The sequence below is a fragment of the Gossypium hirsutum genome, chromosome D12 (assembly GCF_007990345.1).
Source record: "Gossypium hirsutum isolate 1008001.06 chromosome D12, Gossypium_hirsutum_v2.1, whole genome shotgun sequence".
NCBI classification, from domain to species: domain Eukaryota; kingdom Viridiplantae; phylum Streptophyta; class Magnoliopsida; order Malvales; family Malvaceae; genus Gossypium; species Gossypium hirsutum.
The window spans coordinates 16,730,250-16,802,338 of NC_053448.1; the positions used below are offsets into that span (position 1 = coordinate 16,730,250).

At 33.1% G+C, this 72,089-nt stretch overlaps 1 long non-coding RNA gene and 1 pseudogene across 2 annotated transcripts; both read right to left on the reverse strand.

Annotated features, from left to right (window-relative positions):
- Positions 1 to 12,782: 12,782 nt before the first annotated feature.
- LOC107947501 (probable xyloglucan endotransglucosylase/hydrolase protein B) lies at positions 12,783 to 28,177 on the reverse strand (annotated as a pseudogene).
- A 17,199-nt stretch (positions 28,178 to 45,376) lies between these two features.
- LOC107945690 (uncharacterized) lies at positions 45,377 to 50,031 on the reverse strand. Of its 2 annotated transcripts, none has more exons than XR_001696661.2 (6): positions 49,734 to 50,031; positions 49,445 to 49,603; positions 47,916 to 47,962; positions 46,351 to 46,500; positions 45,748 to 45,816; positions 45,377 to 45,650 (listed from the first exon to the last, which is right to left on the reverse strand). It is a non-coding gene; the product is annotated as an uncharacterized lncRNA (long non-coding RNA). The 2 variants fall into 2 exon arrangements; XR_001696660.2 differs by having other exon boundaries at positions 45,748 to 45,832.
- Positions 50,032 to 72,089: the final 22,058 nt, after the last annotated feature.

The window sequence follows — 72,089 nt, forward strand, 5'->3', positions numbered from 1 at the left end:
TAGACTCAATAAGCTTTAATCTCATATCTCATTAAACCACTAAATACATTTCTACAATTTTTGGTTATTTTTAAAACTAACGTCACCGTCACTGTCCAAATCTATTCTATTCCAACATCTCTCATTCACATAGCACTATAACCATTTATTTAATAACACAATGCAAGACTTCATCACTTCAGTCACTCTTTCGTAACTTATCACATTTCAATCACATACTCATATCTCGTTAAACATGTCAGTATAACAACAAATATTTGGGGGTTTTCACATAGTACCACCCATGTTACTATTATCATTCGATACACGTAGGAGCCTTCACATAGTATTACACACGTGATCAATTTTTACGGTTCACATAATAGCCTTCACATAGTACTACACACGTGATCAAGTTTTACAGTTCACGTAGTAGCCTTCACACAGTACTACACACGTGACCAAAGCTTCTCGGTACATATTGTAGCCTTCACTTAGTACTACACATGTGACCATTATTTATCGATTCACGTAGTAGCCTTCACACAGTACTACACACGTGACCAAAGCTTCTCGGTACATATTGTAGCCTTCACTTAGTACTACACATGTGACCATTATTTATCGATTCAGGTAGTAGCCTTCACACAGTACTACACACGTGACCAACACTTTCACTTTCATATAGTGGCCTACACACAGTTCGTGCCACATGTGAAAGCATTTCTGTCACTTCATTCATATCCCTTTTTTTATTCCGAATTTTCAATCAGAATATTTCTCACTTTATCACATTCTTTTTTTTTCACTAATCAAAGTCAATTCCATGTCTTTCTTGACTTATAATAACACATTTAAGTTATTTAACATTCACATTATTCAATCCAGTCCAAAAATCAAATTTTTGAAAAATTACATTTTTGCCCCTAAAGTTTTACAAAATTACAATTTTACCCCTAGGCTCGAAAATTAAACTTTATTCCTTTTTCTTATGTTTTATGACATGCTAAACATTTTTCCCTCCAATGAATACATCAAATTCTTGCTCTATAGTGCACTTATGAACATTTAGTATTATTATCGATTATGTCAATTTACTCGGTTTCACTGAAAATCGCTTAGCCAAAATCGTAGAACACAATTCTAAGCTTCATATTCCATCATAAAACATCAAAATTCACACTTTCATCTATGGGTAATTTTCTAAACATAAATTCTAGCTCGAATTAATGGTAAAAGTAGCTTAAGCTAGTTACCGGGATTCTAAAAATATAAAGAACAAGAAAAACGGGGCTAGAACGGGCTTACCATAAAGCTTGGAAGCTTGAACAAACCCTAGCTATGGCTCCATGACACATTCGGCAGCCCCCCCATGGAGAAGATGATGAAATTTGGCTTATTTTGTCTTTTTAATATGTTTTAATTACCAAATTACCAAAATACCCTTAACTTAAAAATATCTTATTTCACCTATTTCATGTCCATTTTTGTCCATAATGTAACCAATGGTCTAATTACCATTTAAGGACCTCCAATTTAAAATTTCATAACAATTAGACACTCCTAACGTATAGAACTCAACTTTTGTACTTTTTACAATTTAGTCTTTTTGACTAAATTGAGTGCCCAAACGTCGAAATTTTTTAATGAAATTTTCACAAAATTATTCCGTGAAATTGTAGACCATAAAAATATAATAAAAATAAAAATTTTTCTCGTCGAATTTGTGGTCCCGAAACCACTATTTAGACTAGGCCCAAAATTGGGCTGTTACACAATTACTTACCAAAACATACCACATATTGACCATTCTCAAAATAGTAAAAATATACCATAAAGGACCTTATAAACATGCACAACAAGATAACTAAAGTGACACAATTTGTCAAGACATCAAATGGTATCAAACCAACATAACTTCCAAGAGTTTATACATGCCAAAATACCCACAACACATTCATCAGAATATCATTACAAATCCTCCTATACATGTCATTATAAACCTTGGCCAAAATGTTCAAAAACTACCGAAAAGGCTTCTGGATAGTGTGATAGATCTCCAACGAGCTTCCAACCAAATTGAACTTTTGATAATCTATAAAACATAAGAAAAGAAACTACGTAAGCAATGAATGCTTAGTAAGCTCATATAAACTTAAAACGTAACTTACCATTTCTATAATACAATTCATAGAATAAGTACAAACCAATACCAATGCCATAGGCTTAGTGTAAGCCTATACAACATCACCAACTCACGAGTTAGTATGTTCATCCATATCGTAAATGAAATCATTCATAAGATATGAAATTTTCCATATGTATTCAACATCATTTAGTTCATCAATCCTTTCATTAAATCATGATACATTCCATTTACATACTTACCATTACGTTTCCTTTTCTTGCCTGTTGAATCATTTAAAATTACCTCGCATACTTGGGAAAGCTCACACAAAGTATGCCTTTACATATAACCGTAATCTTTCCTTTATATCATTGCTCACACAAGCTGCGAAATGGGCCTACTCACACTAGCTATGGGTCAAAAGGTAAGCTATACGATAATACTTACACGAGCTATGAAGAATCCACAACAAATGCAAAACCTCAATCATCGATAGGACATTCAAGACTAGCACCCAAAACATGAAATCCCTAATGACATGTCATTCGTATCCTAAGAATTCCTAAGGTTCAACGGGGACTCAATATACGTCAATTCATCACAGCATTAATACATTATGATATATCGATCCATTTACATTATAAATAACATAATAAACATTCAATTTGAATAACATAAACACGATAACTGCTCATACGAACTAGAGGTTCTCATGGGCCGGGCGGCCTGGCCTGGCCTGGCCCGATAGCTAGCCCGAAATATGGGAAGGTTCGGGTAAAAATATAGGCCCAAAAATATGGGTTTGGGCAAAAAAAGAGGCCCGTTTAGAAAATGGGCCGGGCCTCAGGCGCCACTTTTTGGCCTAGGCCCAGCCCGGCCCGAATATAATAAATATATATTTTTATTTCTTTAATTTTAAAATATTTTTAAAATAATTTTTTTATTTTTTATTTTTAAAATAAATTTTTGGTATTTATTAAAAAAATAGGCCGGGCCGGGCCAGGCTTGGGCTTAGAAATTTTTTCCCAGGCCAGTCCTGGACAAAATTTCAGGCCCAAATTTCGGGCCAGGCCGGGCTCGGCCTTGCCAAAATTTTTTCTAGGCCCAGCCCGAACTCAGCCCGGCCTGACCCATGAGCACCTCTAATACAAACTTACCTCAATAACTAGGGGCATAGTGGTAGAATGAAAGACTAATCCAATGCTTTCGCCTTTCTTCGATTTAGGTCCGGTTGAGGTTTATCTTGATCTAAATAGATAATTATATTCAATTAAGTACTTCAATTAACCTCAAACATTCAATTTAATCCATAATTCACATTTATGTAAAATTATGAAATTACCCCTAATATTTTAACTTTTCACAATTTAGTCCTTAAGCTTATAACTTGAAATTTATCCCTTTTAATCCTCCATTCAAGCTATTCAAATTTCATAGGGACCTATACCAACTCGTTTAAACCAAAATTTCATAATTTTAACATGAAATTTACTAATTTCACAAATAAATCCCTAAATGCAATTTCATCATAATTCAGATAACAAAACTTGTTTATTTTTCAATTACTCATAATCTACCATTTAACATCACAACCTAGTCAAAAACCTACATGGCATAACCCTTAACCTTTAACAATTTTACAAATTAACCCCTAGGCTAGCTAGATTAAGCTAAAATGAACTCGAAAACATAAAAATCATTAAAACAAGGTTGAAATCACATTCCATGCAAGTGTTTAAGCTAGCTGAAACTTCAAGCCCTAAAATGGCTACTTCTTCTCTTAATTTCGATGGAGAAAACCATTGTAGAAGATGATACAAATTTTTACCTATTTTTAGTTTAAGTTAATTTATCAAATTACCATTTTAACCTTAGTCTTTAACTTTAAAAATCATTTAAATTATGTCCATACTTGTCCACTAACCTTAAGAATGGTACAATTCCCATTTAAGTCCATTTACTTTAAAATTTCATAGCTATTTGACCCTTTAAAGTAATAGAACTCAACTTTTACAACTTTTATAATTTAGTATTTTTTACCTAATTAATCAAGAAAACATCAAAATTTCTTAACGAAATTTTAATACGATCATACTATAATCCCATAGACATTAAAATAATAATTTACTCATCAAAATTGTGGTCTCAAGACCACTATTTTGATATCACTGAAAATAGGTTGTTACAAGAATGATATGCGTTTTATTGATACCTTCTAAGTCAATGTCTCCCCGAAGCACTGCAAGGCAAAATGACGTGATGTCCTTTCCCAAAATATTCCAATATTGTTGAAAAAAAATGCGGGAAAGCCATCCACCCATAGAGCTTTAAGAGGGATCATGTTTTTAATCGCCATCCATATCTCCTTCTCTCGACACGGGTTTAATAAAGTAGCATTCATCTCATTTGAATTTTTCTTTTCCACTTTAGCAAAAATCCATGAGGTATTGCTAGCATAAAAAGCTATAAATAATTTCCGAAAATAATTGGATGCTAGCTTTTTATCCCATATTCATAAGATACTCAATGCCACTGATCATCTTCCAAACCTCGAATAGTATTCCTCTGCTTTCTTCCATTAGCCATGTGATAGCCCAAAATAGGGCCTAATCAGAACAGTGGTTTTGTAACCACAAATCCGAAGTGAAATAGTTTAATTTTATAAATTTTTATTAATTACTGATTGATTGAAATATTGTGTGAAAATATGGATAGGAGATTTTAATGATTTAGTGCCTAATTGAATTTTTAGGACTAAATTGAGAAAAAAAAATGCAAAGTGTGTCTAATTAGTGATTAAATGACTTAATTGAATTATTGCATGAAATTGTAAGTGTTTATGTGGCAAATAGACCATAAATTAGTGTTATGGACACATAAGGGTAATTCTAGGAAAATATCTAAGTAAATGGGTCAAGGGCATTTTTGTCAAAATTGAATAAAAGACAAAATAAGATGAAAATAAGTGTCCATCTTCTTCAAAATTGGAGCTTGCTGCCAAAAATTCCATGTTACCATAGCTAGGGTTCTTGATTTTTCTAAGCTCATTTGTAAGTGATTTATTGCCCTGTTTTTAATTATTTTTGTATTTTTATGCTTATTGAAGCTTGAATTTCATGTTTCTACCATTTATTTTAAATGGAATTAAAGTTTAAAAATTGACTCATTCATGATATAGTTGTAATTTGATGAGTGATGGTAGATAATGAATGTTTGAAGTGCTAATTACGAGTTTTACTAGATGAATTTCGATAAAAATGTTGAAAAAGGACTAAATTGTGAAAGATAGTAAAGTGTGCATAAAGTTGTGATTTTGTGAAATTGAGGGCTGTTATGAGAATGAAATATGATTTAGTGAGGTTTGAAATTTAAGAAATTTAGTGAATTTTATTTTTACGAGCTTTGGGACGAAAGTGTAATTTTTGAAAAGTTATGGGAAAAATGTAAATTTGTCATAATATTGTGTATGAATTGTATTTGAATGGAACGTTGATAAAATAATTAAATTATGTTAATATAGATCAAGAAAGAAAAAATATCGGGGGAAAGAGAAGGTTATCGACTAATTTACGAAAATAGTCATTTTGCATCCGAGGTAAGTTACGTGTAAATAATAGCAATATATTTTTATAAATTGTGAATTATATTTGATATGTGAATTAATATTGAATGTGGAAGGAAAATTGTTCATGAATTATTCAAGTGATAAAGTGTTTAAAATAATGTGTTAAGTGTAAATTCTCGGTTGAACTGAGGAATAGAAGTGGATACAAGTGACATGTCACGAGAGACCAGTGTTACAGTGAGTCCCGGGTGCTGGGTGATCTAGCATGTGTTGCAGACACCTGACAGCTTGTATGAGCGGGCCTGTGGACATTTCCAATGTTATTGATCAGTGGTAGCTTCGGCTACAATTCAGTGGTAGCTATGGCTACATATCAGTGGTAGCTTCGGCTACATTTCAGTGGTAGCTACGGCTACATATCAGTGGTAGCTCCGGCTACATATCAGTGTGGCACTTATGTGTTAATTCTCTACGTATCCGTGTATATTCCAAGTGTTCAACGGGATTAATAATGAGTTAAAGTGAACATGAAATGAAGTGTGTATGCAGGTACATTTGAAATAATGAGCATATGTGATAAAGGTTAAGTGTATAAATGTATGTGCAAGTGAATTGGTAAGATTGTGCATGTGTAAATGATTGAAATTGCTAAGAAAAGTATTGATTAGTTATATGTTAAAAATGTTAATTATTAAATGAGTACTTATTGTTTACATGTAACTTACTAAGCTATTAGTAGCTTACACCTTTCTTCCTTTCCTTTGTTTTATAGTGTTTTGAGCTTGCTCGAATTAGGGATCGTCGGAGCCTCGTATCACACTATCAATAGACATTTCGGTATTATGTGATTTCAAAATGTTTAAAGTTATGGCATGTATAGAGACTTATTCATTTTGAGTATGTTCATATGATATGACTAAAGATTAGCTATTGAAATGGTTAGTAAATAATATGTTTTGGTGTTATGTATGCTTAAATGGTAATGAAAACAAAGAAACTATAAAAAGTAAAAATTTTGCAAAGAAGCAGTTTTTGGAATACAGCAGTGACGTGAATTTGAAAAATCACCAAAAACAGTAGAAATAGAATTAGAGAGTGAATGATATATAGGATTAAATATTATCAAGTATATTTTTACATGAAAGAAACGGTGTAGGAAAAGAAATTTTATATTTTGAGATATTTGAATTTTAGTGAAACAGGGTCAAAATGGTTTTTAAAGTCCCCTGTTCTGACTTTAGAAAATCATTAAAAATTTTACAGAAAGAATTATGAGTTATAATTTATATGTATAGATTCCTTAGTGAGTCTATTTTCTATAGAAACAAGCAGAAACACCATATAAAGTCTGTACAGTGAGATAATTTATTTTTCGTGAGTGGTGGTCAGAACCATCGGTTAGTGAAACAGGGGAGTCTTCAATGAATAAACTGTACTAATTTGATAAACCAAAAATTCTAAAAATTTTATGGTAAGAAGATATATGAGTCTAGTTTTAGGTAAAATTTACGAATTTAAATTTTGAGTTTCATAACTCGAGTTATAATTAAATTAGTGACAGTCGCGTAGGTGGACAGTTTTGTTATGACTAGTGAAATTAATTCTAAAAGCAAATTTTTATGGTCCGAACTAGTAAGTTAAGTTAGATAAGGCCTCATGCTTGAATCCGGCAACAGTCTCGAGTAAGGGGTCTTACAAGCCATCTTCTGAAAAAAGGTAGTGTTGCGATCACCGTTAGAGAGCCAATTAATTCGAGCCCGTTGTTCCCAATAAATCTTCTCTTTATCAGCTTCAATATTCAACCCTAATTCGATTTCCATCCATTCAGCGAGTGTGTCATCATCCAGATCTTTTGAAATTAGTTCATTTGGTCGATCCTCATATTGTTTTTTTTAGCCTATCGATCCTTGTGAATAAAATGACTCCACTTGAGAAGCTTTTTTCCTAAATTCTCAAGCTTCATAGGTACAGGTTCTTCAACGATTCCCAAAATATCTTGTACTAATTTTTAACACGAGACACCATTCAACATTGAATTTAAAAGTTTCCGTCGGTTCCTTTGATTCAGTGTACGCCTCCCCATCGTATCCACCAAAATTGGGCAATAGTCAGAGATCGAATGACTCAGATAAGTGATTGAAAAATATGAGAAACAATTCCACCAAGCTGAGTTCGCAACCCATCGGTCAAGTTTCTCTCGAATATTGGTTGAAGCAAATCGGCCTCGTTCCGAAGTGAACCAATGGATTGTATATCCCAAATCACTAAGCTCACAGTGAACGTTGATTGGAAAGCAACCATACTTTTTTCTGCTCGGCAACGACCACCTTGTTTCTCAAAAGAATAAACAATCTCATTAAAATCATCCACTACAAGCCATGCTAAGCTTTGGTCCTGGCCCAATTGTCGAGAAAGATCCCATGTTCTTTCTCTAAGTTGTTCTCTAGAATGCCCATAAAACCTAGTAAAAAGCCAAGGAAAACTATCATTCATATCCTGTATCACAACATCAATGTGATGTTGTGAATAGCTACGTAAAGTCACTATAGTATGTTGCCTCCACCCTAATGATAAACCACCCTTAAACCCATCCGCACCGATATCAATACCATGTTGAAACCTGCACATCCTTCCATATGTCTAACACTAACTTTTGTTTCCATCAGAAATAATAGTTGGGGACTAAACTCTCTCAGTTTATTCTTGAAACGATGAACTGTCTGCGGCTTCCCTAACCCACAGACGTTCTACCTAAAGATTTTCATTGCAATCGGCTCCCTTGCCTGACAGAGCTAGCCGATGAGTCTTCATTTTTATGCAAAGAAATTGTACCTCCCAAACCCAAAACAAAATATGTGTTACAAATAGTTCTTTGACGTTTTTTCACTCATCCATTTGAATTGGGCTATCCTCCCCATCCGACCCTATCTTCATAAGCCTAATTGTATTATCCACTTTACCTCGTAATCCAACTCCACTCAAAATGTTACAATGAAAATATGAGCAAATCTCCTTATTAGTGGCGTCAATTATGGGATTGGGAACAAAATTCCTAGCAAGATTCCTTAAATTATGTTGCAACGGTACTCTTTCCTTATTCGCAGAATGACCCATCGTTCCATCAGATTCACGCAGCCACCTACTGACACCCACTGATCTTCTTCCTAACGGAGCCCTTAAAGTGATATCGTAGCCAAAAATAATCGTAGTTGGATCAACCTACACCCGCACCGGACAAAAGCTTTCTCTATGTCCCAATTTGTCACAGATGAAACAAAAAAGACTTAAGTTTTTCATATTGAAAATGAGCATAATACAATCACTCTCCCAATAGAACCTTCTTCTTCCATTTAAGAGGCAACCGAACATCAATACGAACTCTAACTCGCATGAAACATTGTAGCCCTATAGAAGGAATCCGAGTATCATAATCTAAAAATTCTCCCAAAAAAGCCCCAAATCTCCTTGCCATTGTTTCCGACATAAGTCCTAGTGGTAGATCATGTATTTGAACCCAGAACAACGTATGATGGAGAGACAATTGAAGGGGATCCTCCCTAATTTCTAAATTTTTTAGTAAAAGGAGATGATTGTTAAAGAACCACGACATTCCGTCAACCACCCTGTTCATATCAACAACATAAAAGAACTTAAACAGATAATGTTTCTCTCCCAAATCCTTAATGGCTATTCCCCCAATTGGATGCCCGAGATCAGCCAGAGTATTTCGCAGTGATGAGAAATGAACTACACTATCTGTCTAACAAGAACCCATCAGACAGAACTGTAAATCATCAGTAGAATCTTTTGGATCCTCCCGGAAAGCCTTCTCTTTTGCATCTTCAAGATGCAAATCTGCCAGTTCATCCTCCATTGGAGCACTAAAGCAAAAGAGATGGTCAGAAGAACCACTAGTAACTGAAAAACAACCAAAACGTGTCAAAAAGATTGACGAAAAACCATGCCAGAGAAAACGGCAGACGAAATTGAAATACTATTTTATTTAAACAATTAAATTAATTTACATATAAATTTTCGAATTGATATTTAGTAGGTGATTTTTAATATTCTTGTAATGATTGGTTGATGGCAAAGTCATTTCTTATCATTTGTAAAATGCTCAAAACCAAGCTGAAGGGATATATATGGAAACCACGCTATCAAATTCAAAGCTAAAACACCTCTGTACGTAATATTCACCAATTTAATAATAATAATAATAATAATAATAATAATAATAATAAACAAAAGGGCAATAAGATAAGGATGAAATAAGTTGAGTGGGGTTTGAACAGAGGAAGAACAAAGTTAAGGTGAGATGGAGGTTGAAGCCAAAACATATGGCATGCATGCATTAATGTGTTGACGTGGAGTTGGGATTCGAGTGGATGCAGGCCAGCCAATTATGTAGTTAGCCGCGTTAGAACACATGAGGCCTTGCACTTGCATGCAGATTCATTCGTATTGGCTGAGCATTAATACGTCTAAACGGATTTAATTTGATTAATTCAGCTAGATTTAAATAATTTTAAAAATTAATTTAATCGATTAATTTGATGTGTTTTCGATTTTAAGATTAATTACGCAGACAAAATTTTAAAAATATATTTTATGTAAAACAAATAAAAACATATTATGTAATTATTTGAAATTATATATTATTTATATTATAATATTAGGTAATAGTTTGGCTCACATCATAATCATAAGAGTTGTAAGATTTTGAAATATGTGAGTTTGAACATATTTTTTAAGTAAATACTATTCTCTACTTTAAGTAATCACGAATTACAACTTGTTTAACAATTACATAAAAGATATTGTATATTAATTATAATTCAATTTATTAATTATTAAGTCGGTTAATAATGAAACCAATTGACTTAAAGTGATTTCAAAATTTTTCTATTAATCAAATTATTATAATTAGTTTAATCGATTTTATAAGCTAAATTAATATAATTAAATTTGTAATGTTACAATTTTACATGTCATGTAAAAATAGTAGAAATATTATAAAAATTAAAAATTAAAAAATAAAAATTATAATTCCAAAAATATAAAAAATTATTCTACTTTTTTTGACACAATGCCTAGAATTACTCTTAACTCCCCCAACTCATAAATAGGAGGATAATCTGCTTCAACATACTTGAACCCACGTCCTCTTACATTGACAACAATGCCCATATTAATCGAGTTAAAACTCAATCGACAAAAAAATCTATTTTTAAAAAACAATACAAGTTAAATTCAATTTTTTTTAATTCAACATTAAAAAGATATGGTTGGTTGGAATCATCACTCTATAAAAACAAATATATATATAAAAATGAAATGTAATGAATTATAAATTATTAAAAGAAAAGAAAAATATTTGGTACATTATTAGTAGAGTTTTTAGACTCCACGATAGATTTGTTCATGGGTCGGGTTATCTGTCCAGGCCCGAAGGTTTGCTCAATTTTTGGGAGGGTTTGGGCAAAAATATTAGGCCCGAAAAATGAGTTTGCACAAAAAATTAGGCATGTTTAAAATATGGGCTGAGCTTGGGCTAGAACATTCAAGGCCCGAGCTCGACTTAACCCATTTTTAAGTTTATAATACTTTATATTATATTATTTAGAACACATTAAAAAAATAAATCTATACTAAATATATAATAATACTCTAAAATAAAAATTAAAACAATGTTAAGATGACTATATAAAAACTTTCAATAAATAAAAAAATATAAAAATATAAAACTATTAAATATTAAAATAAAATAAATATTTTTTAAAAAAATTAAAAAATAATATAGGCGGGCCTAAAATAGGCTTGGGTTAATCTTTTGCAAGTAGGGACGGGTTTTAGCAAAATTTTAGACCCATATTTCGGGTCAACCTGGAATTGCGCAAGGACAAAATATATTAATATCATGCTTAAACCCGACCCGGCCCATGAGCACCTCTACTCTACAAGTAGGGTTAGGGGTTAACTAGTGTCTTACAAGGGCATAATAAAATATTTAAAATATATGTATTTTTAAGAAAAAAATATACATTCCAATTTTTTAAAACTACCTCTAGAATGAAAAAAACACTCTCAGTGTACCGAGAACTAACAAAAATTTTTTTTTCAAGATATTTTATTTTGACATGATTTTTGGGAAATTTTAAAATTTTAAAATTTTAATTTTTTTTAAAAAAAGTTTTGTTTTCTATATCTATTCTATTAAAATTATATAAAAAATTTGAAAATATCTTCTAATTTGTTGAATTTTTATCTTTTTTCTCAATTTTTAAGATCCTTTTTCATATTTTTTAGAAGATTTTTTCTGAACATTTGAAATTTTTAACTATTTATAAATTATTTAATAATGTGATATATAAAATAAAATGATATCACACTAACCATAGAATGTTAAAAGTCAATTGACTTGAAATAATAGAGTAGGGCCCAATTAAAATAAATATTTAAATTTATTTTTATGTCTTATAGAAAAGACAAAATAAACATTTAACTTGAAGGACTATTTTTGCTCATTCTTCTAACACTTCTGGTCTATGAGCTGTAACACATGATGGAAAGCGAATGAAAAGTTCGGTCAAAGAGCTTACATTTAAAAGCTTCCACGACTAGCTGTTGAGAAGAGACGCATCAAACAAAATATGGACAGATTTATTACTTTGTATAACAGTAAATTAATTATATAGATTTAAATAATATACTTTATCCCAACAATTTTTTAACGTAGTGGTAAGATTCTTATATTCCACAATGAGATTTTGAGTTCAATATCTAATACATATATCCTAATTATAAATAAAAAAATTTTCTCATCAAAATAAATAAAAACATTATATTAATTATTGAATATTTATAAATTAATTCATCATACACACAAAAATAGTATAAGCTTAATATTATCGTTGCCATGATAACAAATAATTGAAATAAATTACATGAAAATGGAATTGAAGGCCTCCAAATGATGAAGCTCGGAAGAAATGAAAAAAAAAACGACCCTAACAGGGTCGACCTTATACATATTTATATGTTTATAGTATTGGCGATAAAGGATATAAAATGTTGATTGTAGACATGAGTTTTAACTGAAATTAAATATTAGATGTCCCTATCTTTCTTGCACTCGGGATGCATGGTAGGGAATCTGATCCTATCATTACAATAGTTTTAGATGGTGAACTTGTTGCGAACCCAGACGAGCCTCCTCCATTAATAAGAATCAAGGTCCTGGAGCTCCTTTTGGTCCCACCACCACTTCCCCTAGATGGCACAGAACTTGACTTCCAATAATGACTTGCACTTGTCAATGTGGAAGCCTTTGTAGGAGGCTATAAAAAAGGCTTTGGACCAATTGGTCTTCTCCAGTCCACCCCTAGTGGCCCAGTCATCCACATTCCATAGGCTTGAGTATATCTTCATTGGCTGGTTGAATGGGAATCTCACTCCCAAATCTTTGCAGTTCTTGAACACTCTTATTGGTACGTCGTTGATAAAGAATCTGTGTTGGAACCATAAAATCAAAATCTAATATAAAAATTAAAACAAACCATAAATTAGGATCTATCATGTTAAACATCAAGAATAAATCAATAGCAAAACTAGATGCGGAAGTGTAAATGAATTAATTGATTTCTTGAAATCGACGGATCATGGGGTTTTGATATTCCAAATTAGCACATAAGAAATTTAGAGAATATTTGCTCTCTCTTTCCTAAGGATGGAATATTAGAAAAGTAATCTTATTGTGTGTAATTTGGAACCATAACCCTAATATATAACTTTGGCACATTAGCCCTAATTTCTAATCAACCCATCATTAATTAGAAATTAGTTATTAAAGTATCTACACATATTTGATCCATACTTTATTTAATAATTAAAGCCCAATAAACTTTAACCAAATTAGATCACTTTTAATTTGGACTAACCTATTATGGTAGTAAATAATAACATGCAATTAATTATATTATATATGTGATGTCCATATTTTCCAACAATCTCCTACTAGGACCACATATATATATCGATTACCTTATAATTACATGTCATTATATAACTTTATGAGCTCAAAACGTTACTATCATATCCAAAAAAGATATTCCGAACAATCTCGTCTATTAATTATGTTAACATAGAATCAAGACGACTTTCGTTACATGTATCGTAACTAAATCCATCCCTGATCACGTAAATTAACACAACCAAATGACATATATCAAGTATGGATGTGTAGCATGGAAATTACATACAATATGATCTAAATATATCTATTTCCAACTGGTCCTTCTTAAACCTTAGTGGGATTAAACCTTACCCAAATCAAGATGAGAATAAACCAAAGAAACTTTATTTCTACATAACTTAATAATAGTAAACTAAAATAACTGAAAATGTGTCTATAACATAAAAGCATTAAAAAGTACAAACTCCCACTAAAACCAAATATTCTTAAATGACATTACACCCATATAAGCAGTGTGCTCATGAAAAACCTTGGGTGGTAATCCCTTAGTAAGCAGATCTGCAATTATAGAGTTTGTCTAATATGCTTTATAGGCACCTAACTACTCTAAACTTTTACTTTAACAACTAGGAACTTAAAGTCTATGTGTTTTGACTTTGATGTGCTCCTATTGCTATTGGAATAAAAGATTGCAATTTGTTTTCACAATTTGCACCTTAGTGACAAAATCTTGTATCCATATTCCATCAAAATCGAAGTCCATATACCTGATGATCTCTAACTGATCAAACCTCCGATATGTGAGTATATAATTTTTTGTTCTCTAAAAATACCTTATAACCCTCTTGGATGCTATCCAATGGTCCAAACCGGGGTTGCTTAAATATCTACCTAACATCCCAACAGTGTACACAATATTCCAATGTATACAAACACGAACATACGTTAGACTTGCCACTGTTAAAATGTAAAAACTCTTATGCATTTCTGTAATCTCAAAATCATTCTTAGGTCATTGATTGAGACTATACTTATTTTTGACAAGCAATATGTCATTAACATATAAAACTAAATATAGAACCTTACTCCCACTAAACTTATGGTATATACAATTATCGACCAAATTCATCTCTAAACTGAATGAGATAATCATTTGGTAAAATTTGTAGTACTATTGACAAGAAGTCTGCTTAAGCCCATAGATGAAGTTCTTTAATTTGCAAATCATTAACATGGCATCATCAGTCACAAAGTTTTCTAGTTGCACCATATAAATGTATGATCAATGTTACCATTGAGAAACCATTAGCTTAATATTCATCTAATGTAGCATAAGGTCAAAATATTCTACTAAAGTTATTATAATCCTTTCTCTAATGGACATTTTTAATACCATTCATTCTTGAGGTTGATGATTTTTTTTAACAATTACCTAATTTTGAATATGGAGTTGTTCAACATTGTCTTGTTGAGGTTTTAGATTCACTTCATGATCAATGATAGGTATGAGAACCTGAACATTGTCAAAAGTGATAGCAGGAACTGAGTTACAAACTAATTCCTCCTCAAAAGAAATATCTCTAACCTTATTTCTCCCTCCAAACTCAACATCCCCAAAAACTGTTGTAGTTCTCATCTAAAAAATATTCTTAATTGTGGAATCATAAAACTCATATCCCCTAGATCGCTCAGAATTTCCTTGACCCTTATACTCCATAGACATCAAAGAAGTCAGAAGTGATGTCATCTCAACCTTATTATTTTTGGAAAAGCGTTTCTTAATTTCGTCAAGAAAACCCTTGGTCTGAGTATTCTTTTCAGATTCTGTGCCCCTAAAGGCTTCTTGAATGTTGTGCTCATAATCAATAGACTCATGCAATTTGAATGTTCCTACCTCTCAAAATCCCTATTAGCATAAAGGGTGTTTTTCATAGTGAGAGGTGTAAGTTGTTCTTTCCTTAGTGCAATGTCTATGTCCGTACAACCAAGCACTATAAGTAAGTGTCTTTTCCATTCCTTAAAATTAGTCCCATTAAGCATGTGTATAGAATTTATATTATCATATATTGTGGCAGCAGAAGATGAACTAGCTGAATATAGAACAAAAATAAATAAAAGCAAACTCACATAAATATTCATAAGTAAACAATAAATTCAAGATAATGGCTAATCCCATCTCAAGATACCAAACACTACATCAATATCAAGTCCTTGGACAGTAATATTAACAGTAATCGATACTCTTGTAGTAGCAATCAAACATTGACAATAAATTATGTCAAATAATGAATTAATCTTTGGACTAACTTATTGCTCACATAAATTACCTTATAATTGTCACACATTTATCACCACATATGTCGTTGAAATTCTGCCAAATATTAACATACATTTTGGTCAATTAATAAATGCATGAATCACAAAAACATATAATCATCTTGATATTTTAAATAAACTAATCTACACAAAAGAGGTCACTTTGGTGGCATTTTGTTTCAACTAATCTATTTAAAATATTAGATATCCTTAATTCAAACCCAAAGTCAAAATCTAAATTTATTTGTTTCAAAATATCTCTTAATTTTATCTTTCAATCAAATTAAAAGATAATAGTATATATATATTTATCCCAAAACAACATATAATGATGCTGGAAAATATAATAATAGTTGAATAAATCATAAACAACCTCACATGAGACTTCAAATTTAAGTCAAAATAATTTTAATAAAGGTAAACCTCATCTTAGGATATCAGACACTGCATTAATATTTCATCTTTGGACAAAATATTAACTTGTAAGTGATATCTTGGTATAATAATTAAACATTGACAATAAGAACATGTTGAACCATAAATCTTCCTTTGAGCCAATTTATTGCTCAAATGTAAAACTGAATAATCGTCACATGTTTATTACCATAGTTGTACATGTAATATTATTAACCTTCAATTGGATCGATCAATATTAACATAACTTAACTTACATGCACATAGCCTTTTATATTTTAAAATAAAATAAAATAATTTATACAAAGAAAGAGATCACTTTGGCGACTTATTACTTCAATTAAGTTATTTTAAAATATATAATTATACCAATATTTAAATTTAAAATTTATCCAATAGTCAAAGGGCAGAACTAATTTTTTATTGTTTATAGATTCCGAAATAGCCCAAAATAAGTTTTCCTTAATAATGCAATAAAAAACTAAAAACCTTAAACTTTGACTTTCTTTTCTAAACCTTAAATATCAAAACCAAACAGAAATAATGTAGTGATTCAAAGCCAAATAATTAACAAGCACATGTATTCATAATTTTGGCATAGACAAAAACACCAAAGCAATTCACGCATATACATGTATTCATACTCAAATAGAAAAACTTAACCTGAATATACCATGTAAACCGAAAATCGTATTTATGATTAAACAGAGATTCACATGAATACTTGAAAAATATTTTTAAGCCAATAAATCTCAAAAACAAAATCATAATAATTGACGTCTCTCACAATTAATACAATAAACCATATCATCATAATTCAACCAAATATTTGGAACCATAAGATGCCAAAACCTATATTATAGAACAAAATTTAGAACCAAATTCTTTAAACATGTATTATAGTTGACATGTTATTCAACCAATCTTAAAACTAAATTCCTTAAAACATGCATTAATCAAAACATATATATGAATAAAGCAAGCAACAAGTTTGATACCAGCAATTTTGGTTTATAACTAAACTATGTACTCTAAAACTAACAACAAAATACATACTATACATTGAAAAGTTTGTATAGTCCTTTTCCTCATTAAACTCTGACAAACAGTTTTTATTGGTTTTGGAAAATACCAGATAATTGAATTAAAGCAAATTGCAATTATCACAAAAATCATAAAAATATCACTGACTAATCCAATAATAGATAAACATGCATTCAGATTTAAAATTCGAAACTAGAATTCAATAAAATTAGACAGAGACCAAAATTCATAGCCATCCCCATATAACAATATAACAAAACACAAATCTAATATTCCTAATACTCAAAACATAGATTTTAAAGATATTACCATGGATTGTCAAAATTAAAAAAAAAATGATTCTAATAGTTGAACACATATTACTACAATTGAAGAATAATTGTCCAACCAACTTTCATAAAATAAGAACGCACAGATTCTTAGTTTTGAAAATTCTAGAATAATAAGCTCACTTAATTCCTCATTATTGATTACCAATGAAAGAAGATTGAAGCATAATTGAATCTAGAGAATCAAAAAATAATAACTCAAGCTGTATGAATACTCAAAATATACATGCCTGCTATTCCTTTAAAATATATAATAATTGACTAAAGAAGAAAAAACAGCCTACATTCAATGCACTTCAAAACCAAATTTGATTCTCGTTTGTTTTATTACAAAGAATATATAACATAAGCAAAACCTTTATATATATATACACAAGTGTATTGCATTAAAGAAAAACAACAAAGTAATACTGCTGAAATATTAAAAATATATTCATATTTTCAATTGTCAGGTTTCAATTCCATTAAAACATACCTTGATTTCTTCGAGAATTAAAACCTATTTTTTAACAGATTTTCCTTTAAAACCAACACCTATATAGTTTAGGTTTTCTGACAGAAGTGAAAAGCCATAAGAAATTCATATTAATCCAATTCAATATTGAATGAAAATAAAATTAAAAAATAACCCTAAAAAGATTGAGTCATAATTAATCAAAACCTAAAAAAAATTATCTAGAATTTGAAAGATTCAACATTATATATAATTGAAATATCATATCTATATAATCTAAAAAATGAATCAATCCAAAATAATAGAAAATCAATTCATTCTCAATGATTCAGTATAGCAAGGCTCTGATACCATTTGTTAGAATCAAAAAATCAAAATCTAATATAAAACTTAAAACAAACCATAAATTAGGATTTATCATGTCAAATCTTTAAAAATAAATCAAGAACAAAACTAGATGCGGAAGCGTACCTGAATTAATTGATTTCTTGAAATCTACGGATCATGGGGTTTTGATATTCCAAATTAGCACACAAGAAATTCAGAGAATATTTGTTCTTTCTTTTCTAAGGATGGGATATTAGAAAAGAAATCTTGTTGTGTGTAATTTGGGGACCATAACCCTAATATATAACTTTGGCACATTGGCCCTAATTTTTAATCAACCCATTATCAATTAGAAATTATTTACTAGAGTATCTGCACATATTTGACCCATACTTTATTTAAAAATTAAAGCCTAATAAACCTTAACCAAGTTAGATCACTTTTAATTTAGACTAACCTATTATGATAGTAAATAATAATAACATGCAATTAATTATATTATCTATGTGATGTCTATATTTTCCAACAACCTGTCCTGAAATATTAGTTTAGAAATGATTTTAAAAAATTACTTTCAAGTTGAAAGCTTTTTCGAGTCCCATTAAAGGTCATAGAAGTATACCAACCACTCTAAAGTATTTAATGATAACCAAAGATAAAAAAACACCCTGAAAGATCACCAAAAGTTGAAATTCAATGAGTAGGAAATGAGAGACTAACACAATTTGATAGGAGTTCTAGAGCACAGAGTAGGAATGGTAGGTTTTTGTTGGGTCAAACCAAAGATAAATCCTTTGTTCTCTATCACCCTTTCCTCCAGTGAACACATTTGTCTGTAAAATGTATGGCTGGCCCGTTTTGTTCCCTAAGAACTCAAAATCTATCTCGTCTGACGTGATTCAGCTCGGTAGGTTGAGTCGGGTCTACGTAAGTTGCCCGATCGTCGATGAGAAGTTCCGTTTGGTGTTGTGAGAAAGGTGTATTTTGGCTAAATATAGAGGTATATGATGAAATAGGTTCAAAAGGCTAAAAGATAGATAAGATAAGTCGGCTAACAAGAAATAAAAGATGAAAGATAATTGGATGGGCTCAGTTTAACAAATAAAGAAAGATAGATAAGATAGAAAAAAGATAGATGATGGAAATGGTTAACGAACTTAAATGTCAATAGCGATTCAACACTATAAAGAGTGTCACCCCAGTTCTTATATTGTTTAAGGTGGAAATATGGTTTGGTAGAAGGATAGGTGAACGCCATACCAAAGGGTTGGTGATAAGTTCAAAAAGGAGTTCGGATTGACGCCACTAGCACGCTAGATAAGTCACTCGAGACTCACACGAAATAGAGAGGAAGAAACCTCACAAGAACAAATGTTCATTCAATAAAATGGCAAAAGTTCCTCCTCTAGTTTACAAAGCAACTATTTATAAGCCTAATATGCCTATTAATATTCGTCATCTATGATGTTCACATTAACTTAAATTCTGTTCAATTTGTAATTAACAAGTTCACACAAAAGCATTAAAATTCGGTTGATGCTTGAAGATGGTGCCTGAATTGGCCGAACCATCATGTTGCTTCACTTAATGCATTCATGCATACTTAGCCTTGAAGAATAACCATAATGCCATGAATGTGCAGCCCTTTAATATTCCTATATCTCTCTTGGCCGAATGACGCTTTAATGTGCCTTGAATACTTGAATTGAATGTATAGAAATTCATCTCCCTTGTGGCCAACGTCCATGCACTTTAATAAATGGCAGAATAATCATGCATGAGAGAAGAAATGGTTTGTTCTAGATGCTGGTTGGTACTTGCACGAATTTCCCAAGCATTTATCTTCCAATTGTCCATAAATATGGTTCATGAATCTCCAAATACATGAACAATCAGCATCTTTCTCTTACATGAACGTCCCAAATGCATGTGTCCCATTGGATGTTGTCCATTGAACCTCAAATATGCATGCACCTTGCATTAACTCCTCTTCATACATTCGGCTAAACCTAAATACATATTAAACACACTAAATCAAACATGAATTCGGCTGAACCTTAATAAAACATCATCTAGACATAGTGATTAACATATTAAATAAATTAAAACACATTTAACTATGGACTAGCTAGTATATTAAACTCGGCTAGCTCAAAACAAGTGAAAACAATTAATGAACTAAATTGAGCTAGGATATTTGGTCAAGAGCTGTGACAAATTAAATAAAATAAAACTAATACTTAGTTTATTATAATGATAAAAGAAATAAGCTGAAACTAAGCTAGGTTGAGCTCATACAAGCTTAAATGAGCTCAAGTGAGCTGATTCGAGCTAGATGGAGCTCGAGGAGCTGAAGTTGAGCTAAAATCAGCTTGCACTAAGGTGCAAAGAGTCTTTAAGGTGCTGGCCCGAGCTTCTCTATCAACATCGAGCTGGTTTTTGCTGGAACGCTTGTACCCCTATGGCGCAGCAAAAATTAATAATAAAAAATAATTTCGGCAATTCAACCCATGGATCCATGTGCGAGGAATGAATCGGGGTGAAATAATGGTTTCGAAATTACCGTAATTTCAATCTGAGTAGACAGCGACGCCTTAGCAATGAGAAATCTGATCTACGATTGAACCAAGCCGCAACCTTTTATGATTTTGACCTCTACGTAATCCACCCAGTTTGACAATGAACGGAAGTGAATCTCCAAAACTGTTTTGGAGAAAACTTTGCTTGATGGCTACTAGACGTCACAAGCAAAAAAACATAATCTTTTTAGGGTTTTTTTAATTGGTATATATATTTATCCGAATATAATAATCATAATTAAAAATAAATAAATATAATAATGTTTTTTAACCGAAAATTATAACTACATTAATTATAACAAAGATTTCGGTGAACTATATTTATTTAAATGTATAGACGAACCAAATTCATATATATTAATAGAACTGTGTTCTCATTATGTGAACAACATTCTTGTACATATAATATGTTCGATATTTGATTGCCCAATTAAATTAATTCTATAATTAATTTAATTCATGTGACAACCAAACACAATACCAACTATGTTTTATTCCGTTCATTTCAACCATAGGGTGTGACCCTGTAGGTTCTTGTAACGTTAGTAGTAATGTTAGAACGATTCTAATGTTACAAACAATGAGTGGCATCTGGCAATGCATCATTACTACCTAAGTTACAAAAAGTCATGATTCGGCATAACCTTTTGTGATTAACCTTTCATGCATTAATCCTTAAGTTCTTTTATCTCTGGAATGGACACAAGTCATGGAATAGTCACACTTGCATAGTCCATCCCATGTTCCTTGATATCTTGAGTAGGCTATGATATACAAATAAGTATGACATCTCTTATCAACTTATTTGAGCATGGCCATGCATTTCTAGTCTCACTCAATCAAGTGGCCTAAGATATTACTCCCATTATGCAGGAGGGACTTATCATATATTGATCAATCATATCCATCTACATAGATTGTGGTATATCAAACATAAACCTTTATAGAACAACCAGTTACGATGTACGTTTGACTGTACAAAATATGCAACTCACGATGTTGGAATAATGATGATCTCAAGTCCGAGGATCATATACATATTAATCACTAGAAGTAATGTTGTGACAATTACATAATAATCCAAGAAATATACTCATAGTGGGTCAGTCCAATATGTTGTTCTCTAACACACATATTCATGCATTGATTTTAACACTCCATATCAATGAAAACTCTTTATCATCAATCACTACATGTTAGCCTTAATGCATTATTGTTGTCCTAGCCAACAATAATACTTGACTACGGACCTTTTAAGAATAATCATATTATTCTCAGGACATTATTATAAAAACAGTTTATTTATACACACAAAAGAAACTGAAATAATAATGGTAACGCCTTATATTAATAAACATGATAAATCGAGTATGTTATTACAACCATCTCATGATTGATCTTTGGGCATACTCTTACAGTTTTCACTCCAAAGTTGAATGAATAAAGCTGAAATAGCTTCTTGAAGGCGCCTAGTTTGATCTTGAGTCATGGGTCCTTTAGGGAGCTCGATGGGATCAGAATTAGAACTTGTTGAGTTCCGGGGCATGGTCACGTCATTCCCCCTTCTTCAAAACGACTTGTCCTCAAGTCGGGCTATTTGCTCGGGTAAAAGCATTCGTCATCACAAGACCTTAGGTTGTCATATTTTTCATATTTGCTCCAAGTGACTTGAATATCACACACAACTCGAAAGGAAGACATATTAGACATATATCCTCCTTTTTTAGGGATGAGCCATTTCGCGGTGTCACCTACATGATTAAGGAAAGAATCAAGGACACAAAGACTTAAAAACTTACAAACTCTTTCCGAATTCTCATTCCAAACTTGGGAAAATAAACCAATGCCGGGATTTAAAGTTGGTCTCACCTTATCATAATGAAACAAGAAATTCATTGATGGTAACCAACCAGAATCACAAGTCCATCGAAAATTATTACCTCAAAAAACAACATTGTAGGACTCAAATCCTTTGTACAAATGGTATGGCATAATATTCACCGGGATCAAAGACAAAGTTTTCTCTTACCATTTCTCGCTGACGTACATACTTCTCGACGGACAACATGGTAGAAAAGAAAAACAAACTAAAGTTATAAGCATACATATCATGTTCAAATCCCTTAAGGCTTAGCATTGAACAACCTACAGATTCAAAATTTTGATGTTGACCTTTACTTGGCAATAACTCAAGAAAACATGCTCCGGGTTTGAATATATGATTTTGGTCGTTCACGGTTAAGAGCAGCGAAGGCCTTTCTTTCTTCAACAACTCACATATGCGAAACAAAGAAGAAATGAGCAAACAACCATTCAAATAGTCAAACTAGTCACATTTCACCTGAGAAGACATGCTTAGGCAAGAGGATTTTGCACAAGAATTTGAGGGCTCCACAAAACCATCATAATCAAACAAATCAAGCTTTGCATGTGAATAACCCATAGCACACACGTCCAAAGTTTGCATATGCTGAATCAATCCAACATCATCAACAAATTTTTCAATGCAGAGCACATCTAGTAAACAATTCTTCATGCCTCTATTTATAACAAAATTTTCAACCACAAGCAGAGAATAACAGTTAACTAAAGAAAAGTAAGGAGGTCTTTTGAAAGCTATGTCACTAGCCACTATCTCAACAGCATGCAACTTTAATTGCCGTATTTCAATATCATCGATGTATCTTACCATTTCATGATGAATCAAGAATTTAGTAACTAGCAACATAGATTGAACAAGGATCGATTTTAAGTTATAAATACAATCTTTAAATTTCGTTTCCTTAGCCAAAGGCCAAGCATCAAACAAACATAAATTGGTCGCACAAAATTTAGGATGCTTGAGTTCCTCATATATCGACTTAAAACAACAAATTCCAGGTTTGAACACATGATCTTGGTCACTTGATTCAACATGCAACAAGAGTTTCTTGATTTCCATGTCCCAGTCATGTTAATCAAAGAAGATGTGATCAAGCAATCATTCAAACGATTATAAAACTCAAGTCTCATTCAATCAGACTTGGACAAGCATGCAGAATTTACACAACAAAGCATAAACGTTACACCACCATCACAATCAAATGAACTAAGTATTTTACTCGTCAGCGTTTTATCACACAAGTGAATCAGAGGGAATTTAGGTGTGCATATATTCAAGCATTCATACACCACAAGTCTCATTCGAACAGCCTTGTACACGCATGTGGGTTTCACACAACAGATCAGGGAATGTACATTAGCACCACAATAAGAAAATTTGGAATGTTTATATGAACATTCACTATCACCCATAACCAAGTTTCGTAGTTGCCAATCAAGTGTTACATCACCAACATACTCGTCAACACCACAATTTTCATTAATGATGCTCTCCTTGCTATCATTTAAAACAAACACATCACCATTAATCAAAGAATGGAAATTGACCATATCATCAATATAATCACAAACATTCAAATAGGTTGGTAGAGACTGAAACGGGTTATAACACTTACCTTCCTTACCTTGTGGCACAGGTGGACTAGGATTTCCTTTGCCAACCAACATGAGTCGTCTCTCCTTTGGGAGGTAATGAAGATGGAACTTATTAATCGGTTCTTCAGAAACCTGGAAAGAAGCAACGCGAGAAAAATTCACATGTGGGTTAGTGAACACATTCCTCACTTTTTCTTGTTCTCTTGTATCTTTTTCTGTCATTTCTTCAAGGTCTCTTTCTTTTTCCATAGTTTCTTTTTTTTTGAAAACTCGTCGACTCTCGTTTCTTTTCCAACAACACTCGTTTCTTGCTTACTCTTTTTTTACCTTAATCTCTTTTCCAATTTTCTTTTCTTTTTCAAATTTTTTTTCACTTTCAATATATTTTTCCTTGTGCTTTCTTTCATCTTTTTTTTCTTTTTCACATGCTTTTTCGACTTCATTACAAAAGGAAGACAACATGAAGAAATCATCAAAATGAGAAGCCTTTTGTTGAGAATAAGAGGAAGGGTCTTCATATAAAAGACGACCATCTCTTCGAGATTGAATCTTCATGGATGAATATCATGATGTATACGACAAATCTCTTGAATCTTCTCGTTTGCCACCATAATAAGCTTCAAACTTGAAACTTATTTGATTTTGTCTCGAATTCCTTGGTGAAGGGGAATCACGATAAGAATCTCTCCTAACAAATTTACTAGAATTGGAATTCCGTGATGTTCTTGCCACCATAATTCACTCCCGTTGGGCTCTAGTTGACTGGCCCCGCTCTTCAACATGATCCAATCATTTTTGCAATGGTTCTAGTTTTCTATCAAACAATCGGTCCATCTCTTGTATCACATATTGAAATTCTGATTCTAAAAACTCTTTTCGAAACATGATTTTATTGATGGATAAGAAAAGTGTTTAAAAATTGAAAATTAAATGCCTCACCAATACAAACCTCACATTTCACCCACAAAGAAAAGATTAGATGGCACTCCACTCGTGTTTACACTCGTTATATGGCTTTTTCTTCACTCTAATGGGCTCACAACTCTCATGCCTTTTACCACTCTATTCTTTCTCTCACGATTTTGTATTTCATCTCTTTTGGACTTATTTGCTGCTTTGGGGTCGGTTTCAAAGTGGTTACAAGGGTAATATGAGAAGGGCGAAGGTAGGTTAAAACAAATAAATTTTAGTTTTAGTTATGGCGTTGGGAGGGGTAGTAATTGATAGTATGGAACTCACTTGATCGAGATTACAAAGGGATCACTTGATCGGGATTACAAAGGGATGAATAAACAAGAACTTAACACTTCATTTTTTTTATATACTCTATTTTTTTTAACTTCGTATACTTTTTTTCACTTCAAATACAATTGAATGAATACAAAGAACTTTAAATACAACTTGAATTTTTTTAATTCAAAACTTTTTTTAATATGAACCTACTTTAGGATTGCTAAGAACGTCGGTGCTCCTCGTTTTAATAGCTCTGATACCAAATGATGTGATCTAGCTCGGTAGGTTGACTCAAGTCTATGTAAGTTGCCTCATCGTCAACGAGAAGTTTCATTCGGTGTTGTGAGAAAGGTGTATTTTGGCTAAATATAGAGGGATATGATGAAATAGGTTCAAAAGGGTAAAAGATAGATAGGATAAGTCGGTTAACAAGAAATAAAAGATGAAAGATAATTGGATGGGCTCGGTCTAACAAATAAAAAAAAGATAGATAAGATAGAAAAAGATAGATGATGGAAATGGTTACCGAACTTAAACGTCAAGAGCGATCCAACACTATAAAGAGGGTCACCCCAGTTCTTATATTGTTTAAGGTGGAAATATGGCTTGGTAGAAGGATAGGTAAATGCCTCACCAAAGGGTTGATGATAAGTTCAAGGAGTTCGGATTGACGCCACTAGCATGCTAGATAAGTCACTCGAGACTTACACGAAATAGAGACGAAGAAACCTTACAAGAACAAATGTTCATTCAATAAAATGGCAAAAGTTCCTCCTCTAGTTTACAAAGCAACTATTTATAAGCCTAATATACCTATTGATATTCGGCATCGGTGATATTCACACTAGCTTAAATTCTGTTCACATTTGTAATTAACATGTTCACACAAAAGCATTAAAATTCGGTTGATTCTTGAAGATGGTGCATGAATTGGCCGAACCATCATGTTGTTTCACTTGATGCATTCGTGCATACTTAGCCTTGAAGAATAGCCATAATGCCATGAATGTGCAGCCCTTTAATACTCCTACATCTCCCTTGGCCTAATGAGGCTTAAATGTGCCTTGAATACTTGAATTGAATGTATAGAAATTCATCTCCATTGTGGCCAACGTCCACACACTTTAATAAATGGCAGAATAATCATGCATGGGAGAAGAAATGGTTTCTTCTAGATGTTGGTTGGTACTTGCACGAATTTCCCAAGCATTTATCTTCCAATTGTCCATAAATATGGTCAATGAATATTTAAATACATGAACAATCAACATCTTCCTCTTGCACGAACGTCCCAAATTCATGTGTCCCTTTGAATGTTGTCCATTGAACCTCAAATATGCATGCACCTTGCATTAACTCCTCTTCATACATTCGGTTGAACCTAAATACATATTAAACACACTAAGTCAAACATGAATTCAGTTGAAACTTAATAAAATATCATCTAGACATATTGATTAACATATTAGATAAATTAAAACACATTTAATTATGGACTAGCTAGTATATTAAATTTGACTAGTTCAAAACAAGTGAAAACAATTAATGAACTACATTGAGCTAGGATATTCAGTCATGAGCTGTAACAAATTAAATAAATTAAAACTAATACTTAGTTTATTATAATGATAAAAGAAATGAGTTGAAACTAAGCTAGGTTGAGCTTAAACGAGCTTAAATGAGCTCAAGTGAGTTGATTCGAGCTGAATAGAGCTTGGAGAGCTGAAGATGAGCTAAAATCAGCTTGCACTACGGTGCAAGGAGTCTTTAAGGTGCTGGCCTGAGCTTCTCTATCAACATCGAGCTAGTTTTCACTCTAAAGTTGAATGAATAAAGCTGAAACAACTTCTTGAAGGCGCTTAGTTCGATCTTGAGTCATGGGTCCTTTAGGGAGCTCAATGGGATCGGAATTAGAACTTGTTGAGCTCTGGGGTGTGGTCACGTCATCCTCATGCTCCAAAGTTTGAGATGATAACTGCAATGCAAGAGATCAATTGAAGAAATTTTAAGCTTTACTTGCAAGGAGTCAAGTTGTATCAATCTAGCAGTGGGGAAAAATTGTACTCACATAGAAGGCAGTAATAGTTCCTACAGAGTCTTCAAGAACTAGCTTTATTTGCATATTAAAATGTCTGAACAAGCAGGTTCCTTTTGGCTGGAAACCAATACCAGTATATTTTTCAAGGTAAAGCTCAATCTCGGAGCCTCCATTCTAGCACTTAATGTGATCAAAAGCCCATGTAGGCACATAGTTCCTCTCGAATGGAACTACTATTGGCCTTCTAGGTGGTGCTAACATTAATTCAGAGGCCATAAATAAAAAAATCCAGTGAAAGAATCCAAATTTGTGAAGACATGCTTCTGCACAACATCAATCTAACATTTAGATAAAACCAATATAAAAAAGAACAAAAGACAGAGAAAAGAACTTGGAGGTCTTGCATACCCAAATGAATGAGGGAAGTAATGGGATGGTCTAAGTTGAAGTATGAGGAAAACTAAGCCAAGGGTGAGGCTTTATATAGCCTTTGATTTCAATGATTGTGGTTGTTCTTGTATTATAATTGAAATGGCAATACATATACAACTAATATAATACAATATATTTTCTTTGTATGAAAAAAAATATATTATGTAATAATTTGAATATATATGATATATTATTTATATTATAATATTAGGTAACATTTTGATTCGCACCATAATTATTATAATATTTTAAAATATTTGAGTTCAAATACATTTTCTTTTAAGTATTATCTCCACTTTTAATAATGAGAAATTACAAACTTATTTAAAAATTACGTGAAGTATATTATATATTAATTATAATTTAATTTCTCAATTATTAAGCCGATTAATATTTTATATTAAGTGCGTATGAATGATTGGATCCTTGAACGTATTCATGGATCTTCCGAAATAGCATATAAAAATAAAATTGATGTCGTAAATCAACTGGTCTGTCATCTACATTTAATGGGATCATTCCAAACCCATTAACATGATTTCTCCTACACCTGTCAGCTCTGTTATTGGGCCTACATTTATATCCCTTTTATTTTATTTTCATTATATAGCAAATGGCTTCCAATTGGCTTGCCAAAAAATCAACTAAAATTAATAGCGTAAACTAAATTTATTTTACGAAATTAAGGTAGCCAAAGGATCTTAATAAGGTTTTATCATTTTGTGTAGGATACATATGTATTCTAACAGTAAAAATATGATTAAATAAAAAATTATTCTTTTAAAAAAACTTGTTATTTACATCTCTTCCGGTAGAGAGTATTGGGGGTTGAATATTTTGCTTGGAGAGCAGGGTTGAGGTTGTTGGGCTAAGTTGTCAGAGCTTATATTTCGAAGGCTCTCTAATGCCAAACTTCATGATCCAATATTAACCCTAACCCTAAATTTGTATAAATATTATCAAGGGAAAAGAATAGAAAAGAAATAAATGGAAAGTTAAAAGAAAGAAAATGATATATTTGTTATAAAATAAAAGACAGAGAATAAAAAACAAAAAAATGGGAGAGCAAAAGAGATAGCAAATTTTATTGATCAATGAGAATATTTACATAGCTTCTCCAAAGTTTCTATTTATAGGCTTAAGAAGTATAAATGAAGTAGAGATTTAATTCTAATGACTATTAGAATTTAAAGAACATCAAAACTTATATTAAGCTTGATGGACATCCACTTAATAAAATATTCATAACACTCCCTTTTGGATGTCCATTGATGGATAATGTGCCTCGTTAAAACCTTACTAAGATAAAAACCCTGTGGGAAAAAATCCTAGTGAAGGAAAAAGAGTACACATATCTATAATACGCATAATATGTTGCCTCATTAAAAACCTTACCAGGAAAACCCAATGAGACAAAACCTCGATTGTGGGAAAAAGTGTACAACGCATATTTAGTCCCCCTCATAAAATATTTTCTACTTTCTCATATTCTACGTATTCAATCTTGAATACTAGTTTTTCAAATGACTATTTGAATGTATTTGCTAAGCATTTATATCTTTATAACCTTTAAACATAATATACCATTTCAATAATGAACTTTATAGAATAAATATAAACATTTACCAATGCCATAAGATTATTAAAGCCTATGTAACACCATCAAACTCACCACCTAACATACTTATTCATGATACATATGAAATCAACCATATTTATATAAATAAAACCTTTAATTCATCATCGTTACCATATGATCATATTTCATTCCATTTGCTTACTTACCATTTCTAAATGCTTAATATAAGCCTAAACAACATTATCAAATCACAAGTTAGTGCACTTGTCCATAATATAAATGAGTTCATCCATAGAATATGTAGATTTTCCATATATAAGTACATCATTTAATTCATCAATCTTTTTATAACATCATGTTACATCTCAATTGTGAACTTACCGTTTCATTCCCTTTTCTTACCCATTGAACCATCTAGAATTACATCAGGTACTCGGGAAAGCTCACACGAAGTACGCTTTTACATATAACCGTAACCTTTCCTTTACAGGAATGCTCACACGAGCTGCGAAATGGGCCTGCTCACACAAGCTGTGGGTCAGAATGTAAGCTACACAATGCTACTCACATGAGTTGTAGAGAATCCGCAACAAATATAGGACCTCAGCCATCGGTAGGACATTCAAGACCAACACCCGAAACATGAAATCCCTAATGACATGTCATTTGTATCCTAAGAATTCTTAAGGTTCAACCGGGACTAGATATATGTCAATACATTATGACATAAATTTATTTGTACTCAATTTCATTTATTTCATAACAATGTAATTACCTGACTAAATTACATTTAGCTAACATTAAAACAATTACGGTTCATATGAAATTACCTGACTAAATTGCAGCAATGACTAAGTATAGGGGCTATTTGGTAATTTTTTCTTCTCCTCGATTTTCCACTTGTTCTTGATCTGAAATAATAATTCCATTCAATTCACTAATTCTAACTGAAAATTCAATTCATTTTATGCAATTAAGTCTTTTTTGAAATTTTACAAAATTTCCCCAATATTTTACTTTTATTCAATTTAGTCCCTGAGCCCAAAACATGCAAATTAACCATTTTTTTATTCAATTTCAAGTTTAGCCGAATTGTTTGGAATCGTATTATAGCCCATGTTTGCTGTTATTTCACATCAAGTCCTTGTACCTTTACTTAAACATTAAAGTTACAAAAAAATACTTTACAAAATAGTCTTATCAAGCAACCAAGCTTAAGATTCTACCATAAAATTTCAAGAACTTCTCAAATTTATCCATGACACATTCTAAAACATTTGATAATTTTGAAAAAAAAGATACGGGTTAGCTGGACCTAGTTGCAACGATCTTAAAAACATAAAAATCATTAAAAAACATGTGTAAAATGGACTTACATGCATAAATTGAAGCATGGCGGAACCTAAGTTCTCCTTGGCTATGGCTTTTGGTTGAAACAAAGAAAACTAAAGGTTGAAGATGGCCACTTTTGTTTTATTTTACTTAGTTTAAGTTATTTATTTTCCAATTTACTAATTTATCCTTTAAAAATTAACATAATTTCATGCATTTATTCATCAAAGCCATCCACTATAAACTCAATTGGTACAATTACCATTTAAGGAAAGTTTAATTGTACAATTAGTCCTTCAATTAAATTAAATTCCAACTAAATAAATTTATTTATAATTTAATCCTAAACTAATTAGGACTAAAAGAGCAAATAGCCCAAAAGTTAGTGGATTTAATCATGTCACCACCGCTTGGACTTTTTGACCATGGTTTAATTACCATTTTGGACCTTTCTGTATTTTAAATCTATAGTGATTAACTTTTGCATCCTTTACGATTTAGTCCTTTTTCCTTAATTAATTATCCGAACATTAAAATTTCTTAACCAAATTTTAGTACGACCTTAATAACAATCCGTAAATATTTAATAAAATATTTACGGCTCAACTTATAGAAACAAGGTCCCGATACCTTATTTTCTAAAACCACTTAACTTTAGGGTCATACAACTTGAACCTAATCAAATAACATAATTTGCCAATTAAAATTTTTTTTAATACCATATTTAACTCGAAAATATTAAATAATAACATTTATGAACTTACTAGTCAGATTTGTGTCCCCAAAACCACTGTTTTCGACTCCACTGAAAAGTGGGTTGTTACAATCTATGCACACACGCATGAACAGTTTGCATGGCTAGGTTGACCAACATTTAATCAAAAAAATTTTTTAATAAAAAGTTAGAACTCGAAGTTTCCTTCATAACCCCTAGAACTTCTTCATAGTGGCTCCGTTCCATGCCTCATTTCATGGGGAACCTCAAAGTGGCTCCATTTCATTATATTCCATCCGGATCCCAATTCCATTTTTATATTATCACTGACATGACATAAGAGATGTCAGTTCTAGTCTATCTTTTTCTATTTTTATATATGTATATGGAAAATTCAAAAATCATCATATAATAATCCAGAAATATAAAAGAAAAAAGGGAGTTTAATGATGATTTTAAAATCTTTTATACTAGGGAATCTCATATATTTATGCATGACGATAATCAATTCGGTCGTTATGATTGGATAAAATATTTTAATTAAATATTAAATTTTATTATTATTCTAATTAATATTTGAATTAATAATAATTTTTTAATATTCTAATAAATAAATAAATAATGAAAATATATAAATATAGTATTAATATATAAACTGCATAAAGTAGTAAATTACTAAAAAAGTTAATGAACTTGGTTCACTAGGGATTTACTTAAGGTACTTAACCACTACACCATTTCTCACTTGTCAATGAACTAACATCAACATTTAAACTTTTGGGATGTGACAGTTGTTGAAAGCAAAGTGATGTCATGACATTAACCTGCAGTGTCGCGACATGACACTTCGAAGCCTGAAAGTCCAAACTGGAAACCCCGTGTCGCGATACTGAACATCAAAATAAAATCCTAGAGTATTTAAAGTGCGGTGTCGTGACACAACGTCGAATCTACATGATTTCTTACAGATTTTCACGTAATCAGCCGAATTTCCTTTTACAAATCACGTCAGTTTAGCCCTAAAAACCATGATCAGACCCCTTAATACACTACTACGGTACCCCTAAACACTTATCATGTAACACCTAACTCGTATCCATCGCCAAATTAGGGTTACAGAGCATTATCAAACAACCGAAAACATTTAAACTTAACTTCATTCAATAACATAAAAAAATCATAAACAAACCAAATACATACATACTGTCCCTAAATTGAGCCCTCGAGGCCCTAAAAATACCTTAGAAATGATTCGGGACCAATTTGAAATCATTTGGTAAATCTACGAAAAATTCACAAAAATTTGAAAGTAGGGGACACACGGTCGTGTGCCTCACACGGTCGTGTGCCTCACACGGTCGTGTGCCTCACATGGTTGAGACATATGTCCTTGTCTCAAGTCGTGTAACCTTTGAACTAGGGACACACAGTCGTGTCTCAGGCCGTGTCCTCACTCTTGTAACTCTTTGAGTAGGGTCACACAGTCATGTCACACGCCCGTGTGCCAGGCTGTGTAACTCTCTGAGTTGCCCCACGTGCCCGTGTACTAGGCCGTGTGCTAGGTCATGTAACTTTCTGGCTTGGATGCAAAGGTATTCTCAGATGACACACGATTGTGTCTCCAGGCTGTGTGCCCCATACGGCTGAGTCACACGCTCGTGTCCCAAGTGACATGGACCCAAAATTTTCCTAAAATCAAGTCATTTCCTATACCATTTAATGATTGAACATTTAGGTTTTTAATGCACATTTTCAAGGCACCAAAATCTTATCAAAACATATATATATTAGCCATTCCAAAAGTCCTAATTCAACTAAACAATATGTCATTCAAAGACACCACAAATGCAATCATCAACACTTACCTAAACATGCCAATCTTACCAAATGTCAAACATCAACTAGTTCAATACATTCTAAAACATTCCATAACTTGACATAATCATACCAATTCAAAACATACCATGTGAGCCATTCAAAACATGCATCATAGGATAACCAAAATGACACAATCTAGCAAGACATCAAATGGTACGAACAAAGTTACCTTATACATACCAATTCACCAACTAATCATTCAACAAAATGCCATTACAATTACAACCTATACATGCCATTATAACCTTGGCCAAAACATTCAAAGACTACCGATATTTGTGCTGGATAGTGCGATAGATCTCCCATGAGCATCCAAACTGATCGAGCTTCCGATAATCTATAAAACATAGGAAAGAAATTATGTAAGCAATTAATGCTTAGTAAGCTCGTATAACTTAAACACAACTTACCATTTCAATTGCATAATGTAAATAGAATAATTATAACACCAAATAAAACCATAAGTTTGGCATAATGAATATACAACATCATCAAATCCACAAGTTAGTACATTTGTACATGGTTCAAATGAATTCATCCATAACAAGTAATTTGCACATGTAATCACATCATTTAGTTTACCATTGTTTTTCATAGTTTCATGATACATTTTGTTTGAACACTTACCAATCTCACACAAAGTGTGCCTTTACATAATTGTAACCTTTCCTTTACAGCATGGCTCACACGAGCTGTGAAATGGGCTTGCTCACATGAGCTGTGGGTCAAAATGTAAGCTACACGATGCTGCTCACACGAGCTGTAGAGTATCCACAAAAAATGCAGGACCTCAGCCATCGGTAGGACATTCAAGACCAGCACACGAAACATGAAATCCCTAATGACATGTCTTTTGTATCCTACGAATTCCTAAGGTTCAACTGGGACTCGATAGTCGTCATAGTAGTGATTTATTTAAATATCGATCAATTCACAATATAATTAAGATAATAACATACTATTTAAAATAACATTAACACGATAACCATTTATATAAACTTACCTCGAGTATTAGGGCGTAGAAGTTAAATCGAGTTATTCTGAAGCTTTTGCTTTGCCTCGATCTAGGTCTATATGTGGTCTATCTTGATATGCAAGGTTATGGTGCTAGCCGAAACTTAATGCTCAAAAATGGCTATCCTCCTTCAAATTTTCAGTGGTGACTTTGTTTTAGGAAGATGATACTATTTTTTACGTAGTTTTATTTAAGATTATGTTTATTAAATTACCATTTTAACCTTGTTTATTAATTAAACAAAACTTCAAACTCATGTCCATATTTTCCCACTAACATTATTAATGGTATATTCACCATTTAAGTCCATTTACTTCCATTTCCATAGTCATTTAGCCCTTTTAACTATTAGAACTTCACTTTTACACTTTTTACGGTTTAGTCCTTTTCACTTAATTAATCATGCAAACATCAAAATTTCTTAACAAAATTTTAATACAACCTTATTAATATCCTATAGATATTAAAATAACAATAAAATAATAATTTACTCATCGGATTTGTGGTCCCAAAAATATTGTTCAGATTTCACTAAAAACGGATTGTTACACACCAACCCCAAAGCACACCAAAATATCTTTCCCCATTGTTTTTCCATCTTCCACACACAACTTTTAACTCTTCTCAAGTGTTTCTTGTTCTTCATTGCTTCGATTTGCCACTGGTTGCATACATCAAAGGAAGTTTTCCATCCCCACAATGATGATTTAAGAGGTTATCATTTCTACACTTTAACTTACGTAATATTGTTTTACAGCCTTTATATTCACTATTATTGGTGTCTCTTAAAACAAATAAACTTGTTTTGTTGCGATGCTTGCCAAACATGCTCAAGTAATGTTGTGCGACGAACCATCAGTCGCTGATAATTTCTTAAACTTGAAAAATAGTAAGCTCGAGGTAAATATCAAAATTTTCCAAAAGAACACTATTATTCAAGAATGGGGATTTGTATTCCCAATAGATAGTGGAGGCGAAGTGTAGAAAATAATGTACTCCTATAAGTGGGAAAATTTTGGCAAGCACCCATCCGAACCTGTGTGCATCCGAATAAATCAAGAATTTTATGTGTCACTTAAACAGTACAAGGACAAAACACCACTAGGTTAACCTTTGTCGTATGTTACTGTTAAAGGGAAGGAGATTTTAATCTTGAGTTCAGAAATTTGTAGGCTTTATGGAATTCCATTTTACATGTATGATTTTATACAGAGAACCCACCTAAATTTTTTTCCAAACATTAGCTTAGAGGATGTAATAGATTGTTTAACCGAGGGGAAAAGTGAATGGCAAAGAGATTTAGCCACCAATGGCAAAGAGAATTTTTTAGGAAACAAGGAAAAATTTTCAACATTATAGGGGTCACACGACCGTGTGGCCAGGCCGTGTGAGAGACATGCCCGTGTCTCCGGTCGTGTGGGAATTCGAAGTAGGGATACACGGCCGCGTCCCAGCCCGTATCCATGCCCGTGTAACTCACATTGGGTCACATGGCCAAGGCACACGCCCATGTACCAGGCCATGTGCTAGGCCATGTAACAGCCTGACTTGTAACCTTTTGAAAGCTACAGGGGACACACGTCACCTGGCCGTGTGTACGACTTAGACACATGCCCATGTCTCTGCCCGTATAAACGAAAATAGGGCATTTTACAAGCCATTTTTCTCACCCAATTTGACATGTACCTATACTCAACATTGCACATACTTACAAACCATAACAAGGTATCCAAATCAAGCATAAACAAATCATATATATAGTACAATATCATACAACCAATATGCCCTCAGGCCCCTCAAATGAAAACATGTAAATATGTATAATCAAGTACTCTATTTTACCAAATTACTCAACTAACTTATAAGCACATTTGCATCAGTACATGTCATATAGTTACCTTACCAAAACATACCAAATGGTTGCAAATATACCACTCAATTATTAGCCTCAATATACATATATGTCTTCCATAGCAAAGTACCAATTCACAACAAGTTATAAGACATATATAATACACATATTCAACTATCATTTCAATTTCCATCATTCAAACACATTAAGCAAATCATCATCCATATTAAGGCTAATATTTACATACAAAAAGTATACCATTTCACTAACAAAATGCCAAGTCACAAGCCAAGTTAAATGGCCAAAACCACAACCAAAACACTTGGCCACATTAGCCAAAATACCTATACATGCCACTATAACCAAAATTTAACAACTGAATGTACCAAAAGAGCCGATGAATAGTGTGATATAGCTCTGAAATGCTTTCACCCCGAACGAGCTTCCGATTCACTATAAAATTTAAGCTTAGTACGTTCTTATGCCATAGAATTTAACTTACCCTTTAGTCATATAATAGGTAAGTAAACAAGCATATCCCAATAGAATTTGACCAAATGCCTAAACACATATACACCAACCATGTTAGCCATGTAATTACATATATAAGCCAATAAACATAGATGAACATAACCATTGATCAAGTTCCATATACATGTATCATCCATTTCATTTTTCCATATATCATGTAACCACATTTTTCATGTAAAATCATATGTATTCTTGTAATAGTCCGTATCAAACTCTTACCATTTCGTATCAGAATATTACCTGTTGAACCGTTTAGAATACGTTGGATACTCAGGATGGCTCACACATAGTGTGCTAGCTCATATAATTGTAATCCATCAATTCATGTACATGTATGCTCATACGAGTTGTGAATCGGCCTGCCCTCACGAGCTGTAAATCGGTAAGCTCTCACGAGCTGTGGGTCGGAACGTACCTACACGATGCTGCTCACACGAGCTATGGAGTATTTTTAACACATGCCAGACCTCAGCCATCGGTAGGATGTTCAGGACCAGCACTCAAATCATGTAAACCCTAATGACATGTCATTTGTATCCTACGTATTTCGAAGGTTCAACCGGGGCTCGGTAATTGTTGAACGTCGTTAGATATGCAGTCGATATTTATACATATTAAATCTCAAATATAAAAATATAATTTAATTAAAACATATAAACACAATTTAATTACATGAACTTACCTCGACGAGTACACGTAGATACAGAGGTTACTAATCCGAGATTTTCCCTCTGCCCCAATCTAACTTCGTACAAGGTCTGTCTTGATCTATACGGATAAGTGTAACTCAATTTAATAAATAACTCCTTCAAATTATCCAAAAATCATATTTTTGTAGAATTACTATTTTGTCCCTATACTTTTAAATTCTTTACAAATTAGTCCTTAAGCTCGAAAATTGAAATTCATACAATTTTACCCCTACCCTAGCCTAGCCAAATATCACATACACTTATAGCAACCCACACATTTCACTAATTCATAAATTATAACATGAATTTTTTACATTTTTCAATTTAATCCCTATCTGACAATTTCATCCAAAATCTCTTAACAAAAGTTGATTATCTAACAAAAACCATCTATTTTCTAACATCAAACTTCAAAACTCATGTATATGCGTCAATGGTAAATCCCTAATAGTTTAAGAGTTTCACAAATTAGTCCGGGCTAGCTAAATTAAGTTACAACGATCCCGAAAACATAAAACTCATCGAAATCGAGAGAAAAACACATACCAATCAAGCAATGAGAAGTTGCCAAAATTAAAAGCTCCAAAAATGGGCTCCCAAACCTAACATCCGGTTGAAGATGAATAATAAAAGATAATGGCTTTGTTTTATTTGATTTATTTTTATCATCATTTATTATTTTACCTTTATAACCTTGTAAAATATTACTAATTTCAAAAATACCAAGCCATCAACTTCCACTTTAAAGTTTTATAGCTATTTAATACTTTTAGCTATTAGAACTCAACTTTTGTACTTTACACGATTTAGTCCTCTTTATCAAATTAAGCATGTAAATGGTAAAATTTCTTAATGAAATTTTTAGACGATATTACTATCATGCTGTAAGTAATAACATAATAAAATGAATGTTTTTTACTTTGGATTTGTGGTCCCAAAACCACTGTTCCGATTCAGTGAAAATGGGTTGTTACAACTTTCCTTCTAAAGGGATTTTCGTCCTCAAAAATCTTACTAGAAAAAAGGTTCGGATATTGCTTTCTCATTGCTTCCTCGAGTTCCCAAGTGTCTTCCTCTATACAGTGTTATTTCCAGAGAACCTTTACTAAAGCTATATTCTTGTTTCTCAATTCTTTAACCTCTTTTGCCAGAATTATGATCGGTTCTTCAATGTACAACATATCTGGTTGAATCTCAACATCTGTCGGGGAGATAACATGTAAAGGGTCAGATTTGTACCGTCATAACATAGACATGTGAAAAACATTATGAATCTTTTCTAATTCTGACGGTAAATCTAATCGATACGCAACAGATCCGATTCTTTCAGTAATCTCATACGGTCCGATAAATCGCGGACTTAGCTTTCCTTTGCGACCAAACCAAAGAACTTTCTTCTCGGACGATACTTTCAATAATACTTTGTCGCTGACTTGAAATTCTATATCTTTATGTTTAAGATTCGCATAAGATTTCTAACGATCTGAAGCTGCTTTCAAACTATCTCACATCACTTTTACTTTCTCTTCAGTCTCTCGAATCAAATCAACCCATGTATCTTTTTCTCACTGAGCTCAGTCTAGTGTAATGGAGTTCAGCATTTACGACCACATAGAGCCTCATATGGTGCCATCTTTATGCTCAATTGAAAACTGTTGTTATACATGAATTCAACCAATGGTAAATATTTCTCCCAATTACTTTAGAACTCTAATACACAACAACGAATCATATCTTCGAGAATTTGAATTACTCGCTCAGACTAACCATCGGTCTGAGGATGAAATGCAGTGCTAAAATGCAACCTTGTACCTAGAGCTTGTTGTAACTTTCTCCAAAATCGTGATGTAAACCGCAGATCTCTATCGGAGATAATAGAAACTAGCATCTCGTGTAATCTGACAATCTTAGATACATATAACTCAGCTAATCTATCAAGGGAGTAATATGTACGTTCCAGAATAAAATGTGCTGACTTCATCAAACGATCAAAAACAACCCAAATGACATCTTTCTTTCTCGAAGATAGGGTAATCCCGGTACGATATCCATAGTAACTCGATCCCATTTCCACTCTAGTATCATCACTGGTTGTAATAATCTAAAAGGTACCTGATGTTCAGGTTTTACTTGCTGACATACTAAGCATCTCAACACAAAATTTGAAATCTCACGTTTCATTCCCGACCACCAGTATATGTAACACCCCTAACCCGTATTCGTTACCAGAATAGGGTTACGGAGCATTACTAGAGTTTACGGATGAAATAGAAAGAAATTTCAACATTTCAAAACATATCAATATTCATATAAAAAACCAATCAAAATCATATATATTGTCCTTTATACGAGCCCTCGAGGGCCTAAATAAGCATTAGAAACAAGTCGGGACTAAATTGGAAACTCAAAATCTTTTTCGAAAAACACTAAAAATTTTCAAAGTTGATGGGGTCACACGGCCATGAGACACGCCTGTGTCTTACGTCGTGTGGGCATTCGAAATAGGGACACATGGCTATGTACCAGCCTGTGTCTGTGCCCGTGTAACTCATTGGTTTGGGCCACACGTCCGTGTGCTAGGCAGTGAACCACTTGAAGCAACCTCACAGCCCCGTGTGCCAGGCCATGTAGCGGCCGTGTCTCTGCCTATGTGGACAAAATAAACCCATTTTACAAATCATATTTCTCACCCAGTTTAAAATATACCTATACCCAAGATTGTACATATAAACCATCCATAATAAGGTACCTAAACAATGCATTTTCTAGCCTTATACAAATGGTATGATCATATACAACCAATATGCCTTTAGGCACCTCAAATGACAAATATAAATATGTTTAACCATGTATTCAATATAACCAAATGTTCAACTAACTTATATGTATAATTGCATCAATACATATCATGTAGATAACTTTACCAAAATGTACCAATTGAGGTTAAACATGCTCTTCAATTTCTAACATAATTACACATATATGTCTTATACAAAAAAGTACCAATTCACAACCAATTCATCAATTCACAAAACACTTATACGAAATGCACATATAACTATCTCTTGCCTTTCATCATTCAACCACCAAACAAGCTACACATATATACATACCAAAACACAAGTCGAATCAAATGGCTATAATCTCAACAAAACATATAGGCCAACATTAGAAAAAATAATCTATACATGTCATTATAACCAAAATTAAACCAACCGAAAGTACCAAAAGAGCTGATGGATAGTGTGATATAGCTCCGACAAGCTTCCAACCCGAACAAGCTTCTGACTCACTATAAAACACGGAAGAGTAAACATTTAAGCTGAGTAAGTTCGTATAACATAGAATTTAACTTACCATTTATTCACATATAAGGTAAGCAATCCAAACATATCACAATATAAATTGGCCAAATGCCTAAGCACATATACATCAACCATGTTAGTAATGTAAACACATATATAAACCAAGTCATAGATGAGCTCAACAATCAAATTTCATGTACATGTATCATCCATTTCATATACATATATACCATGTAATGTCATTTTCCATGTGATTCATATGTATACCTGTAATAGTTCGAATCAGAACATTGCCTATTGAACCATTTAGAATATCGTTTGATACACAAGATAGCTCACACATAGTGTGCTAAATTGTAATCCGTCAATTCCTATGCATGTATGCTTATAAGAGCTATGAATCGGTATGCTCTGTTGAGCTAGAAATCGGTAAGCTCATACGAGCTGAGAATCGATAAGCTCTCACAAGTTAGAAATTGGTAAGCTCATACGACCTGTGGTGTGTCCGCAACACATGCAGGACCACAACCAAATCGGTAACCCTAATGACATGTCATTTGTATCCTACGAATTCTTAAGGTTCAAACGGGGCTCGAAAATTGTCGTACGTCGTCGGATATGCGATTGGTATTTATACATGGAAATTATACAAATGACATACATATAATTTAATTACACAAACTTACTTCGACGAGTGAACGTAGATACGTAGGCGATTAATCCTAGACTTTCTCTTTGCCCCGGTCTAACTTCGTACGAGGTCTAACTGGATCTATATAGATAAATTTAACTCAATTTAATATATTTCACATTAAATTTAGTCCAATACATATTTTTAGAAAAATTACCTTTTTTCCCTTATACTTTTATTTTATTTGCAATTGAGTCCTTGGTCTCAGAAAGTGAAATTCATGCAATTTAACCCTTACCCAAGCCTAGAAAATATTTTTACATACTAAAAGTAGCCCATATATTTCATAAATTCACAAATTTTACCATGAATTTATCATCTTTTTCAAGTTAATCCCTATTTGACAATTTTAGTAAAAATTCATTTACAAAAGTTCTTTATCTAACAACAACCATTCATTTTCTATCATCAAAATTTAAAACTCAAGCATGCTCATCAATGGTAAAACCCTAATGGTTTAACAAGCTAGATTAATCTACAACGATCCCGAAAACCACTGTTCTGATTTCACTATAAATGGGCTATTACAGTACATCTGTTTCAAATCATTGTACATTTTATTACTTCCTAGATGATCAATAAGCTACCATTATGAGCTTTGTACAAGATTCTTTGAATGAGCTCTGGATTCTTCGGTACACAAATTCTACCTCTGAACAATAAGCAATCATCAGGTCCTATCTGAAATTCTGAATTAGAAGTCGTCTCACATTGTGCTCGTTTAGCTAGCAATTCGTCGTCACATTTTTGAGCTATGTAGATCTACCGTAAAAACATTGATCTAGCCTTCAATTCAACAAAAATTGAACCATCATCAGATAATGTCAATCGTGTGTTCATCGCTCGCAAAGCAAATAAAGACTTTCCACTCAAAGCATTAACAACTACGTTTGCTTGTCCCTGATGATAATCAATGATCAACTCATAATCTTTTAACATCTCGAGCCATTTGCGCTATCTCAAATTCAAATCTTTTTGTGTCATTAGATACCTCAAACTCTTGTGATCGGTAAATATGTGACATTTCTCACTGACAAATGGTGTCGCCAAATTTTCAACGCTAACACAATAGTTGCCAATTCTAAGTCATGTTTTGAATAATTCTTTTCAACGCAAACACAACTTTTGCACTTTACGATATTTAGTCCTTTTGTCAAATTAAGCATGTAAACAATAAAATTTCTTAATGAAATTTTTATATGATATTTTTATCATGCTGTAGACCATAAAATAATAAAATAAATTTTCCAACTTCAGATTTGTGGGCCCAAAACCATTATTTCGATTTCACTGAAAATGGGTTGTTACAACTCTCCCCCCTAAAGGGATTTTTGTCCCCAACAATCTTACCAGAAAAGAGGTTCGGATATTGCTTTCTCATAGCTTCCTCGGGTTTCCAGGTAGCTTCTTCTATTCCGTGACGCTTCCAAAGAAATTTAACTAAAGCTAGGTTCTTATTTCTTAAATCTTTCACCTCTCGTGCTAGAATTCTGATCGGTTCTTCATCATACGACATATCAGGCTCAATCTCGACATCCGTCGGGGCGTTAACATGTGAAGGGTTAGATCAGTACCATCATAACATAGACACGTGAAAGACATTATGAATCTTTTCTAGTTCTGAAGGTAAAGCTAATTGGTATGCAACAGGTCCGATTCTTTCAGTATTCTCGTACGGCTCGGTAAATCGCGGACTCAACTTTCCTTTGCGACCAAATTAAAGAAATTTTTTCCAGGGTGAAACTTTCAAGAATACTCTGTCGCCGACTTGGAATTCTATATATTTACGTTTAAGATCCGCATACGATTTTTGACGATCTAAAGCTGCTTTTAAGCTATCTCGGATTACTTTCACTTTTTCTTCAGTCCTACGAATCAAATCAACCCCATGTATCTTTTTCTCACTAAACTCGGTCCAATATAACAGAGTTCAACATTTACGACCATACAAAGCCTCATACGCTGCCATTTTTATACTCGACTAAAAACTGTTATTGTACACGAATCCAACTAAAGATAAATATTTCTCCCAGTTACCTTCGAACTCTAATACCCAACAACGAAACATATCTTCGAGAATCTAAATCATACACTTGGACTGGCCATCGGTCTGAAAGTGAAATGCAGTGGTAAAATGCAACCGCGTACCAAGAGCTTCCTGTAACTTTCTCCAGAATCACGATGTAAACCGAGGATCTCTATCCGGAATAATGGAGACTGGCACTCCATGTTATCTAACAATCTTAGAAACATATAACTCAGCCAGTTTATCAAGAGAAAAATCTATACGTACTGGAATAAAATATGCAGACTTCATCAAACAGTCAACGATAACCCACATGACATCTTTCTTTCACGGAGATAGGGATAAACCTGATACAAAGACTACAGTAACTCAATCCCATTTCTACTCTGGTATCATCACTGACTGTAACAGTCCTGAAGGTACTTGATGTTCAGCTTTAACTTGCTGACATATCAAACATCTCGATACAAATTCAGAAATGTCACATTTCATTCCCGGTCACTAGTACATCTGTCTGAAATCATCGTACATTTTATTACTTCCCAGATAAACAGATAAGCTACCACTATGAGCTTCTTGTAAGATTCTCTAAATAAGCTTTGGATTCCTCGGTACACAAACTCTACCTTTGAATAGTAAACAATCATTAGATCCTTTCTGAAATTCTAAATCAAAGGTCGATTCACACTGCGTTTGTTTAGATAGCAATTCGCTACCAAATTTCTGAGCTTCGCAGATCTATTGTAAAAACATCGATTTAGCTTTAACCTGGCTAAGATTGAGCCATCATCAGATAATATCAGTCGTGTATTCATCATTCATAGAGCAAACAAAAACTTTCTACTTAAAGCATCAGCAACCACTACACCAAAATAGGCTTTTAGCAGCGTTTTTTTAGGCCTTTAGCGGCGCTTTCACTAGCGCCGCAAAAAATGCCACTATTGACAACGTCGCTAACTTTTGCGGCGTTTATGTGAAAAAACACCACTAAAGAACATGATCTTTAGCGACGCTTTACCCACAAACGCCGCTAAAGAACATGACCTTTAGTGGCGCTTTACCCACAAACGCCGCTAAAGAACATGAGATTTACTGGCGCTTTTATCAAAAACGCCGCTAAAGAACATGATCTTTAGCGGCGCTTTACCCATAAACGCCGCTAAAAAACATGATCTTTAGAGGCACTTTGCCCACAAATGCCACTAAAGAACATGATCTTTAGCTGTGCTTTACCCACAAACGCCACTAAAGACATGATTTTTAGCGGCGCTTTTATCACAAACGCCGCTAAAAGTACGTTCTTTAGCGGCGTTTTATGGAAAAACGCCACTAATTTTGGCAAATTTGTAGCATCCGATTTTCATCCATATACAAATCCTCTTGTAACATAAAATCTAACAAAAAATGACAAATTTAAATGATACTTCAAATTCAATGAAAGATATATGATATTAATTGATAACTGAATTATAATTCAAAATATTCTTACAATAATATTAAAATTAACAATGTTAAAAATATTCTTACAATAACTAAAGCACACTAAAATGTTTACACAACCACCTCCTAGAAACAGGTGCAGTAGTAACCACAAGAAAAAAAAGGAAAATACATAAATCCAGAAACAACAGTTTTTGGCAATCACTTTTTCAGGAGTAATACCGAAAAAATAACCCCTTGGTTTCAACAAAAATGACACATTACTTAGAAGTCTCCTTGCTTTGTCTTCAGTTTCAAATCTTAACTACAAATAGAAGAATAGAAATACACTTCAGATTCATCATATTTGTTCACACAACAAATCAAAACCCAATGTTCACAACTTAAACTACACAAAATACCTGCAAATGCTGCAAGCAGCAGACTAGATCAGCCTGAATGTCCTCTTAGAACAGGGTTTCCAAATTATCCTGTCAAATGAATGTGCTGTCAATCAAAATCTTGTTAGATGAAACATATTTCAGCAAATCTTTATGGGAGAAATGAAGGTAGTTTGTAACTCATCATTTTTCAGCAAGCCAGGCAGTTTGCCTTCAATAATGAATTTTTTTATGTAAAGTCTAATTGAAGGTAGTGCAGTGGACACCTAGCTAATTTTCATTTATGCAGCAAATTATAGTAGACTAATGCATGCTTCAGCCCTAACAAACTTTTAAGAAGAAATTTATATAATGTATTAAACATGTTTTTAAAAAGGCATAACCTTTATTTTTAGATAAGGTATATATCCCACATAGGTATGCTCAACTTTTTTAAGGATTTTCATATATTTGGAGGATCATGTTCATGTATCCACGTCCAAATATGCATCAAACACAAGTGTCAAACATGAGCACTTCAAAAAAAAAGATGAGTTAGAGTAACATAGATATAGTAGCACAGATCCCCCATGTCAACATTCAATAATGATTAATGGCTAAGAAGGAAAAAAAAGAATTAGGTACCTTAATTTCAGATATTGTGCCTTTTGTCAGATTCAACTATACTAGAATGAATTCTTCAACAACCTCCATTGAGACCTTATCAGTCACAACTGAGTATCTGGCCATAGATGAAAAGCTAGAAGCAGAAAAGCTCAAAAAATCCAGTAGCAGCTGCAAAATTAAGTTTACCAAGATAAACAGAACTTTTAAGATAATGAGAGATATTAAAGCAGTTTTAGAATTGAAGAAAATATATTTACAAAGTTAATGTTACTATAGGTGAAAAAATATATATACGAAACAATCATGATCATAATCATCAAAACTCCTAGTTGACAGCAATCACTCTTCATTTTATTTAAAGCACCTATGTCCAGCACATATGCAAACAAAGGTACCGGGATATGATCCTCCAAGGACATATCCAAGTCTAAATAACATAGCATATTATAAAAAAATATATAGATTTTAAACAACTGAACTGAGGACCTAATATAAAGTCCTCAGTTAATCATGGATTTCTAAAGCTTAATCCTGTCATATTCATTAAATCATCCAAAAGAAAGCATTTTAGGAAGGAAAAACAAAAATAACCTTAAAAAATCAAAATCAACAGGAAAAATATTTTCTGAAAACTTAAGATGATCAATGTAAAAAACCCCACTGTTTTAACTTGAAGCAAAACCACTTTGAAGTTTAACTATAAATCTAAAATGGAAAAACTGAAAAGAAAAGACAACATAGACTACATATCAAATGAGGTTAAAGAGACAAATAAAGAGGATTGAGGCAACAAAAACAATATAATTTTTTCTTTTTAAGAAAATGAAATCTATCCCACATTAGAAAGAAATATGAAAAATGCTCAAATAACTCAATGTGAAAGTGAAAACTGAGAGCTAAAGCTAATCTTATAAAACATATATATAATATAAAAAGTTAAGAAAGAGAGTAATTTTGTACAAAAGAAAAGTTTGGATCAAAAAAAGGGAAATAAACTTTGACTAATTTAATTATATAAAATAATTAAAAACAAAGACTAAATTGGAAAAAAAGATTTGTTTTTCTATAATGAAAAGGAGCAAAACAATGTTCAAACTTTAAAGAATATTATGTGAAAAAGACTTAACAAAGACAATATTAATAACATATTTTTTTATTTCTTAGAAAATGGTAAGAAACACATACAAACTTTGAATCCAAAACTGGAATTTGGCAAATACAAACACAGGCAGAATCAATCTTATGTTCAAAAGCAAATATGCTTACCCGCCCCCCCCCCCACACCTCCCCCAAGAAAACTATCAAAATAAAAATTAAAAGTCAATGCTGTTAATAAAAAAATGAAAAAAAAAGAAACTTTGAATCTAAAAATGAAATTACAGGGAAAAAATTAGTTTAGAACTTTGAATGTGATGGGAAAAAGAAACAAAAGAAAATATCTTTACAAAAGGGGAAAAACAAAAAATGTGAAATGAATATTAATGCAGACATTATAAGCAAAACGTAGAAAACATAACAAATTACAAATAAAAAAATATAGAAAAGTTAACCAAGAAAAATGGATCCAATTGAAATAAAATTACCTTTGATCTTTTGTGTTCTTCTTTGTCTCCAGAATGGGATCTCCCTGCTGAGAAAGCAGAAAAAGAACACAAGGAACAATCCAGGTCAGGTCGGATCCAGGTATAAGGGGTAGAAGATCAATAAAAAAAATCAGCAAGCACTGATTTTAAAAGAATGAAGAGATGAAAGAATATAAAGTGGTAACAAAGGAATTAGAGAAGAGAGTTTGATGGTCGAATAGGAAGAGGTTTAAATAAATAAAAGGAAAAATGGTGTTGGAGTTTTGTTCTTTGTCTCCTCGAATTTAGCTTTTGTTTTAAAGCTTCCGTCTTTTTTTACTGAATATTATAAAGTCATAATCGTGAATAACATCCTAGAAGGTTGAAGCAGTCTAAACGCAGCCTTAGTCAACGATAAAAAAAATATGTTAAAAAACAAGGTTGCGAAGTCACATTAACACAGGTTCAACAAAATAAGTAAAGCAAAGAAAATATTGAAATTTGAAATAAACAACCAAACAATGGAGCAATAATGACTAGAAATACTAACAAACAAGAAGATGGATCTGCCTGGTTTAGAGTACCAAAATATGGGATCAAAATCAACTTCATTGTATAAAGCAAATAGAAGTAGTTCAATTATGCTGGAAAATGATGGTTAGGACTTAAGAGATAACAAGATACAAAGAGACAATTAAATCAGTTCTAAATCCAAGTGTCGTTTCTTCAAAGTATGACATGGTTTTTTCAAGATAACACAATGAGTTGATTAATGACATATATAAATATCTAAAATTAAAACATCAATCAGATACATGGTTTGCTACAATGGGTTTGCCCTAAAATTTTAGTTAAGAAGTAGTTTGAAAGCAATGATGACAGAAAAGAGTCTTTACAGTTTACAACTGGGACATTACAGCAAACATGTTATGATCTGTTTTATTACTTGTGAAGAAATGAGATGAACAGTCCAGAATTATGAGACCCGTTTCAGAAATTCTTCACGACAATTGTTTAGTGTTTCAAACAATCTGAGTATGTTCACATCAAACACAACAACACAACAATCTGCCCCTCGATAAATTGCAGAACCAAGACTCTGGAACCTTTGTTGCCCCGCTGTATCCCATATCTATCAGACAAGAAGACACTTGGTAAAATGTGGGGATTTTAGTTTTTAAAAAAATGTGTAAGAATTACCCTTGATTTTTCATCACTTACTTGCAAAGTTACAATTTGTCATCAATCTGTAATTCTTTGGTGACAAATTCAGCTCCAATTGTAGCTTTGTACTGTTGGTTAAATTTTTCATGAATATAGTTATCACTACCAAGAAACGCTACGCCTTAAACAAGATAAAAAAAACCATGCAACATGTGCTTAAATAGTTACCAAGGTTTACCAGATAAACGAGAAATTGTTACAAGAACTGTATTTATGAATATCAGTGAAACTCCAAAACCATTTCATCCTCAACATATAAACATCCTTGACTTTTTTTTAAATACCAACGGTTAAAAGAGGAAAAAAGAAGTTCTAAAAGTTGATACCTTAGTTTGAGACCCTTGAACTGCAGCGATTCCTTTCCTTTGTGTACTATCTGACATAGTATGCATCCCAAGTCCATTATCTATTGTCGCAGACTTCCCTACTTCCTGAGCTCCTTGCATAGACTTTTTTATAACCCCTGATGCCTTCTGCAGAATTTCCTGGGATTGATAAATCAAAATATAAGCTATCCATAGTGCAGTTCAGATTCGACTAAATTGAACAAAGTTTTAAGAAATTTAAGACCCTAAAAAGCCAAAGCAAGAAGGGAAAAAAAAGATAGATGAGTACTTCAAACGATTCTTCTTTATTTTTTTAGTCGATATCGGAGTCATCAAAATCGTCTTAGAAGTTGTTCAAGAAATCGGCATAGGCGAGCTTGTTTTCGGAAGCGATGACGCCTTCGCCGAAGATCTCTGGTGTGTCAACACCGTCGACTTCCATGGCTGAACCTTGGTCGTCTGGGTCCCTCACGAATTCCATCGACATCGGCCTTATCTTTCCCCCCTTTTCTTTAGGCTTCTAGGGATTTCTTTCGTTGATTTAATTTTAATTATTTTTGTTGAAATATCTTTCCCCCTTAAACCATAAACCATAATTCATAATCCCTAATTATTTAAATACTATAAGAATAATATTTTAATTATTTAAAAAAAATCAAGAATTGTAGATTTAATGTTGATATTATAAATTACTGGTAAATTCAAGTAAAAATCTATCTTATCTAAACATTTTAAAACATATATATTTTTTTGAAATTGTTAAATTTCAGTCCTATATAAATGAATCACCATCCTATTTCAACATTCGGCTTTCGAAATTTCAATGGAATTTACAGAAAATATTTTGTTAGTTTATTTAATAATTGGGTGTTTTTGTGAGATAATAAGTAAGAATGGCGTCGTTGAAACATTTCATAAGGTTCATCCACATTTATAATCTAAACTGCATTTACTGTAAAACAACTTCATCGAACCGGGTATCACTTTTAGCCTCCTATGAACTGGATTAACAGTATTGTTTTTCTTTTATTTTTATTTTTTGGAGGAGATGGAATTAAATTGTATATTTTAGGATAGTTAAAAATGTAATTTTACCATTTTAATTATATTTTTATAAGGATTAAATAAAATTTTTATCATTTTTAGGGGATTAACATGTAATTTTACCATTATTAATTTAAAAGTGTATAAGTTATAAAAACGCTTAGGTCAAAATTGTTTTCATTTCAGGGCCTTTGGCTTCCATGTTTAGTAAAGTTAATAAAGAATAATTTTTCCCATCTATTTTGAGCTGATTTAATAAATAATATAAATTTAAGGGTTAAAAAGATAAAAATTAAATAAAGGGTTGTAATGATTTTTTTGTAAAGTTAGAAGGATAAATAAATCATTATGTCTATTTTATTTATATAAATTTTTAAATAATAATTGAATTAGTTTAACACGTGATGCCACCTTTTATTTCATATATAAGGTTATGCCATATATTCTGTTTAAAAGAACTTATAGTATTTTAATTTTTCCATTTTTAACAAATATTTTAAATTATTTTAAATCCCTAAGCATTAGCGGCGCTTTTTAGAAAACGCCGCTAAAAAGAGAGCATTAGCGGTGCTTACACAAAAACGCCGCTAAAGCCTTGAGCATTCGTGGCATTTTTTTAGGAAATGCCGCTAAAGCCTTGAGCATTAGCGGTGCCTCATAAAAAACGCAGCTAAATCCCTGAACATTAGCGCCGCTTTCTCAAAAAAAGCCGCTAAAGCCCTAAGCATTAGCGGGGCTTTCCCAAAAACGCCGCTAAAGCCCTAAGCATTAGCGGCGCTTTATCAAAAACGCCGCTAAAACCCCGAAAGCTCAGAAAACGGAGTCGTTGGGCATAGGTCTTTGGTGGCGCTTTTTGGAAAATGCCACTAATGCTTATTCTTAGCGGCATTTTCCATAACGCGCCGCTAATGTTCGATCTTTAGCGGCGTTTTTCGAAAAGCGTCGCTAATGCTCGATTTTTAGCGGCATTTTTTATCCAAACGCTCTTAAAAAAGCCACTAAAAGCCTGTTTTGTTGTAGTGAACTACGTTTGCTTTTCCCGGATGATAATCAATGATCAACGTATAATCTTTTAACAGTTTGAGCCATCTGCGCTGTCTTAGATTCAGATATTTATGCTACATTAAATACTTTAAACTCTTGTGGTCAGTAAATATGTGACATTTTTTACCGAACAAATGGTGTCTCCAAATTTTCAATGCCAACATAATAGCAGCCAACTCCAAGTCATGCGTCGGATAGTTCTTTTCGTGCGGTTTCAACTGTCTAGAATCATAAGTTATTACTTTGCCTTCCTGTATCAAAACACAGCCTAAACCATTTAAAGATGCATCGCTATAAATCACAAATTCTTTACCCGATTCAAGCTGAACCAGAACTGGTGCTTCGGTCAACAGTGCTTTCAATTGATTGAAACTTTGTTGACATTTATCAGACCATTCAAACTTCACATCCTTCTGGAATAGTCGCGTCATTGGTGTAGTTATCATTGAGAACCATTTGAAAAATCTTCGGTAGTAACCAGCTAATCCCAGAAAACTTCTGACTTCAGATGCATTTCTCAGTGGTTTCTAGTCAACAACTGTGGAAGTTTTACTCGGACCAACTCTGATGCCTTCAGCCGACACTATATGTCCCAGAAAACTGACTTCTCAAAGCCAGAACTCACATTTGCTAAATTTAGCAAACAATTATTTTTCTCACAGAGTTTGCAATACAATTCTCAAATGTTCAGCATGCTCAGATTTATCTTGAGAATATATCAAAATATCATCAATAAATACCACAACAAATCTGTCTAGATACGGTTTGAAGATTTTGTTCATCAAATCGATAAATGCTAGAGGTGCATTGTTAAACCAAACGGCATCACAAGAAATTCATAGAGTCCGTATCTTGTTCTGAATGCAGTTTTTGGCACATCAGAATCTTTCACTCGTAGCTGATGATAGCCAGAATGAAGATCAATCTTTGAGAATACTGTTGCACCTTTCAACTGATCGAACAAATCGTCAATTTGAGGTAGTGGATATTTGTTCTTAATTGTAACTTTGTGGAGCTGACTGTAATTTATACACAATCTCAGTGATCCATCCTTTTTCTTAACGAACAGAACTGGTGCACCCTAAGGTGAAAAACTAGGTCGAGTAAAACCTCTATCTGTCAACTCTTGCAGCTGTGCTTTCAACTCTTTTAACTCGGTAGGAGCCATTCTGTAAGGTGCTATCGATATCGGTGATGTTCCTAGTACAAGTTCTATAGCAAACTCAACCTCTTTGACCGGCGGTAATCCAAGTAACTCCTCTAGAAACACATCATGATACTCGCAAACCACTGACACTAATTCAAACATGTACTCAGACACTTTAGTAACCAATACATAAGTAAGATAAGCATTGCAACATTTTCTCACAAATTTCTACGCTGACATTGCTAATATCACAATAGGCAACCCATCAAATTATCTGATTCAATACGAAGCATCTCATTGTTCTGACATTTTAATATGATAAGCTTTCGTCTATAGTTTACCATACTATCATGCAGACTTAGCCAATCCGTTCCCAAAATCACGTCAAATTGATCAAACGATAACAACATCAAATCAGTCAGGAAACTATAACCCCGAGTCATCAAAGGACAGTTCTTGTAAACTTTATCAACTAGCACATACTGACCTAGGGGGTTCGATACTCTAACCATGAATTTAGTGGAATCAACAGGTAAATTTTTACTAGGTACTAAATTCGTGCAAACATATGAATGGGTTGATCCTGGATCAATCAAAGCAGTAACATCAATATCATAAATAGAGAATGTATCGGTAATAACATCTGGCGCAGAAGCATCCTCATGTGTGCAATAGCATAAGCCCTAGCTGGTCCTCGTGCCTCAGATCTCACAGTAGAGTTTTTCATCACACCCCGACAATCACTCACATTTTTGGGATTATAAGGTGGTCTACCTCTCGCAGCAGTATTGCTCAACCTCGTTGTCTGAGCTTTCTCTTTCTCAAATTTCTCTAGACAATCTCTAAGATAGAGGTCTAAGGAATTACACCTGAAACACACTCTGCCCTTCACTCGACATTCACCATAATATGGTCTGTTATAATGCTTACACTCGGGTCTGGCATCTCTGACACTACCTACACTCGCTACAGATGTAGCTTGAGGTTTAGGACTGGAGCGTCGAGTACCTCTAGCTCTACTAGAATATCCCACAGAAGCAGTAGAACAGTTGTGATGTTCTTTTGGTTCCTTCGATACTAACTGATAGGACTTCCCAGTCAATCTATTTCTTGAGTCTCACGCTTCAAAATCAGCACGTCTTTTCTCTTTACTTAATTCTTCGACCTTATGTGCCCGATCAACCAGTACAATGGACTTTTTCAACTCAATAATTCCAACTAAAAGCTTAATGTCCTCGTTGAACCCTTCTTCGAATCTTTTACACATAGCGGTCTCGGTCAGAATACACTCCCGAGCATATTTGCTCAATTTGACAAATTCCCGCTCGTATTCTGATACAGTCATATGACCCTATTTGAGCTCCAGAAATTCTTTATGTTTCTGATCCAAAAACCTCTAACTGATATATTTCTTCTTTTGGAACTCAGTTTGAAAAAAGTCTCAGGTGATCTGCTCTCTCGGCATAACAAAAATTAGCCTGTTCCACCACTAGTAAGCCGAATCTTTCAATAATGACACCATGCAGTCAAAACACTCGGTCGGTGAATAGGATAGCTCATCAAAAACCCTAATTGTATTCTCTAACAAAAATTCAAATCTCTCAGGATCATCCTAAGCAGTAGCTCAGAATTCTTTAGCCTCGTACTTTTGTATATTGTTAACAGGTGGCTTACTAACTTGGATTGGTTCCATACCTTGAGAAATAATGGAAACCATATGGGAAGCAGGAAGGGGTGGAGGTTGTTGAGCAGCTGGGTTCATCCGTACAAACTTGGTGAACCACTCATTCATCATCTAGAAGAAGGCTTGTTTTGTATCTCCTCCTCGACCCTCAGATACGGGCCTTGGTAACACTAGAAAGAATATAGGTTTTCCTCCTTACTTATTGGTTAAATTGTTCCCATTTGGTTATTCTTAGCATATATTTTAGCATTTTCAGTTTAGTAAATTGCATTTTATAACTCAAGGAATCCTAGCCTATTTTATAATTAATTTTCCTATCTTTTTGCTTTAATGTCACTGCATGAGTTAACTCCAGATTGTGTCTAGAATTGTCTCCGCACTTGAAAGCTGTCCGGATAAGAACCAAAAATGTGTTAGCTGTCCAGTCTAGTATAACCAACCTGTACATACAAGGACAGAATAATTCTGGGGAAAGGACATTTATACTGTTGGAGTAGGACATAAAAGGTTGAGAAGAGAAGAAAAAAAAGAGCTTTCTCTTGACCATCATCTTCTTCATCCTATCTTGAAGCTTGCGGCTATGGCAGCTTACGTCTCTCACAGGTGAGCCAACATGAAAATTGATGGAGATTAGCTTCTGACAAAGAGACATAAGTGCGAGATAAGAAGGAATAGAGGGATTCAGTCGAGTTGTCTAAGAATAGTATTCTCCACTCAATTCTTTCTTATTTCTTTCTAAATGTTGTTTATTACTCTTTGTTTTCTGTGTGTATGGAAGTGTACATGAATTCTTGGTTAAATGTTATCTTATCCAATCTTGCTTTTATTGTTTAATCTTAGGGTTTGAATGTTTCTTAACACAGAAGTGTTATTGTAGTCACTAACGCTGGAAAGTGCAGTGATAGTTCAAGCCAACAAGCATTACAACGAAAGTTGAGTGAGGATTAGAGGAATTTAGTCCACTTGTTCTTAATAATGCTATATTGCCATCATCAGAAGGTGGGGTTAATATGCATGTTTAAGTCTCAGATTAAATAGAGGAGTGACGCTTGGTAAAATATACATTGAAATTTATTACCTCGACAATCACCTATCCTTTTATACCTTGTAAGCACTTAGTATTCTGCTGAAGATTCATGTTGGGGATCCCAGTTTATCATTATCTTATTTTATTTTATTGTTTTCAAATTGTTGCTCTGGCAACTATCCTCACAATTTATCTCGTTTCTATCTAGTTAGTGCACTGACATTAATAGACAAAAGACAACCATCCCTGTGGGATCAATATCCGATAGACTCACATTTGTCTACTATATTTTCATCGACAGTGTACGCTTGCACATTATTGCTGTGACGTTAAACAGTCGATCAAGTTTTTGGCGCCATTGTTGGGGATGGCATTTGTTTGATGTTTATTTTTTTTATTTTTGTGTTTTTGCACTTTATTTTCCTTATATAATATTTAGTATTCACTAACATTTTTCTTTGTTGCTATTTCTCCAACTTCATTTTAGGTGTTTTATGACTTGAAGCAAGCCGGATTTTCTTGTTGATTTTGATCCAAAAATTGAAAGGACTATTCGGGGTAGACTTCGATAACAAAGAAATATGGCTCTACTAGGGACAATACAGCCATACCCCCGATGCAATAGCAAAATGTTAATAACTAATTGTTGCCGCAAGATGCTCACATACAAAATAGGACTATATGAGATTTTGTAGTACCTATCTTAGATGATTTACAACCGGGACTTGTAGGCCAGTAATGTAACACCCCTAACCCGTATTTGTCAATGAATTAGGGTTATGAGGCATTACCAGACAAAACACAACTCAATACAGACGTTCAGTAGAATTTAAGAATTTAACATTTATATGTAAATCGTTTGAATACAGGTTTAAATCAACTATTTCCAAATCAAAATATAAAAATTGTTTATATATATAAATTCAAATATATTAAGCTTAGTCAAATTTTAACTAAGTATAATTATAAATTCTACTTTAACCTTTTAAAACAAAACATAACATTTCAATCCAGTTAAACCATAAGAAAATAAGCTATTTTCATATGGCTATTAATTATATATATAGTACATCAAAGTATGACTTCCAAAACATTATCTAGCCTATACATGCCATAAGTTAAAATTTAAACATTTCAATACTGAGACAGTAGATAGAGTGAGGATCTTTGCTGACGATCCACGAGTCTGCAGCTTGGTTTTTCTATCTATAAAACAAATGGACAAAAACAAACAAAGTAAGCTATTATAGCTTAGTAAGTCTATAGCATATCTAAAATACATATAAAAGAATCATATAATTCCTTAAGTAAATTTATTGAGATCGCAAATATCAAATATAATTACTATTCAAACATTGCTATCTTAAGTCATTTTGTTGATATCTAAAAGAATGTATATTTAACTAATACATATAAATGAACATATGTATATACATTATATGCATATAACCAAGTTACAAACATAATCATTAATTGCATATACTGATTGCTAGTGTACTTATCGCTTGCACTTCATCGAATGCATTTATATATATAATTTTTCAAATACATATGCCAAAAGCATATATTTATACTTATCAAGTACATGTGCCGAATGCACATATATACTTATAATCCACATATGCCGAATGCATACATATATATATCCAACAATTTCATGACAACCAATATATGTACATACTCACTAATCACAAAGATTCGAACGTTTACATGCTCATCAAATACATTGAAAAAATGTTCATATATTTATCCATTACATATAACCAAAATCATATATATATACCCAATGCATATAATCACTTAGTTTAAACAGATTCACCGGCACTTAGCCTGCTAGGCTTATAACCTGATTCAGATCACCGGCACTTAGCCTGCTAGGCTTATAACCTAATTCAGTTCACTGGCACTTAGCCTGCTAGGCTTATAAGCCTGATTCAGATCACCGGTACTTAGCTTGCTAAGCTTATAACCTGATTCAGATCACCGGCACTTAGCCTGCTAGGCGCTAAGCCTAAAAACCTCAATTTATATAAGTTGTAACTCATATCCGAACTATTTACGTATATGAAATCCATACATCATAGTTCAACTAAAAAAAAGATTATAACTTATATATTTGAACCACCTTGGTATATAAAGTTCAATCACAAAATCCATCTCGATAACTTAATGATCCAACCGAATACTTATATATATAACTTTATACTTTAGATCCTACTACTAGTATTATACTATTTTCTTATAACATTCCTTAATTAATGTACATTTAGCCTGCGAATTACTTAAATATATATACATTTCATGGCATCAAATTTAATCCAAAGAAAACATATCCTACATTCGAAGATATTAAAATAATCTAAGCTAATAATTTCATTCCTTTGATTCAATATAAAACTTATACATGTATAACCATACACATTCGAACCTCACATATACATATATAAATTCATATCTAATTTCAATACAAGAATTTATACATGTATATTTATATATATATTCGAGTCTATCATATACATATATAATTACATACTTATAATCAAAACATGAACTTATACTTGTATACTCATACATATTCGAATCTAATATATACATCCCTAATTTCATACTCAACTCCATATAAGGAATCATACATGTATATACATGCTTATTCGATCCACATATATATACAAATATATTATATATATACCTTTGATTAAAAACAAAAAATTATACATGTATATACCTTAATGTATTTGAACCTTTTATGAACTTATATAACATTCATACTTCAATTAAGTTCAAGAATTTATATATATATTACACACACATATATATATTCGTACATTATATATACACAAATATAACATTCAAAATTTTAATTAAATCCAAAAATTTATACTTTTATATATATACCTATTCGAACATCTTATATATATAAGATTCACACATCAACTAAAATCAAATTTTATACTTTTAGTATAGCTCATTAATTATAAAATAAATATTCATATATATATATATTGATTTGATAACATGAATTTGCTAATAGACTTACCTCGGACAGTGTAAAATTAAAACTGGTTTAACTATTCAAAATGAACTAGTTTAACTATTCTTACACTCAATTTAGTTCAAAAACACATAAATGGATAAATTACCATTTTGCCCCTGACATTTACACTTTTTACAATTTAGTCCCTATTGCATAAACCACAAAATACACAAAATTTGTCGATACTATACAAGGGCCAAATGTACCTGTAACACCCCTTACCCGTATTCGATATCGGAATAGGGTATGAGGTATTACCAGAACACATACGCTTGTAAACGTATTTAACCGTATTATAAAATTTCATCTAAATTAAAACTTTCAAAATTTTAACATGCTTTTATAATTCTTTACAATTTCTCATGCTCACAATTCAAATCATATCACTAGCAATTTCCATTTAATTCACGTACAATTCAATATTAGTAAGTTCAATACTAATGCGTATTTACCATTTAACTCAACGTTTATCGATTATACCATTCATTAACACATTTATAAAATTCTCAATTTTTCAATGAAAATATCACTTTAGCTTAAATAACAACATCAATTCAACTCATCATCCCCTTTTTCGTCATTTTTCACTTCAAATATGAACTTACTATTTCATTACCTTTCCACACCCATTTCCTATGCGTATCACACAAGAAAAAAACATATCATTCAACCATAGTCACAAGCTAGTGCATTTAAACATAATTCTTTTTGGAACTAACCACATGATAAACCATTTCACTAGAGATTACATAATTTAAAACTTACCACCCCTGTCCTGATCACAAGCATATTTCCATTTAGGCACAATGCATAACTTATAAGTTTAACGTGGCATAATCCAGCCACAACTTGGCCAAAGCCTATGCATGTACATCAAATATGTTAACCAAATAAACATATAGCATAAGCATTATAAGCATGGATGAGCACAACTTTTATTCATGTATCAAACTTACCAACATGTGTTAATTCATAAACCATTCATGACATTACTTCAAGCCAAGTCATATTCCAAATATACCATGAAACTTTATTTTCCCACATGAGCTTAAATCATGACCAATAATGCGCAAATATAAGCATCATTTCTATTTTATCGTTTATCAATTATAATCGAGCATATTACCAATTATACACAAATCATTCATATATTTCTCAATTTTCCTCCTCCTCCTCTCCATTCCACATCCTTAATGTGTATAACACAGTTAAACAACATTATCCATACTTTCACTATTTTCCTATAAGTAAATTCAAACTATTTGTCTGAGTCAAAGTCACTAATTTATTTATATCTCAAACTAACGAGTTCAAAATTAAGATCCGTTAATTTTCCCCAAAACTAGACTCATATATCTTCTTATCATAAAATTTTAAGAATTTTTTTCTAAGCCACTAAATACATTTTATTCTTTAAATTTTCCCCTATTTCACTGCTTGACACTTCTAAACCTTCTTCACTAAAAATTAATTATTTCATAGTACAGAATTCAGATAATGTTCTCGTTTGTTTATTTTGAAAATAGACTCATTCGAGATTCTAAAAATATAAATTTTATCCCATAATTATTTTTGTACAATTTTTAATGATATTCGAAATTCAGAACAGGGGATTCCAAAATCATTCTAGCCCTATCTTACTAAAATTCAAATATCTCATAATATAAAACTCGTTTGCTTTCTTTGTCTCTTTTTTGTGAAAATAGACACATTCAGATTTAATTTCATATCTTATTCACTATCTAATTCGATTTACACCATTTTTGGTGATTTTTCAAAGTCACACAACTGCTGCTGTCCAAAACTATTTTGTTGCTAAATTTACTCTTTCATAATTTCACTTACTCCATTTCATCCTACCGATGGTTTGATCAAATATCGAGCACATTGTTCATAGATTTTCACACTTATACCTACACTCATTCATCACATAGTCATATTCAATTACACTTAGTCGTTACATTATCTCATGATTTTCACATAATTAATTTCCCGATGAACACTTCGGAATAATAACAGATACACGGTGGATCAGCACACAGCACCACCCTTATAGTCAATGATACTAGGTGGAACCAGGACATAGAAGCCACCTTCATAATCAATGGTACCCGGTGGAATCAACACACAATAACCACCTTTATAATCAATGATACCCGGTGGAATCAGCATACAACAACCACCATTATAATCAATGCTACCCGGTGCACGTAGTAGCCTGCACATAGTACTGCACACGTGACCATTACTATCTCTTTCACATAGTGGCCTGGACACAGTCGATGCCACATATGTGATCATTATTGTCACTTCATTCGTATCTTTTCTATTCCAGAAGTTCAACTGGGAAATTTTTCACTTTTCTTTTTCACTGAACAAAGTCAATTTCTCGTCTTTCTTGATTTATAATAACATATTTAACTTATTTAACATTCACATTATTCAATTTAGTCCAAAAACCAAACTTTGGATACATTACTTTTTTGCCCTTAAAGTTTCACAAAATTATAATTTTGCCCCTAGGCACGTAAAATAAGTTTTATTCAATTTCCTGGCATTTTAGGCCTAGCCAAACCATTTTCATAACTATAGTATTCCACAATTCTCACTTATTCACACACTTGTGACACATTTTATAACTTTTACAAATTAATCCTTTTAGGCATTTTCATCGAAAATCACTTAGTAAAAGATGTTCATCACACTCCAAACGTTCATATTCTTCCATAAAACATCAAAATACATGCATATAATTCATGGGTAAATTTTTAAACACAAACCCTAGTTCAAAATAATGGTAAAAATAGGTAAATCTTCTTACGAGGATTTAAAAAACATAAAAATCATTAAAAACGGGGCTAGAATGGACTTACAATCGAGCTTGGAAGCTTGAAAAACCCTAGCCGTGGTTTTTCCATGAAATTTTCGGCCAAGGGGTTGAAGATGGACAAAAATTGGCTTTTAATTTTGTTTTTAATACATTTTAATAACTAAATGACCAAAATGCCTTTAATGAAAAACTTTGGAAACATACCTAACCATGTCCATTTTTGTCCACCAACTTAACCAATAATCTAATTACCATATAAGGACCTCCAATTTAAAATGTCATAACAATTGGACACCTCTAACATGTAGAACTCAACTTTTGCACTTTTTACAATTTAGTCTTTTTGACTAAATTGAGTGCCTAAACGTCGAAATTTTCGAACGAAATTTTCACGAAATCATTTTGTGAAATCGTAGACCATAAAAATATAATACAAATAAATTTTGACCTCGTTGGATTTGTGGTCCTGAAACCACTATTTCGACTAGTCCCAAAATCGAGCTGTTAGAGTACCTAGTGCTCATACAAGTCCACACATTTCATTTATTTCACATTTTAGTCCCTCAAAAATATAATTTCACAATATAACCCAAATTACTCAATTTCACCAAAAATTCAAAGACAAAACATGTTAATCTTTCACATATCTTTCATATTTCATCATCAACTATCATAAAACTCAAGCATTCATCAATGACATATCTCAAAATCGACACCAAATTCAAAAATTAAAGCATGGGTCTTGTAGTACACAAAGCAACAATCTCTAAAACGTAGAAATTATCAAAAACTGAACAAAAAAGAACCTTAATTTAAACTTCCTAATGATCGAACCCTAGCTTGGATGTTTCTTTGTTTTTTTTTCTCACTTTCAGTTTTGAGGAAGATGATAACATAAGGATTTTTGTTTAATTTAATTATCATATATTATAATATAAGTTTATTTACTTAATTAACCTTACTTATCTAATATATAATATTAAAACACTAAGGTTAGTCTTGTCTTCAACCGTCCACTATCTATATAATGGTTAAATTTCACTTTTAAACCTTCCATTTGAAAAGACATCAACTAATAGAACCTTTTAAATTAAATCCCTAAGTTTTCATTTTACACGATTAAGCCCCTTTTTATCAAATTGAGCACTCAAACAATAAAATTTTTATACGAAATTTTCACACATAGTAATTCACATATTGTAAATAGAATAAATAATTTTAAAGTATTTTTCTGACTTGGATTTGTGGTCCCGAAACCACTTTGTCCGATTAGGGTCAAAATCAGGATGTTACAAGTAATCCAAGCTGGAAATTTTGAACTCAAGCCAGTAATGTTTAAAATGCTGAATTCTAATGGACAATATGTTGGACTACCACGTGAAGATGCGGGAGAACATTCTAAATCCTTTTTATTGATCTGTGCTTCCTTTCGTCAACAAGGCGTTCCTGATGATGCCTTGAAGATGCAATTATTTTGTTAATTCTTATAAGGAAGAGTCCGTACTTGGTTTTTTGGGTTACCGGCTGGATCAATTACTTCTTGGAATGCACTAGCAACACAGTTTATTTTGCGATGTATCCTGCCGAAAATGAATGCTCGTCTTCGAAATGATATTATTTCTTATCATCAGGCGGATGATGAAAATCTTCACACCACATGGGAACGTTATAAATCTTTACTTCAATGTTGTCCATGCACGATATTCAACCAGAAATACAAATTGAAATTTTTTTAATGGGTTGAATTCACATACAAGGAATCTTTTCGACGCATCAGCTAATGGACCTCTGCTGGGTTGTACTTATAATGATGTTGTGAGAATTCTTGAGAGAATTGCTTAGAATGATTATCAATAGCCTATCTCCAGAGCTGCACAAGCAAAAACTACTTCAGGAGTTATTGAATTGGAGACAATAACCGCTCTAAGTGCTCAAGTTTATTCTATCACAAACATGATTAAAAATATGCAAGGGACTAGTGGCGTTGCGCCTATACAAGTCACTCAGCAAGTTGATGTTCCTAATTTTTGTTGTGAGATTTGTAGTGACAACCATAGCTATGAAGGTTTTCCACAACATGCAGAGAATGTCTGTTATATTAGTAGCATCTGCAACAATTCTTATGGTAACTCTTACAACAACTCTGCACGCAACCAACGGTTTTGGGGAACTCAAAATACTGGACAAAATGCTGCGAAATTTAGATATGGGAATACATTTACTCAGGGCAATTATAATCTAAGACAAGAGAAATACAATCAATAACAACAGAACTACAATTAGCACACTTAGATGCATCCACAACAAGGCCAAACACATCAACACCAAAATCCAATGCAGCCACAACACTCTTCAATACCAAATCAGCATGTTCAAGGACATCAACAACAACTGTACACTCAAGCTTCTACTTCTGACTTGTTAGCAACTCTTAAGGCGTTAATGCGAGAGCATATTACTCGTACAGAAGCTACCGTACAAGGGAATTCATCTTCCATTCAAGCATTGGAGACACAATTAGGACAACTTGCTTCAAATTTGAATACTCGACCACCAGGCTCATTACTTAGTGACACAAAAAATCCCAGTCCGAGGGGGAAGAACATTGTAAGGCTATCACTTTTAGGAGTGGTAAAAAAACTGGCGAATCGTTTATAGACTCTATTGTGCACTTCAAGATACAGATGGAGTGATCACTGGTGAGAAGGTTGAATCTGAAGAGTTTGTCGATGCATCAGACAAAGAAGTTCCACAAATTGTCACTCATATGCCTAATGTTTGACCTTCGAAACTGTCAGCGCAATCAAAGGTATTGACGCAAGCAAATGTATCCCTACCTTCACCTTTCCCACAAAGATTCAAGAATAATGAGCATGACAAGTAGTATCGGTAGTTCTTGGACACACTGAAGTAACTGCAAATCAACATGCCTTTAGTAGACGTTCTGGTACAAATTTTGAGTTATGTAGTTTTCTGAGACATGAGGGATTTTATCAAAGGTTTATTAGAGATTTTTCAAAAATTGCAAAGCCCTTATGCTTATTGCTGGAATAGAATTGAAATTCTTCTTTGACGATGCATGTTCGGAAGCCTTTATTTAGTTAAAAAAGCAACAAGTGAATGCACCCATTATCGTTGCACCAGATTGGTCTTAACCTTTTGAAGTTACGTGCGATGCAAGTGACTTTGTTGTGGGTGTAGTTCTAGGACAACGAAAGGGAAAAATATTTCACGCCATCTATTATGCTAGCAAAACTCTTACAGAGGCTCAATTCAATTATACCACCACAAAGAAGGAATTGCTGGATGTAGTATTTACTTTCGACAAGTTTCGTTCCTATCTTGTCAGTGCAAAGGTTACTGTATTCACTGATCACTCGGCATTAAGATATCTCTTTGTAAAAAAGGATGCCAAACCAAGACTGATACACTAGATATTACTATTACAAGAATTTGACATCAAGATAAAAGACCGGAAGGGTTTAGAGAATCAGGCTACAGACAATCTTTCTCGATTGGAAGTTGGCAGCAAAGACAAAAACATATTTTAAATTGTCGACGCATTCCCAGATGAGAAATTATATGCTGTAGATGCAACTCCTTGGTATGCGAATTCTGTTAATTATATAGTGTGTGAAAAACTCTGATTGGGTGTTACAGGCCATTAAAAAAAGATTTCTATGTGACATAGTTAAGCATCGTTGGAACGAGCCGTATTTATTCAAGGTAAGCAATGACAACATCATTCGACGTTGTGTTTTGGAAGAGGAGATGCTTTCAATCCTGAAGCATTGTCATGATGCTCCTTATGGAGGTTATTTTGGTGGTATGAGAACTGCTACTAAAGTTCTCCAATAAAGATTCTACTGGCCTTCATTATTCATAGACACCCACAATTTTGTAAATCAATGCGATAGTTGTCAGCGCACCTGTTCTATATCCCAACACAATGAAATGTTGCTGCAACCAATTATAGAGGTTGAATTATTCTATGTTTTGGGTATGGATTTTATGGGATCGTTTTCGAGTTTATTTGGAAATGTTTATATATTAGTAGCTGTTGACTACGTCTTAAAGTGAGTTGAAGCTGTTGCAGTCCCAAAGGATGATGCAAAGACAGTGTTAAAATTTTTCACAAGCATATACTCATTCGCTTCGACAAACCAAAGGTATTGACTAGTGATCAAGGTACACACTTTCATTGCAACGAAGTGGCAACCGCACTGAAGAGAGACGGAGTTAATCATAGAATAACTACTACTTATCATCCGCAAACCAATGGACAAGCCGAACTATCGAATCGAAAAATTAAGAACATTCTTGAGAAGGTTGTAAACCTTTAAGGAAAGATTGGTCTTCCCAATTGGATTGTGCTTGATGGGCATTGCGGGAAACATACAAAAATCCATTAGGGATGTCACCATACCAATTGGTTTTTGGGAAAGCATGTCACTTCCTAGTTGAACTGGAACGCAAGCAATATGGGCAATTAAGCAAGTGAACGTGGACTATGAAGCGGCTGGAAAGAAGAGGCAATTAACCTTTATGATCATGAGTTAGAGTTCATTTTGGTTCAAGAATGGTTAATACATAGGACACTAAAAAAATCAACGAGCTGTACAACACCAAGGTGGATGTAGACGAACACTCCAAGTTCAGTGAGGATATCAGAGCTGAAAAATTAGACCTATTGGTGAAAGCCTTGTGTGTCGAAAGAGCATTGTGGATGGGTTCCCATAAAAAGAATTATAGATGCACAGTCGCTTCCTGACACTGCAACACTGCAAAGCAAAATCTGGTTTCATTTTATCAACTGCAGGCTAAAGCCCTCTACTCACAGCACCATAGTCACCCTTTATAGAATGTGTCTAATACATTCCATCGTCAAGGGCCGAAATATTGATGTTGGCACAATAATCCACCAGGAAATTGTTGGTTGCACCGCAAGGCATACTGGAATCTTGGTTTTCCCATCATTAGTGATGCTATTGTGCCAGCAAAGAGGAATTGTGCCCCGTGATGGTGTGAAGTCCTGGAAAATAAGGGCTCGATCAATGAAGCCTCTATATAAAGAGTAACTCATGGCAAAGATACACCAATACTGAAGAAGGCAGAAACAAGTAAGACAAGGAAGGGCAAAACCAAAGCTGACAGAAAAGGAACAAACTTGAATGAAGAGGCATCATTATGGCGTAAAATGAAAGATATCAAAAAAATTGTCAATTCCATCAACAACAGGTAGATCAGGCTTGTCACTACAATAGAGGATATGGAGAAATCCCAAAATTTGTTTTACACTTATACCAAAGCCTGAAACAATTCTATTGTAGCCACATTAAGCCAATTGAGCCCATCCCCACTACCAAAATTCCTAGTGTTTCCACCAATCATATGAAATTATGAACTCTTATCCACGGATGATGACTTAAAAGACCAAGACAGATCGGTGGCATCCTCTTCCATTGCGCAGGTCTTTGATAATGATAAAGAAGAGGAATCTGGGGACATTGAAGAATGCTTGGGAAAGATTTATAGCTTGTTCGAAAATGATAATTTTGCTGATCAAGAGGACACTGTTGTGGAGAAGAAAGTTGCTGTTGCAGAAGAGGAAGTTGTTGCTAAAGAATAATGATAGAGGGTTGCGCACGGACCAAGATCGAGTTGTCAAGTCACGGAAAAGTCCAATGAGAGCTATAACACTTGGGCTGAAACGAAAACAGAAAACAGGAAATTAAACTTAAAAGACCAAGAAAACCAAATTGAAATAGAATGATACTTGGGCTACAAGAAAAGATGAATAGAACGTTTCTTGATGCCAATGGCTGGAAACGTAACAAGAACAATTAAACCAAGTTAATCAACAATTTGACAGAAACAAAAATAATTAAAACAGAACAAACAGCAAAAAAGATGGATAAAGTCCTAAAAAGCCTTGAAATCAAGAAAGATTTCACAACTCCCTTCAAACGACTCTAATCTTCCCTCCAATGTAAAAACACGGTAAGAAGAAGGTTGAAGATGGCTCCCACAATAAAAAATATTGTTAAAAATACTTCTAAAGAAAACTCAAGAGAGAATTCTTGGAGAAACTCAAAGAGTGTTTTCACTCCACAAAAAAAATCTGAATTCAATATATCATCTATAAGGGTGGCCGGCCAAGCCATATATATGCCTCCTAACTAGTTTCCTATCCCTACTAGGAAAACTAAAAAAAACCCTAATTGTTGTCATTCAAGGGAATTTCGTCCAAGGCCTTTAAATGGGTCTCTTGGACTGAATTCTTATATTGAAATTTATTCATAAAGTCTAAAAATTAAAACTAAGTATTTAAAGAATTAAAATTTTACAAATTGGGCCACTTTGACAATTTGCCCTGATTTTCAACTAAGTCTAATTTAAACTTCTTGGTTGGGCTTGGAACATCTTATTGGGTCATATCTTTAAGAACTTGGGCTTGTAATTCGTTCTCTCCTGAAATTTGTTCGTTGATGCTTGTAACTGAGATCCAATGCACCTTAGTTGCAAGATTCAGTTTCTTGGACCAAGATTTCCAAGATTTGAAATCTTTATTTTCTTGATTCTTGAAATTGCTCAAAATAGCAAAATTGGACCAATATTCGGTTTCTTGATTTTCTTAGAAATAATAAAGTGAATCTTGATTTTCTTTTTCCTTTCTATACGCATCTAAGGCCTTGCTAATGAAGTCTTGAACGGTTTCATTTAGTTTCATACGCATTTGCCTGGCCTTTGACCTCGTTATTGGGCCTTATGGTAATTTGAGCCCATCACGTTCATGAGCTTGAGTTGGGCCTTTGTGACTCGTATTAGATAAGAAGTTGTTGAATATGAAAAAGAAAAAGAAGAGGAAGATTTTGTTGTGAACATTGTCACCGCATCCAAGTCTGTGGGTGTAAATATTGATAATTTGGAACGAGATGGAGCGAGACCAGAGGAAATTTCTGAGGTAACCAGTGGGGAGCAATGCAATTCATTGGCAATAGTGGTCTACACTAGACCATTCCAGGTGCCCTCTCGTACATAGGAAGCAGCTGATGATTTTGGGGTAGAGCCAAAATTGAGGAGTAATTCGAGGACCGTGCGAAACCCAAAGAAAAGAAGAGAAAGTGCTCCAAGGATAAAAATGAAAAAAAGAGGAGAAGAAAAGGATGAGGAAGAAACATCGTGCAACCACATCGATGAATGTGGATAATTGAGTTAGTTTATTTTAAGATTTAGCTGTAGTATTCATGCATTGTATGTAGCTGTAAGTTTTATTTTGATAAGTACACATTGTCATTGGATTTTTATTTTCATTACATTCATATTAGTACATTGGGGACAATGCAAACTTTATGTTTGGGGGAATGCACATGGGGCTTGGAAATGTACACATTTCAATTTTTTTCGGGAATGAAGCATGCAAGATGTAATTATAGTTAATGAAAATTGTTTAAAATTTTGTTACATTCCATGCTTAATCCTTGAATCATGTGAATTATCAATGAATGAGTTGGATAAATTTGATAGAAGGTTGTAGGTTTAATTCTTTGATGAATGGATTAGGTTGCATTAGTAATGGATGACTGCTATCATTCCTTAATCTTGAATGAATCTACTTTTTCAGCTACTTATATACATAGTTATAAATTAGAGACACTCCAAAGTGGGTGTAGTATGGAATGTTAATATGGGAACACTCCAATATAAGCTTTAGAAAAATCAATCTAGCGAAAGGTTGTCGCTATATGAGTGTGTGTCGGCATAATTATGTACTCCATGGGGGTTTGTTGCACTTCATCATTACTTCTCAGGAACAAGGGTATAGTAATGCAACGGTATCCCTTATTCTAAAAGAAAGACATATACAATATATAAATACTTAGTATTGTACAATAAATGTTGTATTGGTAGATAGAACTTAGGGTTTGAAGCATAATGCTAGCATTGATAAAGTTGCAACCTTATTCATTCATGCTTATGTATTTTCGATGCAATATTCTTTCATTTGAATGTGATTCATTCATTGGGAATTTAGAGGGTTCAAGTTGCTAGAATGATCATTTGCCTTAGTAAAATTTTTATAGCCTTGCTAGTTTCTATTTTACTTGAGGACAAGTGAAAGCTCAAGTTTGGAGGTGTGATAGCACTAGAAAGAACATAGGTTTTCCTCCTTACTTATTGGATAAATTGTTCCTATTTAGTTATCCTTAGTATATATTTTAGCATCTTCAGTTGAGTAAATTGTATTTTATAACTCAGTGAATCTTAGCCTATTTTATCCTTAATTTTACTATCTTTTTGCATTAATGTCTCTGTATGAGTTAATTCCAGATTGCGTCCAAAATTGTGGCTGCACCTGACAGCTGTCCGGATAAGAACTAAAAATACGTGAGCAATCCAATCTAGTATAACCAACCTATACGTATAAGGATAGAATAATTCTGAGGAAAGGATACTTGTACTTTGGAGGAGGACATCTTACCTTTTTCTTGACCATCATCTTCTTCATCCTACCTTGAAGCTTGCGGCTTTGGAAACTTCAGCCTCTCACGGGTGGGCCAAAGTGAAAATAGATGCAGATTAGCTTCTGGCAAGGAGACCTAAGTGCGAGACAAGAGGGAATAGAGAGATTCAGTTGAGTTGTTTAGGAATACTATTCTCCACTTGATTCTTTCTTATTTCTTTCTAAATGTTGGTGATTACTCTTTGTTTTCTTTTTGTCTGGAAGTACACATGAATTGTTGGTTAAATGTTATCTTATTCAATCTTGATTTTATTGTTTGATCTTGGGGTTTGAATGTTTCTTAACACGAAAGTGTTATTGCAATCACTGACATTGGAAAGTACAGTGACAGTTCGAGCCAATAAGCATTACAACGAAAGTTGTGTGAGGATTAGAGGAATTGAGTCCACTTGTTCTTAATAGTGCTATATTGCCATCATCAGAAGGTGGGGTTAATATGCATGTTTAAGTCTCAGATTAAATAGAGTAGTGACGCTGGGTAAGATATATATTGAAATTTATTGCCTCGACAATCACGTATCTTTTTATACCTTGTGAGCACTTGTATTCTGTTGAAGATTCATGTTGGGGATTCTAGTTTATCATTATCATATTTTATTTTATTTTTTCAAATTGTTGCTTCGACAACTATTCTCACAATTTATCTCATTTCTATCTAGTTAGTGCACTGATATTAGTAGACAAAAGACAACCATCCTTGTGGGATCGTTATCTGACAAACTCATATCTGTTTGCTATACTTCCATTGACAGTGTACGCTTGCACATTATTACTGTGGCGTAAAACAGCCGGTCAGGCCTCGTATTCCTCGAAGCTACTCCACGAATGGAGGCTTGAGCATTACTCTTTACTTCATCAAAATCAGCTTGGTTGGATGTCATTGCTATACAAAAACATGTTTGAAAACAGTCAGGAGATATCACAGTATCACAGGTTATATAATGCCATGTATAGCTAGAAACATACACACTACATTCAGCCCGAACATCGACTAAACCATGGCTCTGATACTAATAAATGTGACACCCTTAACCTGTATCTATCGCTAAAACAAGATTACGGAACATTACCAGTGTTTACGGATCAAACAGACATAAATTTCAACATTTCAAAACATATTAGTATTCATATAAAAAATAAATCAAAATAATATATATTTTCCCTTATACAAGCCCTCGAGGCCCCAAATACGCGTTAGAAACAAGTTGGGACTAAATCGAAAACTCAGAGAATTTTTTAAAAAACATTAAAAAATTTTAAAGCTACAGGGGTCAACCGTGTGACTCACACAACCGTGTGGGCATTCGAAATAGGAACACATGGCCATGTCCTAGCCCGCGTCTGTGCCTGTGTAACTCACTGACTTGGGCCACACAGCCAAGCCACACGCCTGTGTGCTAGGTCCTATGCTAGGTTGTGTAACAATCTGACTTGCAACCCTTTTAAAAGCTATAGGGGACACACGGTCGTGTCACCTGGCTGTGTGTCACACACGGCTGAGACACACACGGCTGAGACACACACCCGTGTCTCTGCCTATCTGGACAAAATTAGGGCATTTTACAAACCATATTTCTCACCCAATTTGACATGTACCTACACCCAAGATTTTGCATATAAACTACCCATAATAAGGTACCAAAACCATGAATTTTCTAGCCTTATACAAATTGTATGATCACATACAACCAATATGCCCTTAGGCACCTTAAATGACAAATATAAACATATTTAACCATGTATTCAATATAACCAAATGTTCAACTAACTTATATGCATAATTGCATCAATACATATCATGTAGATCACTTTACCAAAACATACCAATTGAGGTTAAACATGCCCTTCAATTTCTAACATAATTAGACATATATGTCTTATACAACAAAGTACCAATTTACAACCAATTCATCAACTCACAAAACACTTATACAAAATGCACATATAACTATCATTTTGCCTTTCATCATTCAACCACCAAACAAGCCACACATAAACCAAATTAAGGCCACATATATACATGCCAAAACAAAAGCCAAATCAAATGGCTATAATCTCAATAAAACATATAGGAAAACAATAGCTAAAATAACCTATACATGCCACTATAAACAAAATAAAACCAACTGAAAGTACCGAAAGAGCTGATGGATAGTGTGATATAGCTCCGACAAGCTTCCAACCCAAATGAGCTTCTGATTGACTATAAAACACAGAAAATAGATAGAGTAAGCTTTTAAGCTTAGTAAGTTCGTATAACATAGAATTTAACTTACCATTTACTCACATATAAGGTAAGTAATCAAAGCAT